The following is a 72,089-nucleotide window of genomic DNA, read 5'->3' on the forward strand; positions in this document are numbered from 1 at the left end:
TTGTATCCCGAAGTCATCAACATAGATAACCAGCACTACCAAACCTTTGGTCTTTTTTGTTTAAAAAATATGATCAGTCCTACCAATAGCGAATCCCAAACTCTGCAAGTAACTACTGATCCTTGCATGACAGGCTCTCGGAGCTTACTTCAGCCCATACAATGCTTTTTTCAGTTTGCATACATAATGCTGAAAATCAAGGTGTACATACCCTTCAAGATGATCCATATAAACATCCTCTTCCAAGTCACCATTGAGGAAAGCATTTTTCACGTCCATTTGCTACAATTTTGAGCCTTTAGTAGTATTTAATGCGATCATTGTTCGTATGGTTGCCATCTGAATGTTTCCTCATAATCTAACCCATATTGCTGAGCATATCTTTTAGCAACTAGCCTGGCTTTGTACCTCTCTACACTGCAGTCCGCTTGTCTCTGATCAACTGTGGGATTCCCCTTTGGAATTTTAGGTTCAGCTTCAATACCTGACACAAGTCCCAATATCCTTTTTCTATCAAGAAATTCTCCATGCGGAACTTCAATATGGCATAATTATTGCTATCAAGATTTCCCCTCACTATCTGGGTTATATTCTTGGTTCTATCTGCATTTGCCATGTTGCAAACAATGCCTGACTACCTACAAGCCAACAAGTCTAATTGACTAACTGCAAACTTTGACTATTTACGATAGTTTTCTGCAACAAAGTCACTATTAAAAATAGAGTATTTCAGCCCATCAACATCTCAAAACCATCCACAAACATGTGGCATAACCCGTAGGTACATCAGTCAGTACCTAGACCATGTAGTTGCTTTAAGTCTATATCATGCAATCTTACTGCCAAGGTACATACATACAATCTGAAATTTGCAGGCTGTAAATGATAGCAGCTGATTTACAGCCAAAAACAAGGTGCATGCATGGCATACATGTCCCAAAAGCTCACAGACATCTGCTAGTACTTGTAGGGTTCCATACATGATCATTCAGGCACATGTTAGTGCATAGACATCAAGTGCAAGTGTCAAATATCTTGTCTGCAGGTTTGCAGTCAACAAATATTCAGCAACGCAAGGTTTATCTAGCTCCAAAATGTCTTCAAATCACTTCATACATTTGCTTCAATGTGTCAGGGTCAATACCTGACCATTCATACAACCATAGACACTCTGTCTTCAAGAAACAATGTCATGAACTGTATTTAATATTTGTAACCAACCAAGACACTTTAAATGAATTTGTTTTCAGCTCCACACTTCAATCTTCAATAGCATTCAATGCTTTTCCTAATGCTTAAGACATTCCCAGACATATCCCAAAACCATACATTTGATAGGGACCAATCAATGTCATGTAGTGCTTCATGCAAAGATCATGTTTGTTGTCCACAATTTTATGATAGTTTTCAACCTGTAATTTTTAGATCTGTAAATGCATTCCAAAACTAAATTTTTAATCCTTTTAATCATGCCCAAGTGTATACGGTATTTCCCAGACATTTATCCAGCATTCTAAATAGTCAAACCCATCATTCTAAGGCATATATGGATCAAACGTTGCTTTGTAGTAGTGCTAAAAATTCTAGGACAGATTTCAACCTATCAAATACTTCCAAATCTAAGTATTTTTGTCAACAAACTTCAGCCCATAAGCATGACAACCAATGTACATGTCTCCCTGAGCATATCTATGCTCTAATGGGTATGCAAGCTGTAGTACACTTGAGCAGTGACTACATTACTGATTTGCAGCCATGGGAGCAGTTAGGACGGCAAGCGTAGTTCATCTGATGCCATCTGCAGTTGTATTCAACATGTCTTCAACCCAATGATGATCAATACTCTCTCTATGTGGCCAATGAAGCCTCCCAATGCTTCAAACAAGTCATAGACAGCCTCTTGAGCAATGACAAACCAAATGACTCATTGCATACCTTCAACAAGAACAATGGTAGGTTTCTTCTCTTCAAAATACCCTATCCTTCAAGTTCTTCAAGTCTTCTTCACAGCCTCTTGCTCCAGAGAGCCCACCTAGCATGGATTTGATACGATGTTAGAAGAGAGAGAGAGAGACAGAGAGCGAGAGAAGGGTTGGACCAACTGTGAGGAGCCATATGCTCTCCACTCACTTTTCTTCATATTCCATAATCCATATATCAAAGTGAATACAACACTCTAAGGTCTAAGGTATGTAAGACCATTCACACATAGCCTTAATCCACCTCCTTATTTAATGTCCCACACTTGCTAATACAACTGGACACAGTTAAGACTCTATCGATCACACACACGAGCTTGAAGTCTCAACAAGAGTGAGGAAGAAATTATTCACAAAGCCGGAGACTTTGGTAAAGGAAAAGGCTGTAGTAGAGCAGATGGTGATTGATTTAGGGGATCTTTAGATGTTCAAGACCACCTTACAAACCATGTAGAGCCAAGATCAATGCATTAGAAAGGGGAAAATAGCATGAAGTTTCTACAATGACTTCTAGCACAAAAAATTAATAACCTATTGAGACATCGACAAATTCAAAAGAATGCACAAGGACATCAATAGATTTGGGTGTTCTTGGTCCATTAGAGCTCTTATGTGAGGAGCTAAAACAAGATAAAGATTGAGAAATCTAGGACAAAGAACATACAATTTAGGAAAAGTTGGAAATGCAAAAAATTATGAGGAAGAGAGAATAGCTCATCATGAATTTTTGAGGCACTAAGCCAACAATTACATGACCTATAGGCCTAGATTGCAGATAACAACAAGGAGATGGAAGGGCTGAGGACAATTACAAGTTGAGATCATGAGGAAAAGGGATGAAATTACATATGCTCAGGTTGTTGATCTTATGGTCAAAGCTAGAGGAGGAAAAGGCAAGGACAGTAGCTCTCACCACAGAGTTAGCAGAAGCACATCAAAATCAAGCATAGATAAAGATAGCCTTCACAGGGTTGCAAGATACAATCAGAATGATTCTGATTATTACTATCAATCAAGTTGAGGAGAAAGCCAATAAATATTATGAGGAGATTCTACACCAATTGCTCACAAACTTGGAAATTTCCCTTGATAAGAAACTCTAGCTTCATGCAACTACCTATAAACATGCACTATCATTACAGCAAGGGCTCTATCAACAGGCCATTTTCACTTTATCATCTAGAATCACAAATGATGTGCAGAAACTCAAACAAAGCTTAGTTGGGAATTGCTACAATTGCCTTGGCCACTGTTGACCAGGGGAAGGAGCTCACATTATTGATCTCAAACCCAACTAGAAGTCTAATGATTGATCACTTGAATGATATAGGCTATAATGAGCAAGAATTGGGAGATGCAGGAATGGTGCAACCAACATCCATTGAGCCGTGTAATATACAGCATGACTCATTGTTAACCCCAACACGAAGAAAGCAAAAGGAAATAAAAAAGACGCAGGGCAAAGGCAGAAAAAAGGTAGCTCGACTGAAGAAAGAAGAGGAGAAAAGGCCAAAAGCGCAAGGGCAACCTTGAAAGTCCAAGGCAACTGCAAAAGGGGAAATGTGCATTTTAAAATACAAAGGTGCACTCTAAAATCTTGTAAAAGAGTGCCAGGCGGTGGAAAATCCAAAAAGCTAAAATAAAAGACAAAGACAAAGGCCAAGGCAAGAGAAATGGAAGGCAAAGGCGCACAAGGAAAAGCGCAAGACAAAACTTGTGTAAAAGAGCACAAGCGCATCGCGGTTTAATTCAAGGAGCACCGCGGGCTCTCACCTGTGCAATTTGTAAATATAGATGGGCGGTGGAAAGGAAGCTAGGAAGATAGAAGGACAATGGGAAAAAGGGCCTAGGCCATGTAAAAAAGGGAAAAGGGGATGACCGCCCAAAAGGGATTTAGGGTTTTGTATATAAAGTCGAAAAGTGAATGAGAAGCTCATTCTTGTGTGTGGCAAAAAGTAGCTCTCCTCTTCTTCTTCTTCTTCTTCTTCTTGCTTGCTTGAGTTGTGCTTGAGAGAGGGAGTGTGAGAGTGTGAGGGAGTGAGTGTGTGAGGGTGAGGGACCATGGGGTGGAGAAGCTCTCCATCTTCTCCTCTCTTCTTCTCTTCTCTTCTCTTGCTCGCGGTGATGGAGCTTGGAGCGTGGAGCTTGAGGACGGAGCTTGCTTGAAGCTTGCACTTGGATCGTGGAGCTACCGGAGTGCGCGGGAGAGGAGGTAGCTCGAACGGCATGGAGGTAAGCTCACTACACCCGTGGATATGGATGGCGCATCGGCTATGTGAGAGGTAGCCATTAGTGCTCAGCTTGGAACGCTTGAAACAATAAGCGGTCCGTGGGTCTTGGCGATTGATCGAAAGCTCCCACATTTTGGTTCCGTTGCCGGGACCAATGGATTCAAGCCTTGAGTGCTGGCATGCTTCGAATCGAGCATCGAAGTAAGGGTTTTCCCTGAACCGGTGCTTGAGATAGGTAGGAAGTGAGGGGGTTAAAGATGGTATTCAATCTCCTTGGTAAGTAGGTTTTTTTTTTTGAGATTTATGTTGTGAGATGGAGTAGTGTAGGTATTTACTTTGTGGTTTGGATATATTAGAGTAGGAGAAAACAAAGAAAAAAAAAAGAAAATAAGCATTAGGGTTTACTCCTTTTCCCATAAGGAAATTCGTCATTCTAAACTTCCATGCCTGGAAGTTGTTCTTGTCAAGCTTTTCAGTGACAATCTGTGAAAGAGAATCAAACGCCATTACAGAATACTGCAAAAAATTCTGTCACTGCAAAAAAACACAGCTTCACCCTCACAAGAGCAAATCTGCAAAACTGGCGAAAGTGGTATTTGACCACACAGTCACTTCCTAGTGACGATTTTGCATAAACAGGAACCAAGGATGATTCTGAAACTCCCAATGTCTCTGCGCACAAGCATACGATGCAATTTCTACAGTAACTTTTCACCGACCTGTAGAACAGTGGCTGCACAGCATAAAACTGAGCCTTTTCCTAAGTGCGTGCAGAAAACTTCCATCTGCAAAACAGGCCCCGAAATGGCCTCAAATCAAAAAAACAAGGTCGCCTAGGGCTAAAGCCCTTTCCCGTAGCATATACTGCCCTCTTGCTTCACCGTGAAGGGCGTCTCAACCTGAGACAATGCACTCTTGCAATTTCCAGCTGTGCTACCTGCAGAGATCTGCTCCCAAAACAGAAAATGAAAGCAACACTGCTCCTCTTACCAAAACACCGCGAGCTTGGCTTGCTTTCTTGAGCTCCTTACCACGAACAAGGCTCTGATACCATGTCAAGATTGTGGGAGAGAAGGAAGGAGTCTCACTTGTAGCTTTCTTGCTTGCACAATGGGGGAATACACACAAGGGTGGAGGCTGAAAACTGTTTTCCTCTTCTTAGTTGTGTAAGCCAAAAGAACTCTTTTACAAAGAAATAGAAGAACCCTATATATGGGTCTCAAACCAAACTCAACTAACTAAGGTGGCATACTAACTGAGCCACGAACTAGAGTAGATAAGGATAGCTATCATGTAGCTATTATTCATGGGCGGTGTACCAACCGCATCTGCAACTAACACGTCGGTGACATAAATGCACAATGGTCACCCTGGCATATCACGAGTGGAGCTCGATATCTCAACAGACATAGTACCAACTGCTTATCTTAGGGTCAAAATCACCGCGAAAAGAGAGCATACTATCAACGCTCTGATCGATGAAGGAGTAGATTTTAATGTCTTGACCTATGAGGCATGGACCCTACTAGGCCAACCAGAGCTGACACTGACCAATGCAACTCTTAGTCCTTATGGGGGACCTCCACAAGCACTCATAGAGAAGTGCAATATCCTTGCAACAATTGAAACTGAAAGCTTGCCCATCCTATTTCATGTTCCTCCAAATAGTGCTAAATATGGTAAGGAAACCCTCATGGGAAGACCCTTCAAAAGGGCGACCAAATGTGAGGCTGACTATGTAGCTCAGAGGATACACCTGACACTATCGGGTGTGAGGATAGTCACACCCTTTAGCAAGGGTGACCTCATCGAACCTCGGGGGAAAGGCAAGGAAGGCGCTGACGTAACAGCCAAGCCTAGTAATGAGAGCAAGGAGTTGTGGGAGGAGTTGATGCAAGCGCAGGTTGAACGGAGAGAACCAGTGAGTGAGGCCATACTTGAAACAAAAAGGTCAGGAGGCAAGGCCAAGGATAGAATTGGGACTTACAAATATCGTAGAAGACCACGAAAGAAGCCCAAGCCTTATAGACGAAGGCATCGATGGAGAGCTAGCACGACACGTCGATGGATTTCCAAGGCGTTACTTCGTGCTCAAGGGTATTATGCAGGCAACCGATGGATTTGGGTACCAAAACCCCCTGCTAAACCACCTCTGTCAGAAGCCCAAACTATGTCAAAAGCAAAGAGGTATAGGAGGAAACCTAAACGCAAATCCAAGTCTCGAATCAAAAGTACTGGAGCGATTGAGCCCCTCACGATTGAGATCAAGAAACCAAACAGGACCTATCAAAAATTAGATCCTCATCCTACCATGCTTAGCAAGCAGATATCGAAGGTGACCGTCAGGCGTGCATGAGGTCCACTAGTGGCCAAGGAGCCTTTGACTTCCCAAGAGGATAATGAGCACCACAGGCACAACATCGCTCATGATAAGGCTGATTGCTCAACAAAGCAAATGACAAAATCGTCTAACAACCACGAGCAACCCATTCAGCCAGTGCCAAGTCCACCTAAGAGTCTTGGATCTCCTACATCCTCTTTTTCCAAACGGACACAGGAAGCACAATAGCGGTCATCAATGGCGGCTGCTCACTCCCAATCTCTATCTCCATCAAAGCTTCCAGATGTCCAAGAGGCAGGACACGACACCATCCTTAGCTCTCAACCTAAGGATATGCCAGTGCAATCCACCGTGGCTAGCTCAATCAATACTCGATCTATGCAAGCGAATGCTCTAAGGGCAACAAAAGACACGACCACCTCCAATTGCCCTAAGGACTTGACATCGCAATCCACCAAAGGTAGCAAGTTCACTCAACTAGCTGCTAGTACTTCAAATCAGGGATCACAACAGTCACAGCCCTGGGCTGTGACAATGCCCCTCGTAGAGCATGTCCTTAGCAGTTTACCTGTGAAGGAAATGTCGCAACCAACTCCCTTGACAACTCCAGCACCCCCAAACTGCCTAAAGCCTAGGCTGGAGGAGTTACACACATGGGAATTGGCTGAAGAGCTAGGCTCTTCCAAAAAGGAGACAGTCGCACCCTCACAACCTGGCGAGGCTAGTCAGCAAGCCATGGCTACAACCCACGTGGACATCCTAAAGACAAGAAAGACTAAGGCCCAACCAAGCACAACAACGGTTGACCTAGTCTAGGGTCCTGAGACGTTGAGAAATGCACCTTCACTGACCAAGAAAAAGAGGAGGAAACAGTGAAAACAACAATAGTTGCAGATGGTTGTGGACCCCAAGAACATTGAGACATAGAGCATTGGAGAGTTGATGAATAAAGCATCGACTCCACCCACCAATGAACCCATTGACACCTCCCCTAATAGTAGTGAAACCTCAGACACATCCGTATGCTCTGAAAAATCAAAGCAGTCGTTACCATCAATGGCTGCTTGCAACACTCAATCCACTGACAATAGAACTTGCATCGACCAGTCAAAAGTGGATATAACGCTGTCACAACAGGGTGACAAACCTATACGAGTCACATCCAAGGAAAACCATGATGCAATAATGAAGCCTCAGGAGAAACATGGAAACCCCAAGAGTGTCAAACATCCTAGCATGGACCGATCCTGCTCATCTAGGCCTGAGCCCCCAGCTATGCTAAAGCCCAGGCAAACTCCTAGAACCTTGCATGAGATGGCGACCGAGAAAGCCCTCATTGAACATAGAAGTATCACCGAATTCTTAACTGAGTTGGATGTCAAGCTCAAGGTGTTTGCATGTGTCTATGTCCTGGCAAACATGCGTGCATTCCCTAAAGAGCAGCTCAGAGAATACTTGCCATTTGCCTTATCTTAGGAAGAGCAAGAACATCTTGATGAGCACTATAGCAGGCTCCTACATGAACGCATGCTACTCATCTCGGGTGAGGAAGCCGACGAACTGTGCCTAACTGTCACATTCAATTATGCGCTCTGCCAACCAAATCTCTTAGAGATAGAACAACTAAAGCAACTGTCAGAGGGCCGAAGTCAATTTGAACAGTGTTGGTGTGAAAACTGCATTGCAATGGCCAAACTAGGAGCTCAGATCATGATAGTCTCTGAGGAGCGATTGGCCAAATGGGTCTCAAAGAGACCCAACCTATGTGGCACCAACCTCCCTTCAAGTGCTGACTGCCATTCGGGGTACGGACTTGGCTGAACCTAGCCAAGAAAAATCTATGTTCATTAGACTTGAAAAGTAACTTTCTTCTTATGATCTTGCTCCCTCTAGCCTTCAGTCTCTTACCCTAGATCCTCTCAAGCCCTCTAGTTCCCTACTAATTCCAACTCTAGAACAAAGCTGGATTTCAAGACCCCACTAGCCCTTCTCAAAATCCCAAGTGGTCTCAAGATGGCACTCTGTCCCATCTACAAGTGCCTCTTTGAGTGCCACTATTGTTGCTACCATGACTCTTGCTCCACTAACTCCTTTCTCTAGCCCATATTTTACTTTTCTGAAGGACTTGAACATCAAAGCTAGGCAACACTATCTAGTGTATCTAATAGGAGGCCTTGGCTACCATGCAACTTGGAGCATGAGTTAGACATGATGCAATAGTAGCTAGAAATTGTTCAACAAGAGAATTCCTATCCTCAAGATCATGTGTGGTGCCTAACAAGGTGATATTCAAGAGTAATGATAGTGTCTTTTGTCATCTTAGTCTAGACAACTTGATTTGCCAAACCAAATTTGGAAATAGTTTTAGATTGTGCAAGCTTTTGCTACCCTATTGCATGTGCAAGTGGTGACCCAAGAGGATGCAAGAGGTGCAAGAAGAGTGGCTAGATAATATGTGATGGTTTCATGCTTATTTGTAGGACCTAAGTAATCAATTGGCTCCTCCCCACCAAGGATGACAACTCAAATGCAAATATGTAGTCTCAATGTCAATGTCTTTTGCCGATGGGTTTGGTAGTTCCTCTAGCTCTAGCTTTAGCTTCTACTTGCAGTTCTACTCCTACTCCTACTAAGTATGGATCTATGTGTTTTATTGCCATGGGTCAAGTGAATTCTCTTCTAGAGTTTCCCATTAGACGTGCTTTATTGGTAGTTTCAAATTTGTATCATGATACTCTTTGGATTTAGGCATAACTCCCTACACTAGCTTCACCCATCAAATATCTTTTTGTGGATGCCAAGACTTAGGGTAGAGAGCCAGTGCTAGAGAAATTTGCACCACAGTCAATGATAAGAACAACCAGTCAATGGTACTTGCCTATCATGATGTCATCTTTGTGACTTTAGGGAGCAATTCGGCTAATCCAAAGATGGAGCTACTTTTAGTGCACTAGCAAAATTCTTGGAGAAGTAGAATGTGGATTTGCACAAGTGAGTCTAAGTCCTTGAAGAGGATGCTCTCCACTACCATGCTAATTTTAAAGTAGAGGTCTACTTATTCAAGCATCCCAAGGTCATTGTGGAATTAATTGGCTCCTCACATGTAGACAACTCCAACAACTATTCTTCCTTTTGATTTTTCTAACTAAGTTCTAGGTTCCAAGGTTTCTAAAGGATGTTCCTCTTGGCACCACAAGGCCTTTGATAAGGATTCTAGTGCACAAGGACTAAGCAAGATGCTCCATAGTAGAATGAACTTAAGCTAACTATTGTGTGATGTCAAGGAGTAGTCCAAGAAAGTCGAACAAGAGTGTCATCTCACTAAATTTGAAGTATTGGCTTCCAAGTGTCTTCTATGAATTCATATTGTGGAGAATAATCTAGGAGATCAACCCAATTCATGACGTTCCAAGCCATAAACTTGGGTGCTTATGAGTGTCTATTGGAAATGGTCCCAATGAATCTCGTATCCACTATGAGAAAGGCCCAAGTCTCCTTCAACAATCAAAAAGAAGATTATGTAACTACCCAAAGGAAAGATAATAAATCAAAATTCTAAATAACCAAAGTCTTGCACATTGCTCAAGGCTTAGGGAAAGGATTTCTTTTTTATTTGATCAAGCTTCACAAGCTTGACTATAAACTGTGAAATGGAAAGAGTGACAAAAAGGTAGCAATGGAACTGGAAAAGGTAGATGGAGAGAGCTAAAAGCAAAGATAATTGCAAATCAAGAAATAAATTCAATGTGAACAATTTTCAATTAATATCTATGGGCATTAGTCGAAATGGGTGCCCATGTAAGTTGTATATTTTCTATTGGAAAGACCACATACTAGTAAGGCATGAGCACTAGCTTTCATTCACTTTTGTGATTGTCATTGTAATCTAAATGCATATGCATAACTCAAGGAATCCTAACTAGGAACTAAATAGGAACTGAATTGAGTGAAAGCCCAACTCAAAGGCCCTGTATAGAAGCTAGAAAGTGAATGGATAAGTTCATTCTTGTAGACACAAACTTGAGAGCATTCTTCTCCTTCTTAGTTCTACTCTGTGTTCTTCCACTTCATCTTGAGAGTGTGAGAGTGATGGAGAGAGTGAGGAAGAGCATATACCCACAACAATCCTTCAAGCGCATAAATGGAAAAACACAAAAGCAAATAGCCACTACAAGTATATATCTAACAGAGCTCAAAACCAAGGCTTAGAGATCCACATAAGTATATCCAAGCATAATAATCAATTCTAAGCATAAATACATCCATGTAGCATCTTGAAAGTGTTTGTAGACATGCAATGCATAAGCTTTCAACATGTAAGCTTGCTATCCACAAGGTACAATAGCAAAGAACCTTCCAAATATTGAGCTAAATAATCCCTAATTGATCAAAAATCCTTTTTCGAGCATCAATACATCATTTGGACATAATAGACTTGCCCCATAAGCATCAATAGAGCATTAAACTAATCAAATACTTGTTGCCTAGACAATATACATTAGGTCTATCCTAAAAATTAGTGAATAGTAGGTCTATCCTTGACATACTAAATGGCAATTCTATCCGAACAACAAGTCTATCCTAGACATAGTGAACAATAGGTCTTTCCTACATGCGATGAATAGCCAAAGCTAGAAGAGGTGAAAAATGTCACAAACAGGGGTAGCAAATCAAGCACAAATCATATTAATTGTTGCTTGTTGTTTACCACAATGGCTGAGCTTGATGACCACTTGGCAAGGCTCAAAAAACTATGGGAACTCCAATAGTCACAATGTGTGACTTGCATTCCCTTATTCTATTATCCTTTGTTCTTGCTTTTATGGGGTTTGAGAGAAGGACAGCTAGATCACTGAGCATGAGAGATGTATTAGGCCACATTTGTTGAATTGGGCAAAGCACTTGACATGATAGGTGTTTCATCAAGTGAAGTGTTGAGCTTACAAAAGCTCCAACATTTTGGTTCCATTGCCTAGACCGGATGACAAAATCAATTGTTACAACATATATTCTCTTTATCATGTATCAAAATCAATTGTTACAACATATGTTCTCTTTACCATGTATCAAAATAAAATCTGGACTCTAAAACAGAATAGAAGTGTGTTATCTAAAATGAATTAGAGGTGGCTTCAAAATGGGTGTGATATAGAGTAGAACAAATAGGGGTAGGAGAGATTCAATGAATTTGGCTTAAAGAATTTTGATTTGAAGTAGATTAGTGGACCAACCTAACTTAGGAACAAACCATAGACAATAAAACCATTTTTATTTGAAAAATGTAACTATTTGGTCTCTATTTTATACCGCATGGGAATGGTAAAGGGCATACTTGCAAGCTCAAAGCAAGGGACTTGCGGTCTCTACCACTCAACCTAAGGTAAAGGCCTCGGCCATACTTTTTTTTTATCTTAGCCATCACCCTCAGTCTCATGAGCACTACTACAATTTGGATTGAGCCCTACAACATGTGGACCATACTCTGTCAAACTCATCCCATTGAGTCCCAAAGGCTATTCTCATAGCCATCGACATTCCACATCAAGCTCAGGAGAGCCCAACCCATGTGCAACTTGGCCGTATAGGCCTTCACCTTTACTATTTGTCCATAAGGTGCCAAGAGCCTTTCACTTGGCCTAAGAGGCTCATCACCCTTTTGTGATTTGACCCAATGACCAAGGCCTAGGCCTAAGACCTAAAGGCCTTCAAAATTTTGGACATAAGGACTAAATATCATTTTATTCATAATTTAGCCGCATGAGACAAAATGCATTGGCTCACGACTTAAAGCCTCAAATCTTGGAATCCAACCTTTAATAGCCAACACCATTGGCTTGAGGCTTCAAGCTCAAGGTTTCCCCCCTTAACTTCCACGTTTCTTAGCAACAATAGTACTTCACATCACTTATCCCCATCAACTAGTCCCTCACTTCATCACAATCAACACAAATACAAACCATCAAGTCGTCTTTTGAACTACGTAATAGCCTATGTAAGCATAAGCACTCACGTAGTGATTGCACCATGACCTATATACAGAATGGGATCCTCAAGTGTGGGACAACACTCCAAGATTTCTTGGAGTTTGACCCATCTCCCAATTGATCCATATTATTTTGCATGCAAAACAAGCTAGAATTCCCCTAGGGAGAAAGCATGAGAGATTTTTCCTTGCACATATAAGTGAATCCGATGGCTTGGAGCTTCTATCCCAAGCTAACATTATTCATTGTGACATCTTTGACCATTCCATTCAAGTTTAACCACTCTAATAAAACAAAAGACCCCCAATTTTAAGATTTTTCCTTGCACATATAATCCGATGGCTTGGAGCTTCTATCCCAAGCTAACATTATTCATTGTGACATCTTTGACCATTCCATTCAAGTTTAACCACTCTAATAAAACAAAAGACCCCCAATTTTAAGAACCACCACTTTTGACTTGACAATCGACATCCAAAGCAATACCAACACCCATAAATGAATCCCAAACAATAACCACTACTCTTCTCATAGCAACCACCCCATTGTCCCCAATATTCCTTGTTTCTGGTGCAAGATAAAGTATGCTATCTCCAACAAAGAGTGCCATGAGACTAACAATTGTCCCTATAGGATGGGGGTAATGTTAATCATAAAATGGGAAGAGTGACGAAGAGGTGGTGATAGAATTGGCAAAGTCAAAGAAAGGAAGTAAAAGATAAAGAGAATTATAAATCAAGCAAAAGGCACAAGGCACACAGTAATTTCTAGTTAATGTCTATAGATATAAGTGTTTACTATATATATATATATATATATATATATATATATATATATATATATATATATATATATATATATATATATATAAAGAAATCTTGACCAAGAGCTAAATAGGAGAGATGGGCACTCAACTTGACAAGAATCCCAACTCAAGGCCCATGTATAAAACCCAAAAAATGAATGGATAAGCTCACTCTTATGGTGCATAAACTTAAGAGTATTCTTCTCCTTCTTGCTTCTACTCTATCTTCTCATGCTCTGAGAGTAAGGGGGAGTGAGAGTGTAAAAGTGAGTGGGAGAGTGAGAAACCTAAGAGAGTGAAGCTTCTTCCTTACATCAAATGTTTCTCTTCTTCCCCTTCTTGGGTCAGGAGAAGAGGTTGGATTGTTTCTCTTCTTCTTCGTTGCAGATCAAGCACTAGCAAATCAGACTGGAAGTTATGGAGTAGATAAGGTGGATTAAGGACCACATTACATATCATGGATCCATCATCGAGCTTTCATTTTGTGGTGTCGAGGAAAAGATAAGGCAATGAGCTCACTACACCCTTGTTGATTTTTTCATTCTTGCTTTCATGGATTTTGAGAGAAGGATGGATAGATTGGTAAGCACAATAGATATATCAACTATGTGAAAGATAGTAGCCATTTCCAATTCGCACAAAGCACTTCATGCTCTCAAATTGTGAAGGCATTACTTGCTTTGAAAAAAAATCACTATCGAGATCTTACAATCATATGACTTTTAGATCAAATATGAGTCAAGGAGAAGGTGCTTGCAGATGCACTAAGATGCAAAGCCTTCCTCAATGCTCTTATCTTGGAGAAACTCTTAACATTAGAATTTCTAGCTGCTATAGTGTCAATGCCGAGTAACCCATCATGCAAGTGGCATAGGAAGAAGCAAAGAAGGATGCAAAATATCAACAATTGAGAAGGGATTTTCAACTCAAGGATCAAGATCCTAAGTCACCACTTAAGTACCAAGATTCTCTATTGAAGAGGAGCTTATGTACTTCAAAAGAAGTCTATGCATTCAAGCTAGTCACAAACTAAAGAAGAAGATACTTTGAGAAGTTAATGACTCCTTATATTTAGAACACCTTAGCTATGCTAAGGTGCTCAATGCAATTAGGAAGAGTTCACATTGGGTGAAGCTAAGGTGATATACTTTAGTATATCACTAAATGTCAAAATGCTAAAGCTACCAAAGGACAAGGGTGAAATGTGTCAAGATGCCAAGGAAACTTCAACCACTTGATATCCCTCAAATGAAATGGGAACTCATTACCATGGACTTTGTGGTAAGGTTACCCTCAATCCATGGAGGAGGGTATAACTCTATCATGATGATTGTGAATATGCTAGCCAAAGTAGCCCATCTTCTTCCCATTAAAACAACCTAGAAAGCTTCTGACATTGCAAGATTATTTGCCAAGGAGATCTTTAAGCTTCATGGGTTGCCTAAGAGGATCATCAAAAATTTACTTGTCAATTTTGGAAGAGCTTATTTGAAGCTATTAGAATACAATTATGTTTCACTCTATCCTATCACACAAAGATTGATGGTTAAACACAATGAGTCAATCAAGTGATAAAGAACATAGTAAGAGCATTTTCTTGCAACAAAATTATTAAGTGTCTAGGGATAAACATCTAGAAGTTGCACCTTCCCAAACACTTGAAAATCCACATATCTTCCATGTTAGTTTATGAAAAACCTATGTACCCAATCTTAAGAATTTTCTTCATGATCAACAAGTTCTAATACCAAGCCAAGGAATCCTAAGCACCATCTTGAGAAACTACTTGATGTAAAATAGAAGATCCTTAAGAATAGAACCCTTAGAGAGTACCTCATCAAGTGAAAGGACTATCCTAAAGAGGATGCCACTTGGCTTGATGAGAAATTTTTTTGTAAAAAATATCCCTAATTTTTTGCAAGATGAGGATATCTCAAAGGGTGAGAGGATGTAATACCCCTATTATCATAAGTATTCATCCAAGATTCAATCATCAATAGTCATACCATGCACACACACTCTCCCAATCTTGAAAATACCAAAGTGTGAATCTACAAGTGTGTAAGGGTTAATATGTGTGAAAGGGGGCTTGTGAGAAGAAGTAAAAGTTGTAATATAAATAATATTAATTTTAAAACCTATAATCTTAACTCAAATTGTTTCTTTCTTTTCATTATCAACTTGACCTTGCTAGCTGCCTCACCTCCATCATCTTGGAGTAGAAGATGATCATAAAATAATGGAACTAAACATAATTATTCTCTTCAACAAGAAGCTAAACACAAGATATCGTATCATGCTAACAAAAGAAAAATCCATATGCAAGATGTCCAATACTTTATGAAGAAGATAACTTTGATGTATAAGTTCATCAAAAACTCCACACAAATTTAAAGAAACATAGAAGAAGATCAAAATATTAGTTGGTATGAAGTTTCTCATTAGTTTATGAGATTTTATACAAAAAAAACCTTTTTATCACATTACTTTCAAAGAATTCAATCAAGCATCCTTTTCTTTTTAGTAGTTTTAGCTTTCACATCTTTCATTTTTTATTCTAGTTTCAGCTTTCTCATCTTTCTTTTTTCATTCTAGCTAAAGAGCATTTTTTGTCCTATACACAAGATATATGTATCTCTTATAACTTTGTAATTAGGTATTCTTTTACAAAATTAGTAGCCAAGGCATAAGTACTATAGCACAAGACATATTCACTTCATGAACCTTTGAAACATGGATCACAGCAAAAAAACTTAATTATAAAATACTTTTTAATCACCTTGTCTTTATTTGGAGGCATGTGGAAAAAGCGCAAAAAGTTAGACAATTGTTTAAGTACACATAGTCACCAAATGGAGTCGTCTAAGTCTTGGCATTATAAATCCTCAAAAAATTTGGATTAAGCCTTGGCAAGTAATGGGAAAGTATAGAATCTTCTCCTATCTTAGATGGTCATTGTCATAAACTAGTACATGTGAAACAAGTGAAAATTCAAGTATATATTTGGAAAATAATTATTTAATCGTTTAAAGAATTGATAGACCTAAATATAACAATGGATCTCACATTTTCATGGTTCATATCTTTTGCCACTCTTTGTTTCTTCCAAAATTGATTGAGCCCACCTCTAGTTCCTCTACATTAACACTTCTATCCACCTTGTTTTTCATCTATCCACCACATCTTCTTTAGATATCCTTAAAATCTTCTTTAGTAGGAAGATTCTTTGACAACCTTCAATTTTTTATGAACAAAATTCAAGTGCATTAGCGGCATCCAAAGATCTATTCTATTCATGTTAAGGATGGAGAATTATTCATTAGAGTCATCCACAAAATCCTTCTCCTATTTACAAGACTCTACAAAAGCTCTAGCATCATATCCATGTATTAGTCCTTCTAAGTCTTGCAAATTTTTATTATCATTAGCAGAAGATATTCCTTCCCCAAGTATGGGAAAGAAGGAAAGATTTTCTTAGCTAACTTTGTAATCTTGGGGATGTCTTCTTTCTCTTCCATCAAGTATCTCTTTAAATTTTTATATGTCAACTTTCTTTGACATATCCTTCTCCTTTTGAACGGGAAACACCCCCTCAATATCCACATCTACATGTTTAACATCCTCAATTTTCTTACATTCTGCTTCCAATATGTGTTGTCCACTTAGGCCTACTAGCTCTTCCTAGTAGCCCAAGAAGCACATGAACTCAATAGAATTGATACTATAACTCTACTTCTATTTAGGGAATGAACCACCCAATGTTTCTCTACAATCTTTAAGAAGCTTCTATATCCTTTTCTTTCCAACTCTAATTTGGTCATTAGCCCTTCTTTGAAATGGATAGTAGACTAACTTCTTAGACTCTTTAATTACTTTTTCAATCTCCACCATTTTCTTAAAGCTTTGAAACTCCTCTTGAAAGTACAACATGTTTGACAAGATGATATTGGTGTGTTGAATGGTGCATTAAAGATTTTCCTTGCATTATCAAAATTCCATTTATCTAGCTTTATAAAGGTAGGAATACAATTTCTTAGCTTCCTCTCTACCAATAACTTGTTCTCCAATAAAATTATCCTCTATATTATGGTCCTTTGATGCTTTTGCATCAACTTCTATCCCCTCTTTAATTTCTAGAAATTCTAAGGACTATATTGACCATGTTGGGGCTAAAGGTTGCCCATGCCTAGCCGCCTATAGTTACTTGTACTTACCACCCACCACCCTGTATACTACAGGTGGTGACCACCCATCACTATCAGATTATTATTTATTCTTTACATGACAATAGAATAATGGAAGGCAAGTTACACATTATGACTATTGGAGCTCCCACCCACGATCTTACTCTCTCTTGCTTAAACCTCCATAGGCCTTGCTTCTCTCTTGCCTCCGCTTGTGCTTCCACTCTTGCTCCACCTTTCAACTAGTATCAAAGTAGTGTCCAATGTTTGTGGAAGCTCATGCTTGAAGCAAGAAGTGCAAGGAGTGAGCTTTGTTCATGAAGGTTGATGGTTCAAGCTTCTTCTTCAACATTGATGGTTGTTGTCTGCACATTGATAGAGGTATTGTTCTCATAGCTGGGATTTAGTTCAAAGTCAAGCAAGTGGATATTGGAGTCATGGGCTACATAGACTTTGATAATTCAAGATATGTAAATAGTAAGAAGTCCACCACTTGCTATGTCTTCACCTTTGCTAGATGTGATATTTCTTGGATTTCCAGGGTGTCAAAATGCATGGCCTTGTCTACTATATCGAGGATGAGTACATTATAGCCACAAAGGCTTGCAAGGAGGCCCTATGGTTAGGTCATCTAGTGGCAAATGACTACTATGACTCCTACATTGCATTTGGACTCTATGAGTGCCATTCAGTGGCACATAATCCAATCTATGTAAAGATTAAGCACATTGAGGTCCATTATCACTTCATCAAATATGTGGTTCAGGGCAAGTAGATAGAGCTTGTCAAGATCTCAACTGACACGAATCCTAAAAATTTCCTCACTAAAATTTTCCCAATGGAATGTTGTGCCTTCCTTAGGAAGATGATGGGCGTAGAATGAGACGGCATCTATTTCTCATCCTAATGTACTTCTACGTACACTTTGTATTTTGTCGTCTTTTTCTTGTTTTCTCCACACTCGGGCACGTTCACCTTTAAGTGGGAGGTTGTTGGGGGTTAAAGGCTGACTGTCCCTAGAAAGCTACCTATATTTACTTGTATTTATTGTGTGCATACCTATACACTACAAGTGGCAACCGTGCATCACTATCACTTTATTCTTTATAAGACAATAGAATAAGGGGACGCATGTCACACATTGTGACTATTGGAGTTCCCACATACAATCTTGCTCTCTCTTGCTTGAACCTCCATTGCTCTTGCTTTTTCTCGTGCTTCCCCTCCTACTCCTTTCAAACCAAATGATGTGTTACTATCTTATTCTCCTCTCTGGGACCTCCATTTGTACTTATATGAGAAAAGCTTGCTAGCACACCGTAGGGACTTAACGCAAATATCATTATTTCTTTATTGTTCTCATATCTAAAAGACTTGACATTGCATGTGATGTAATTTTGAACATTTTCTTCTAACAAATATAATAATATTGTGTAGAAAACCTTAAAAATACAAGCATGTAAATTTTTAATATTACTCCTCCAAAATTGATATCTAAGCTTAACAACATGTTAATGGAACCTCTCAAAATGGGAGTTTAGGTCCAAAAGTATCCAATCCCCCAACATCACTGTAAAAGGATACACTCTTTCTTGGTTGAAATCACACAAAATAGTATGGACTAGTGAAAAGGTATGCATTCTAGATGTAACATTTCTCAAAAATCTATTTCTCATTTCTTCCTTAACTATAGGGATAACTCTCTCTCATCATAGGAAGAGGATGATATTATGGAAAGGGAAACTACAAAAATGGTACTAGACTCAAGTACATAACTACCAACTACTACTAAATGCTAAACTTATAATTTAATCAAGGAATAAAGGATTGGTCGCCCATAGCCTATATTTGCCTACTAACTACCCGCTCAAATGGATGTTGTTGCCCTATACAATCTTTTGGAAGTTGTTATAGCATTTTTATTATAATCCTCTTTTGATTGTAGACCCTCTCCCTAAATGGATAGTGGATAGACTTTCTAGACTCTATAAACACGTTATCATCCCAGAGTAAAACTCATAGAATGCATACTTACTACTTACGGCATACATAGCCCAAATGTGACTTTTGCAATCTTCTAAAAGTTGTTCAATTTTTTCATTACAATCCTCCTTTGATTATAGATTATCCCTCAAGTGCATAGTGGATAAATATGCCTCCACTCTATAACCTCTTCCACATCCTCAACCATTTGCTTGAAGATCTAGAACTCCTCTTGGGATTAAAACATATTTGACAAAATCATCAACTTTGTGGTGAATGGTACATTTATTTTTTCTCTTTATATTGTCAAAGTAATGATTGTGTCTAGCTTTATAAAGGAAAGAAGATAGCTTTTTAAGTGGGGATATCTTTCCACTAACAAAACTCTTTTCTTCAAAATCTTTATTCCCAAAGTCTTATGTGCTTTTAACACGCTTTTAGCCAATATATGAGTCCTTTCAAACTTCCATGTCAAGAATTCATTCTACCTAGTGTTTGAATCCTTTGAGAACTATAAATGACCAAATTGTGTATTTCATATCTTATTTTCATCAAGGGCCTCCAATCTTAATTAAATGAATAGAACCTACTAAGAGTATGATAGCCTAAGAAAAATCAGAGTTAAAAAAACATTCACGCCCTATGGCACACATAGGACCAATGTGACTCGATCGACTTGTTCTTAAGTGTGTCATAAGGTCCAAGCACTTTTTTATCAATTTAATTCATGTTTGGAGGTAATATCAATTAATTAGAAAGAAAGGTAATTGTTTGAGATAACATAAAATTTTTGAAATATATCACAATAATTACTTGAAAAAAATGAAATATTTGAGAAATTTTTGAAACACAAGACAAACGTTAACTAAAATATGAGAATCCTTTGTACATTTTTGTGTGAGGATCTTGATCATTTTAAGGTCATAGATGAGATTCAAAGGCTTTTCTCAATCATTTTGACTACAAATGCGACTCCATTCTGAGCTCTGCTTTTTTTACTAAGAACTTTGATCATTTTAAGGCCATAGATGAGATTCAAAAGCTTGTTCCAATCATTTGGACTACAGATGTGGCTCTATTATCAGCTCTAGAGTTGAAGTTATGGTGTTTTTTGGGGGGTACAATTCCAAACCCTACAGCACACTCATAAGTTATGCCTAATCGAATTGTCAAAAGCATGATGCAGTTTTTGGGTTATAATTTGGCCAAACCCTACAAAGGCCCAATTAGATTGTCCTAAGCACATCATAGGGTTTAACTAAACTGCACCCCAAAAAGGCCATAACTTTCACTTCAGAGCTCAGAATGGGATTATTGTGTGCTCCAAATAATCAAAACTAGCCTTTTGAGCTTGTCTGCGGCCTTAAAATGATCAAAATCCTCACCCAAAAAAAATCTACATCAATTATTCTTATATTTGTCATTTTATTTTGGCTCAAAAAACTATACTCTCGAGGGAATTATAAGTATCATATTTTTTAAATTTTCTATGTGAGCTCAAGGCACATTTTTTTCCAAGTAATTGATGCCACTAGTATCTACAAATATATCATTAGTATACTCATACACCTCAAAAAATGCTAAACATGGTAAATCTCTAGCTTAAAGTATCTCACAATATCTCCATCTTCCATCCCAATAAGGTAAATACCCACTAGCTAGTAGTAATTTTTTCTCCAAGTAATTGATGTCACTAGTGTCTACAATATATCACTATTATACTTGTACATCTCAAAAAATCCTAAACATGGTAAATCTCTAGCTTAAAGTATCTCAAGCTATCTCCGTCTTCAACACCACTCCATCCCGATAAAGTAATTACCCACAACTTTCAAGCCTTACGGATTTTTTGATATTGTTTAAGGAGTTTTTGGGTATAACTATTAAGAGACAATCTAGCAATGAAGTTTTTGGGTATAACAAGGTATAGTACACTGTGAAACAATCTAAAAGTACTAGATTTTCCTAGCATGCCATAGGGTCCAAGCATTTTTTATAATACTTTTGATTTTCCTTGCATGAAATATCTAGACTCTAGCTTTATCTCCATCTTCAATATTACTCCATCCCAATAGCATATTTACCTATGACTTTCAAGTCGTCTTATGGAGTTTCTGACGTCATTTATGAAGTTTTTGGATAAGGTTGAACCTAGGGTGCACTAGGAGACAATCTAGAAGTATTGAATTGCCCCCTAGTCCATCTTAGGGTTTTCTTATAGTTTTTAAATTCTATTTGCATAAAATATCATTATAGATTTATATTTCCTAGATTTCATATCATGGCTTCTTGTTGGAGATGATTTAGAGCTTACTCAACCACGTTAATTTATTGTGCTCCTCGTTTCTTTAGGGATTGGTAAGACCCCCCATATTTATACTCATTTATTAATCTTTGTTTAATATTTTCAATGGTGAATGTTTAAAGTTCGAGCACACATGTACTTTTTCTTGCAAGACAAATGTAAAGGGAGTTTATTATATCATACTACTCTATCATGAGGTGTAAGTTTTTTCAAAGTACATGCCAAAATGTGTTAGTTATTAAATGATCTTAACCTTTCTTGTAGCCTAGTCTTGGTCGTTTGCCTATGGATTTCACACTGGAGTGTTGCAATACTTGATCTCAAATTTAGAAAGATTTGTTTGATGTATCTTCTTCCTCGACTTTATAAGGATGTCAAATTGTAATTGCTTTTTTTCTTTTTGGAAGATTTAGGTAACTTAACTATTCTATGGATCTTAATAGACTTCTAAATGAGGAAAACATCCCCAACTCAAAAGGGATAAAGGCATATCTTTGTGCACTCTTCAAGTTTTGCATCAACTAAAACACTACTCATGGATAGAGCGTAATAACAAATGCTTGGAGGTTTTTGGAAGCAAAAGTTTTGTTTATAAAGAAGAGGATGATTGTACATGATCTACCTAAGTGTTAGATTTTTTTATAATCCTCTCTAACATGCATTGCATCATTTGTGTAGTTTACATTAAGTTGCTACAAATGTGATTATATTTGGCTTGTAGTGCCAAAGCAATCAAGATTCTTCTTGATAGGCACATGCATACTGCTAAAGATTTAGATTCACCACCACTTGGTCTTAATAAGTGAAAGGAACCTTCAAAGACAAGAATCCTTGAGATACCAAGGGGAAGAAATCCAAATGAGCCAAGAAGAGTGAAAAGTGCACACCAAAAAAGAACCAAGTATCCCAAGAAAGACCCAAAAAGGACACCATATGGAAGGAGAGACCCATACAAGGAAGCTTAGGATGTGGCATCCCTAAAAGGGCCCCAACACCGGCAAAGGATAAGCAAAGCATCTTTGATTAAAGTACTAAAAAATGATATTGTATTTGTACCTTAAGATACCAAGGGAAAGAGGAAAAAGGTCCAAGTAAGTAAAGGAGAGTGCAAAGAGGACACCGAAACAAGAATCAAGGGTAGGAAGCTATTTTAACCTTCTGTACATCTGCGCATTTGCTAGAGCAATATATACTATAATTCTGTAAAGACGGATGAAGAATGGTTGGTATGCAAGTTTGCTAAATTATACATGCATGATGCTGAATGTACTTGTCATCAATAGTTGTCGTTCCGCACTTATTGATGGTGACATATATACACAAAAGTTCTCACAATTAATCATAGATTTCCTTTAAAGTAATAAGAATGCAAATAAAAGGCATGTTGTGAAAGTTGGCATTTTCTCTCTCATTCGTTGATTTTGTCATGACCAATCACAAGAGAATAGTGTTTTCCAACTATGGAGATTGTAAACTAGTGGATGCCTTACACCATCCTCTCTTGTATTGTAGCATGTGCATGTGTATATAGAATTAAAATGGTCACCTAGAAGAATCCATGGAAGCAATGTTAAGAGGCATTGAAAAGAAAAAAGGTTGGAATACAATGAAGACGTCCAAAAAATAAGGCTACATTGAAGTTGAGGCGCCAAAACAATAGAATTATGAGACAATTGCACCAAAAAGGGTGTGAATAACAAAACTTTAATTCTCTCTAAAATTGAGGTAAAAGTTTTGACAATTTAAAGTGACTAAAAATATACTACTTTTTAACTATCACATTAAGGGTGAAACTAAGTAGTGAAAACCATAGAAGTTGTTAGGTAAAGCCCAAAAAAAAAAGGGAGAAGCAAAAAAAAGGGTGAAACTAAGTAGTGAAAACATCCACATCAAGTACAAAGCTTTTGGCTAGAAGTGCCTTGAGAGGATAAGTTTAGAGGCTCTATCACCTTTTTTTCTAGAAGGAAATGAACATTAACCAAATTACAAGAGAGTCAAATGTTGCGTCTAACCAAGCATGGCATTGCCCTATTCATTTATTCACTAATCTCATCCTTAATAAAAGCTAATCAAATGGCCCATTTAGCTTCAAATTTGACTCTAATGGCTTATTTAATGATGGCCACCTAAAGGTCCAACACTCTTGTTCAAAGGTTAAACAAAGAGCAGTTATCCTTATTGGATATTACAAGTTATTCCAATTTTATTATATTTTATAAGCTACATTAAAGCACATGTTTCAAAGGTCAAGCAAATACGAGTTAGCCCCATAGGAAAGAGAGGGATTATATAGAGTGTTTAGGTTACATTTTCAACCTCGAGATTACAAGGGTCTGTATAAGTTTAGATACCTATGCAAAGATTGAGAAAAATTCAACAGGCCTTGGGATGCCTTACAAAAAAAGATATGTATATGCAATACAAAAAAGTGTGTGCTGTGCCAATTTATGAAAACATCCTCATCAAATGTTCTACTAGTGTACGATGAAAACAAAAGCTCACATGACTATTTCATGAGCATAAATGTTTATGCTTGTAGTATATGATGAAAAAAAAAGAGCTTACATTGTTAACATCTAGAAGTGAGCAACTGATTAAATGTTTATGTTATATAGGAAGTGCATTCAGAAAGAGTGTGTGTCTCTCTGTGTGTATGTCTACACCCCTGGCCGCCCCCCCCCCCCCAAACACACAAAAAAGAGAGAGAAAGAAAAAGCCCTCTGGCCCCAAAGAACTGAATGACATACATGCACACGCGTGTGTATGTGTGTGTGTGTGTGTGTGTGCTTATATGACATTTGAAAATGCAAATGATCAGAAGTCTTAATTGCAGAATATCATTCTCACCTGGTGTAAATCTTCTTCACACAGGTACATAGGCGATTGCAAGGCATGATTATCAAGGCCTCTGTGTTTGTGTTCATTCTTACATGCATGAGTTCATTCAGAGCAGTTGTGCAAGTACTAGCTTAATCATGCTCAACTGCCTTCCTAAATTTTCTTACAGAGAAGAGGCACAGGCTACCCCTACAACCAGCCTTGATACGCCCACAATAAAGGACAGTGAATAACTGTATAAGATAGCTATTTTCAAGCTTAGAAGTCACAATTGCAACAGGTAAGAAAGGAGCTGCATAAATATGTGCGCATGCCATAAGTTCACTTGAATCATAAAGTTATGCATTTAGTGTACATAGGAGACTTGAAAATGCAAGCAAAAACAATGGCAGCACTAACTCTGGCTACGGCTGAATAATGAAAGCAGACAGTCACATAAGCTCCTAAATTGGCATGCCCACTTGGATATTGTATGCAATAGCATCCTGTTTCGGCAAAAATCTAGAATGATCAAGCAAGACTAGAGGATGATATTTATCACCTGTTTTCAATCCCATCAGGAGGTTGCTAGAGAGCATCTGCTGGGAGGGACTCTATGTGTACAAAATATAGGCAGGCAACCAGTATTATTGCCTTGGAAATAACACTTGACAAACAGCCGTAACCTTATGCATGTTGACCTGGCTGCTTTTTATGGACAGTGGAACTTAGGTATGACACATTTGAAATGGCAGTTTAAATGTAAGTCTCCTATTCTACTGCAGTAGACTAGCTGGCTGCTTCTCCCCTTCAGCTGTAGAGTGCTTCTGTCCATCTGCACCAGAAGTGGTTTCTGTTGTTTCAACTTCACAAGACACAACCGGACCATGGAAGGCTCCTTCGGAAGAGGAAACAGCAGGAACATTTGATGGTGCGCCAGAGATGCTCATAATCCCTCCTGACTTTTGTTGTTCCTCAAACATCTTTTGCAGGTTCTTTCCTTGCTCTTCTATCCGCAATTGCAAATTCCTTTGGAGCTGTAGGAAAATTTTTTAAGTCCTCACCTCAAAACAGTTGTATTTTATTCAATCAAAAAATATAGCTGCTTAGCAAGTACACATCATATGTCAATACAAACTAGACAACCACAAAATAGTAAAACCTCAAGTTGCTCGTGTAGCTTCTTTTGCATTTCCATCTGCAGGCGTAAAGCTTCTGTGATTTGAACACCCCTGCAAAAGAAAGAAACAATAGCCCAATACTTTGTTGACCTATAGGTTGGTAAGGTAGTCCAAACAAGAGTTTGAAAGGAAGAAAACAAGTAAAGAAGCTAGCAATTTATCAACTGACTCCCATTGTAGTTTCTGATTAAAGCATTTCTATGCAAGAACAAACTGCAAAAACAAAAACTAGCAGCATGCAAGCCAAATTGAGAGGGAATGACACAGACCTTACATAACAACTATACAGACATCAAATACTAGTCAACAGGTAGGACGGACATCTGCCTCACCTTCTGGCCAAAAGGAGAGGTTAACTTCACTATCTGGCTGCTGCTAAATCAAACAAAACAAGAGACTAAAGGCATTGGTGCACACTGCAGCTTCCAATATCATCCAAGCTTTTCTCAACCCTAAACTATGTGCACACATGCAAAAACAAACACCAATTCAGCATCCAAGAAAGAGAGAACACAGAGATCCTGAACATAGAAGAACACAAAACCTGAATCAATGGTGAAGAGAACAGGCCTGCATACAAGATGAAGATGACAACGACAAACTAGGCTCTTCCACGAGTGCCGATCCAATGGCAAGGTGAGTGCGGATGGCATTGGATTGAGGAGAGAGAAGATCCGGCAGAGAAGCCTCACAAGGACATGGAATTTCGAAGCTTTGCTTAGCCTATGATTACAAGTTAATCAAATGTGCAAATGTGACTTACACATGTGAGGTGCAAGTTAGTTATTTCACAATGTGGGACCTAGGACCCCAAGATATCAGTTGGTGCCAAAGGTAAAAGTTGTAACAAGTTACACCTAATAGGTACTAGGTCGTAGCTGATGTCAAAATTTGGCCTAGAACATTTCATTAGCCATAAGTGTACCAATTTAATTGTTGCCCTGTCCAAAAAAAAATTAGCCATAAATAATTATTAAATTAATTTCCAGCATTAATATTTTGAAAATTGACTCAATAATGTTGGAATTGCTGGAAATTGGATTTGGAAGGCTGCCACTTGGCACAACTTGCCCGTGCAAGTGGGGAAAAGGCTATGGAAGCTGAGAGGGTCATTCCAGTCTTGTGCAAGCTGATGGATAGAGAGAGGAAGTTGCCATGGCTGTTGCAACAGTTGACAAGCCATTTCCAGCTAGAAGGAGACCCTCTAGGAGCTGGCCACCTGCCCAAAAGGGATTACCACAGTAGACGATAGCAGCTTGAGGCTGTTAAAGCCATGCAACAACATATTCAGTGTGTTTCATCAATGGAGTCAGCTTTCATGCCTGTCTAGATAAGTCAATAATTGATTTCTTCCATTTTCTCACAATGGAAGTCTAAATTTTCTCTCCTCAGCATTCTCTCTCACCCTTCCTCAACAATTTCTAACAAATTCAACCATTGGAGGTAGAGATTTTGGTGAATCTCTGCTATAAACCCTAATTTACAGTAGAGATTAGAGTTTGACAACCACCTTGGAAAGTGATTGAAATTGGGGCATTTTAGAGATTCAAGTGGTCATTCATCTAGCAAGCATTCCAAGCTGAATTTGTCACCCAAGGAGCACTATGGAAAGCCAATCCTTGAGCGAACCAAGGGGCAATTTGGTTTAAAGGCTTACTAGTCATTTATGACAACAAGAGGCACTTGGATCAATGGAGGAGATTAAAGAATCTTAGCATACTCCATCCATTTGAAATTAAAAAATTTAAGAAATGTGGTGAGGGGCGTCAATTTCAGAGCCAACAAGTTGTCCATTGTCCAAGATTAAGTTACAAATTATGCATTTCTCTTTATGTGCTTTAATTATAGCTATAATTATTGATTAATCAGGTTATTACCACCCTCTCCTAGAAGAAAGGTTGGTTTCATGGTCCCATTACTGGGATACCATCAACTCCCTGACTTGGCGGGCCTAAGGCACCTGATTAAAAGTCAAAAGTTTAGCTCTAGTGCTAAAATGGCATTCAGCTGAGCATTTACAGCAAGAATGTTTTCTTGCAATGAGTTGGGACCAATTGGTGATGATGCATCTCATCTGAATATGAACATAACGAAGAGGAAAATACAATGCCTTATCTTGGAACAAGCTTACAACATGGGCAACAAGGAGAAAATGTAGTTGTTGATCAAGCCACTAGTCCTTCTAGACCAAATGATACTAATGACCAGCCATCATTTGAAAATGCACATAAAGCAGGGGAAAATGCACATAAAGCAGGGGAAAATGCATTGTCTAATTTTAGAACGGGCTTACAATATGGATAGCAAGGAGAAAATGTGGTTACTAATCAAGAAGTCGGTCCTTCTAGGCCATATGATGCTAATGACCAGCCACGAAGTGAAGAATATAATGACTAGTTTATGACTCACTTGAAAGTAGTAACTATCATCTTGGCTCAATTAGTCAAAGATCTTGTCACGACTACGTGAAATTTAATTGCTTTGCTTAGCATTTGATTAAAAATTAATCAAATGTGCAAATGTGACTTGCATATGTGAGGTGCAAGTTAATTATTTTAATTATTTCATCGTTTGGGATCTAGGATCCTAAGATATTAATTAGTGCCAAATGCAAAAGTTGTAATAAGTTATATCTAACATGTACCAAGTGGCACATGATGTCAAATTTGGGCCTAGACCAATTTATTGCCCAGTAATATCAGTGGTGACATTAGAGACTAGACATTAATTAATTAATTCATACAAGTCTAGGGATCAATAACTGCTCAAGGATACTTGGAAGACAAATTAGCCTAGCCAATTTAATTATTGGATGGTGAAATTAATTTTTTTAGCACTAGAATAGATATTAAATTATTATTCTAAAAAATAATTTAATAAACTGAATACTGCTAGAAAATGGGATTAAAAGACTGCCACTTAGCAAAATTTTCTCGTGCAACTAAGAAAACCCTTTTAGGAGGTTGATGGAAGTCTATCCCAACCATTGTGAGAGAGAATGAGACTCTTAGGGAGCAAGAGATGCTGTTGATGCGATTTGCAACCACCAAGGACCATTCCTACAGTGACAACAATTTAAAGCCCTCCAAGAGCAGATAATAGTAACCCAAGGTCCTTCTAGTGCAAACGACAACATACAAGACGGGGTAGCAATCTTTAATGTTGTCCTAAGTTATAGATGACAACTTCTATGGCTATTTGAAAATGGCAGCAACAATTTTTCAGCATTTCTCACGATGAAACTCTAAAATTTCTCTCTATAGCATTCTCTCTCATCCCCCAGCCATCTCTCAAGTTATCTCAATATTTCCTGATAATTTAAGCCATCAAAGGAAGAGATTTTAGCCAATCTCTGTTGTAAACCCTAATTTACATTAGAAATTAAGATTTAACAGTCACCTCAAGATGCATGCTCAAAATTGAGAGCCTAGGACTTGAATTCCAACAACTGAAATCGAGGAACTTTAGAGAGATTCACAAGGCCAACCAACAAATATCAAATTTGGGGTTGAATTTTTTTTTCAAGGAGCAAGGTGAAGGCCAATCCCCGAACAGACAAATTGATCTAGCGGCTTGTTGGTCAGTTTTGACAACTAGTGACACTTGGATTAGCGGAGAAGATCAAAGAATCTCAATTTTACTCCATCCATTTGTAATTAAAGTTAAAGAAATACCATAAGGGGTGTCAATTTTAGGGGCAACAAGCTGTCCATTGTCCAAGATTAAAGTGGTAACATTTGCATTTTCAATTTAAGTGAATTTCATACTTACTGTAATTAGTGCTTCATCGGGTTATTTACCACCCTATCCGAGGAGAAAGGTTGGTTTCAGATCCACAATTTGAGAGATTTTTAAATTCTCCCAAAAAGAAGAACAAGGGTAAGAAAAAGATATCATCTTCTAAGGCATTTGGACAGTAAGAAGCTCCCAAAGGACAACCACCGCAACCTAAAGATACAACAAAAACTCGTAATAAGCAAAAGCAATTGGTACCTAAAGCCAACCTTCCTCCTCAAATAGGGCAATTAATAACCTGATTAAGCACTAATTACAACAAGCATAAAATTCGCGTAAACTAAAAATACACACTTTACCACTTTCATCTTAGACATTAGACACCCTGTTGGCCCCAAAATTGGCGCCCCTTTGCAGTATTTCCTCATCTTATATTGCAAATGGGAGTACAACTGAGATCCTCTAATCTCCTCCACTAATCCAAGTGTCTTTTGCTTTCAAAACTAACCAATAAGCCTTCAAACCAATTTGCCCCTTGGATCGCTTGGGGATTGGCCTTCACCCTAATTCTTGAAAGACAAATTCAACCCCAAATCTGATATTGGCTAGTTGGCCTCTTGAATCTCCTTGAAATTCCTCAGTTTCAACTACTAGATTTCAAGTTCTAGGTCCTCAATTTTGAGCACGCATCTCGAGATGGCTATTAACCCTAATTTCTACTGTAAATTAAAATTTACATCAGAGATTGATTGAAATCTCTTCCTCCAATGACTCAAACTACTGGAAAATGCTAAGATAACTTGAGAGATGACTGGGGGCTGAGAGAGAATGTTGTAGAGAGAAATTTCAGAGTTTCATCGTGAGAAATGCTGAAATTTTGCTTCTGCCTTGCTCAAATAGCCATGAAAGCTTTCATCTATAGCTTAGGACCACCAAAAAGACTATTGCCCCATCCTAAATGCTATCATATGCACCAAAAGGACCTTGGTTGCTGTCACCTGCTCCTAGAGAGCTCCAAACTGTTGTCATATACTATAGGATTTATACCTGGTGACTGCAAATCACATAAGTAGCCTCTCCTTACTCTCTAACAGTCTCCTTCTCTCTCACAATGATTAGAATAGACTTCCACCACCTCCTAAGAATGTTTTTCCAACTTGCATAGACAAGTTTTGCCGAATAGCAACCTTCTAATCCCATTTTCCAACATTATCCAGCTTACTATTCTAGGGCTCAAAAAATTAATTTCACCAACCACTAATTATATTGACTAGATCAATTTGTCTTCCAAGTATCCTTCAGTAGTTATTGACCCTTAGATCCGAATTTATTAATTAATTAATGCCTGGTTTCTAATGTCACCTCTAACATTAGTCGTCAATAAATTGGTCTAAGCCCAAATCTAACACCAAGTACCACCTAATATCTATCATACATAACTTATTACAACTTTTGCCTTTGACACCTACTGTATCCTCGAGATCCTTGGCCTATTACCATGAAATAACTACCATGTGCATTACATGTTCTAACAACCTTGCACATTTTATTAATAACTTAATCAAATGTTATCGGCAAGATTAAAGCATCTCAAAATTTCACATCCCTGTGACAATACCAATGGAATTTGGTACGCAAATACAAGGCCATCTTAGTAGTGTCAATCCAATGGGCTTTCGTTAGCAGTCCAAACAACTCATATCTGAGTCTAACCTATGTTAGGCATGGCTAGGTTATTTAGGCATTTTATTATGGTTATTATGATGCTTATTTGGGGCATTTTACGTTGGCCAACATGCTCCTATTTGGCATTATTTTCTTCTTTATATATCTCCAAATGGCTCCTCCATGCACTTCTACAGATGATAAGTTACATCGACCTAACTATTTACATGGAGTGTTGTGATGAAAACCTAGTTTGTGCAAAAGCGCACTTGGTATGTTATACATGGAGCTATTCCTCGGCCTCAGCTTTTTTTTCCCTCTTCCTGAAGATTTTGATGAGAATAACCATGAGAAAGTTGTGCTTATATGAAATTCGGACAACGCACGTACTGCACTTCGGTGTATTTCTAAAGAAGTTCTACCAACCATTACCTCCTGCAAGACATCTCCCAAAGTATGGTCGAAGCTTCAGATGTACAACGCACCTCCCACTATGCATACAATGACCCTTTATGGACAACTTCAATAGATGAAGTTTGAGCCAAAGGACACCATCCAATCCTTTTTGTTTCATGTTACACAGATACAAGACTGGCTTCAATACAAACAGTCTACCCTTCCAAAGGCATATCTCTTGGGAATAGTACTCTACAAGCTCCCCCCAAAGTTTGATGAAGTGGCGAATGCTTTGAGGGCGCAGACATCATCTACACCTGTGAGCTTCACACATATGTCGTCCATGATGCTTGAGCATGAGACATCTTTGCATTTACAAGGGAGACTTCCATCTCATTATGGCGGTTCAAATGAGACCTTTACAACTTCAGAGACGGGTAATAGAAAGAAGTCAAAGGCCCAGTGTTATCACTATGGTAAGAAGAGATACCCCTGTCACTTTTATTAATGATTTCAGTAGAAAGTAATGGGTGTATGTATTAAAGAGCAAAAAGGAAGTGTTGGATGCTTTTAAAAGGTTTCATTCTTTTGCTACCACACAAAAAGAGTTTAGTTAAAGCTATAAGTACGGATAATGGTGGCGAGTATGTTTCTAATGAGTTCAAAAAGTTTTGCGAGATGCATGGCATGAAGAGGGAGTTGACAACCCCTTACAATCCTGTATCAAATGGCGTGGTTGAAATATATAATCGCACACTTTGTGAGAGAGTCGGATGCATGCTATCTACAGCTAATCTCTCGCAGCAGCTCTAGGGAGAGGCTCTTAAAGCTGCAGTTCACATATGCAATCGCTCTCCCAATTGTACAATGGAAAATTGCATTCCTGAAGAGGTTTGGTCTGCAAACCCACTTCATATGACCATTTGCGTTTCTTTGGCTGTGATGCCTTTGTGCATATTCCTGTAAATCAAAGGACTAAACAAGACATGAAATCCATCAAGGGCATCTTCATGGGATATGGACATGAAGGAGAGATGGATTATAGAGTTTGGCTTCCTCAGGACAAGAAAATAGTACACAGCCGAGGTGTAGTATTTAATGAGGCAAAGTTGTTGAAAAATGCTACACATAGTGACCTTGACAAAAAGAAGGTTAAATTTTAGCATGAACAGCCAGTCATTCAGCAACCATTATCTGAAGATTCTGTCCCTTTTGATGCTGAAAATGAGCAGCAACCTATTGTGCTACAACCAGAAGATAATGGACAGCAAATAGATGCACATGATGGAATAGGGCAGCAAGAAGAACACCCTGAAAACAGGTTACAGCAGCAAGAAAATCCTGAAAATTAGCCACCATGTGATGGTATGCACATACCTAAGGATGTAGGTCCATTGCCTATCAATACAGATCATTGGGTAAGGAGGTCTACCCGTGTCAGAAAGGCAGCCATAGAGGTTTCAACCATCTTTGGATTGCATTTTATTGACTGATGAAAATGAGCCTCTGACATTTAGAGAGGCACAGTCATGTGAAAACAAGAGAAACTGGAAGCTTGCTATGCAAGAAGAGATGAAGTCTCTGTATGCAAATAACACATGGGATTAGAAAAGCTATTCCTAATAAATGGGTTTACAAGGTGAAATGTATTGTTGGGAAGCCCAAATACAAGGCACGTTTAATTACTAAGGGCTATACATAGAAGGAAGGCATAGACTTCCAAGAGGTTTTTTCACCCGTAGTGAAGATGACTACATTCCGTGTCTTGTTTGCTCTCACTGCATCCTTGGATTTAGAGTTGGATCAAATGGATGTGAAGACTGCTTTTCTTCATGGTGACCTAGATGAAGAGTTGTACTTGAAACACGCCAAAGGTTTTGCTATTCCAAGGAAAGAGCATATAGTTTGTAAGCTGAAACACAACTTAAATGGGCTGAAACAAGCCCCTAGACAATGATATAAAAAGTTTTATACTTTTATGCTCAGCCATGGATATACACTAAAAAGGTTGCTGATGGAAGCCTTATTGTGCTGGTCTTATATGTGGATGACATGCTAATTGTAGAAAAGCATAGAAGTATTTGGTCAAGGATTTTGATCTTTCTTCACGTACTCCAATGATTGGTTGTGATATCCAGAGTGCCATATGTATGGCTAAGAATGCCATGTTTCATGTGTTGAGAGTCATCTCCTACCACGTCAGCAGTGGCCTGTGGACTGTTATGACAGTCCCAAAACAGTGCTAAATCAGACCCAAATCGATACCAATGCTCAATGCTTCAATGTCAAGCTCCAAGTATGCTTCTAGGCATCAAATGAGACCTATCCAAGTGCCCAATGGGGCTGGAGTAGCTGGAGAAGATCAATGTCAAGCTACGGAAGATACTCCTGCACGTCACGTGATGGCGCAAACTGATCTGGAGCCTGTGGAAGGGCTGGGCAAGGTCAAGGCAAGGTTGGAGAGGTAGTCAAGGACCCCTAGGAGCTCCCTCTTGAAGGACAAAGTCACCCGTAGAGTGTAGGCGTCACAAGAAGCAAGAGGACATGGCTAGGCTACCCTGCTTCACAAAACCTGTAAACTGAAGTGAAATAACAAAAGAGAGCTCCAATACCTCTGAAGGAATGCTCTGAGGGTGCCCAAATGGGCCGGGTAGGTGCTCGGAAAGCCGAGCGGTGAGGAGTAATCAGAGCTCGAAGGAGTCAGATATGGTTGCCAAGAGTGAAAACCAATGGTGTAAGGATTCGAATGAATACTGAAGGAGTCAGGACCAAGATCAGATGCTCAAACCACCATGCTCTAATACCAGTTGAAAGGTGAGAAGGATCGAAGCTTGCACGGGAGAGCAAGAGCGAGAGAGAGAGAGAGAGAGAGAGAGAGAGAGAGACTCGCAATGTGGGAACTCCAACAGTCACAATGTGTGACCAGCCTTCCCTTTATTCATCTGTCACTAAAAGAATAAAAAATAAAGTGACGGTGATGGGCGCCCGCCACCTGCAATTTACAGACGCCGGTACTATCAGTGTAGAAATACACGGGCGGCTAGGCGGAGGCGCCTTTACCCCCAACACTCCCCTGCACAAAATGAAATCATAGAATGTAGGAATCGGATCATTTTAAATATGGCACACTCTATACTATTCGCAACAGAGCTCCCTCGGTGCCTTTCAATTGAGGCTATTAATACTTCATCTTTAACCGATGTCTGATTACGGTGATCCCTAAAAAGACTCCATACAATGCATTTTTTGGCTCTCGACTTGTTGTTTCTCACTTCAAAGTTTTCAATAGTCATGCTTATACACACACTCCTAATGATAAGATAGGAAATCTTACCCCTCAAGCAAATCTCTTGGTCTTTGTGTGTTATTCTTCAAAGCATAAGCCTACCATCTGTTCGATCCTTCAATGAACAAGGTGATCGTTAGACGGGATGCCGTCTTTGATGAGAGGGACATAGTGCAATCTTTTGCACTCCACTCTTCGTCCTCCCCTCCGTTCACATCATTTGAGATCGTGCCTACCAAGAGCCAAGTCTATTGCCCACTCTTGACCTTCTTGTAGATATTTCAACTCTTGTGCCTTCTCTACACGACCTTTACTTGGTGGTACCAGCAAACCATGCGGGATTCGGGGATCCTTCCACCACCTAAAACTCCAAAGGGCTCTATAAGATCTGCTCAGCTCACTCCTTAGGCTTCGTATGCATCACTATTTACAGCTGATTAAATTGCACATATTCTGAACCGGATAGTTGGCAGGAGGCTCTCTAGGACCCTCTATAGCTTAAGGCCGTGGAGAAAGGACTAGATAGTATCAACCGAAATGAAACTTGGACCTTGGTGGATCATCCTCATCATAAGCCAATCATCCAGACGAAGTGGGAGTTTTAGGACTAAGCTAAAGGCTGATGGTACTTTAGATAAATATATGGCTCACCTTGTAATGCAAGGTTTCAGGCAAAATCATGGCATTAACTATGAAGAAACCTTTGCATCTACCATTCGGTTGACATCATTTCCTCTATCGATTGCGCTCATCACTCACCATGGTTGGCCGATCTATCAAATGGTTGTTAAAAATGCCATTTTGAGCGGTTATTTGGACGAGGAGATCTACGTGGAGCAACCTCCCAACTTTTCTTTTGCTGACCAGAATGACAATATATTTCATTTGCAAAAAGCTCTTTATGGATAGAAGCAAGCGTCCATGTCTTGGTACCATAGGATGAACAAGTTTTTATGAACTCATGGATACCATTTTACCCCCTATGATCCAAATCTCTATGTGTGTATCACTAGCACGCGAATCATCTATATCCTGCTATACATTGCTAATATATTACTCACTGGCTCAGATTCTACGGCTATAGTAGAAATCAAGGCAACACCTTGCTCTACATTCGAGATGACGGCGAACTTAGGTCTGTTGTCTTATTTCTAGAGGATGGAGATTTGTTCGATCCAAGGAAAGTATCTTTCTACCGCAGCAAAAGTACGCCCTAGAGCTAGTGGTGTCACCAAGTGGTGATACTTTTTGCAGTTGCTTTCCTTATTTACTTATATAAATATTTTATTTTTCTTTTCTTTAGTTGCTGTTACTTTTTACCCCCAAAGTCTTGGATTAAGTCTGGATCTTTGCGTGGCCAGAAGAGGCAGCCATTGGGACAAATCCGACTAATGGTTTGTCTGAGCCTTGGGAACGGGCACTGAAGAATAGAATGCGAGTGATTTGGGACTGTGTGTTTAGCCATTGGAGATGGTGCAGGACAATGAGCCTAGCCAAGACAGAAGATGCACATGTGAGAATGCCCACGGAATAAAAGTCACCATAACTGCGCCACATTACACTTTATGATGTGCTTGCAATGATAAAAGTTGCTCAGAACAACTTGAGGAATGCAGGGGTCACTATCCCTAAAATTTAGGGAGTTACTATTTTTGGACCCTAGAATCTGTTCGCGTCATTATCTTCCTTTTTGCATAAGGATTAATTCTTTGTCTGTGCCGAGGTTAAATTTTGCACCGATCATGGAGAATTTTAGATCGGAAGGTTTGAACAGAAAAATTATTACATGTATGCCATGTGTCACAATTTGGGCACAAATTCCAAAAAGAGAGAGAGCAACAATGCTGAATGCAGGAGGTGCAAATCTGAGTGTTTTTTTCTTTTTAATTGGGGACTGAGGGCAGATTGCTGCAAGTACATCAGCTATGGAGAGTACTTCTTCGTCTATGGCTCATGTACGGAGATAGAGCCTTTGGTCAACTCTCTCTCTTTTCTCAAAGGAAATGATTTGCATAATGGGCTGATTCAATCGAATGTACATTTCTGTGTTTTCTTTGCTCTTCTGCTCAGGCAAGAGCCTCATTGTCCAAGTTCAGGAGCAGCTGATTACTTCTCCAATGCAGGAACTAAAGAAAGTGATGACCACGCCACACAAGAACAAGGTTTTCAGCTCTGATTTAGTGCTATTTGTGGGACTGTTTTACTAGTGGAATGATGCCAATGTCAAAGGGTTTGTAGTCCAACTGGTATGGAACAGATCTGTAATGGAATAAGGCTGAGAACAGGTCAAGAAACAAGTGAAAAACAGTAAATACAGAGTTTTGCAAATTGCGATTCTACACTTGAATTATTGAGTTATGGTCACTGAAAGTGTTTTCCTACTTGGAATCTTGTTCTAGATATGTTGTACTCTCCTTATGCAGCTGAAAGTTACTCAAAAAAGATGAAAGCCAACTATTCACAGGCTTCGTACTTTGAACACTTTTTTTTTTGTAACTCTCCATCTTTTAATTGATAAAGAAATACCGAAAGGAGCGCCGGACTTCAGGGCCAATCTGGTATTAAGAGAGTGAGTGAAGTCTCTGTTTGTGTGTGTATGTGAAAAGACCAGATATTAATTGAAGGCACTACCACTTTATGTGAGTCATAGACCAATTACATGGTCGAAGTCCAACGCCCCTTTCGGTATTTCTTTATCAATTAAAATATGGAGAGCTACAAAAATAAATGAAATGTTCCAAAGTACAAAGCCTGTGAACAATTGGCTTTCATATTTTTTTGAGTAAATTTCAGTTGTATAAGGAGAGTACAACATATCCAAAACAACATCCCAAGTACGAAAACACTTTCTGTGACCATAACTCAATAATTCAAGTGTAGAATTGCAATCTGCAGAACTCTGTATTTACTGTTTTTCACCTGTTTCTTGACCTGTTTTCAATCTTATTCCATTCCAGATCTGTTCCATACCAGTTGGACTACAAACCCTTTGACACTGTCATCATTCCACTAGTAAAACAGTCCCACAAATAGCACAAAATCAGAGCTGAAAACCCTGTTCTTGTGTGGCGTGGTCATCACTTTATTTAGTTCCTGCATTGAAGAAGCAATCAGCTACTCCTGAACCTGGACAGTGAGGCTCTTGCCTGAGCAGAAGAGCAAAGAAAACATAGAAATATACATTCGATTGAATCAGCCCATCATGCAAAACATTTCCTTTGAGAAAAGAGAGAGTTGACCAAAGGGGGCAAGCTCTACCTCCGTACATGAGTCATAGATGAAGTACTCTCGATAGCTGATGTACTTGCAGCAATCTGCCCTCAGTCCCCAATTTTTTTTAAAAAAACACTCAGATTTGCCCCTCCTACATTCAACGTTGTTACTCTCTCTTTTGGGAATTTATGCCCAAATTGTGACACATGGCATACACGTAACAATTTTCCCGTTCAAACCTTCCGGTCTAAAATTCTCCATGATCGGTGCAAAATTTAACCTCGGCACACAGACAAAGAATTAATCCTCATGCAAAAAGGAAGATAATGACGTGAACAGATTCTAGGGTCCAAAAATAGTAACTCCCTAAATTTTAGGGATAGTGACCCCTACATTCCTCAAGTTGTTCTAAGCAACTTTTATCATTGCAACCACATCATAAAGTGTAATGTGGCTCAGTTATGGTGACTTTTATTCTGTGGGCATTCTCACATGTGCATCTTCTGTCTTGGCTAGGCTCATTGTCCTGCACCATCTCCAATGGCTAAACACACAGTCCCAAATCACTCGCATTCTATTCTTCAGCGCCCATTCAATCCGGTCCCAAGACTCAAACAAACCATTAGTCGGATTTGTCCCAATGGCTACCTCTTCTAGCCATGCAAAGATCCCAACTTAATCCAAGACTTTGGGGGTAAAAAGCAACATGAACTAAAGAAAAGAAAAATAAAATATTTATATAAGTAAATAAGGAAAGCAACTGCAAAAAGTATCACCACCTAGTGACAGCTGGAATAGTATTACACTCAATGAGACACGACCAGTGGCCACAACTCTTGATCCCACTATCCATCTACATAAGGGTACCTTGGATCAATCTTTTGATGCTTACACCTATCATTCTCTTGTAGAGAAACTACTTTGGTTGAATCATACTAGGGTGGATCTTGCAGACTCAGATAGTTTGCGTGGTCGGTATTTTAATGCACCTAGAATGTCTCATTCTTTGTCTTTGTATATTAAGACATTTATGGTGTACCTATACTTATGAACTAACAAAAGATCATGGTTTATGCTTGTAGGGTACACTAATTCTGACTGGGCGGGAGATCCTGACACTAGACGTTCCATGGCGGCTGCCTCTACACCTTATGGATTTGGATTCATTATCTCAAGTAGTTTCAATTATATTCTCTAATACAAGTTTAGCTCATATCTCAGGTGGGTTTAGTTTCCAATGTATGTTTCAAGTCATAGGTGAGTAGCACTGCCTTACAATGTTTTGATACCAAGAGCACCACCTATACACTATGTACCTTAAACCTATCTTCGGATGGCTACCACTCTAATAGTCTGAATCATGGTGTTCTAGTGCAAGGTCTCTTTGCTCATGCACACTATCTCCCACTTCACAAGCGACCCGTCACCCACTTCCTCAGATGGCTACCACGTCAAGGGGAATGACCACCTATGCTCCTGTTGCCTCATCTTCCACTCATTTGGCTGCTTGGAGTGCTCACCTTCCATTATTGATTTGGCACTACTATACTCTACCAAGTGCAATACCCTAGCAGCAAGCGGACCAGGATTGGTTGACCAAACAAACCAAGGGATGTAGATGTCCCCAACCCAAAATGGTCAGCCATGGTATTACCACATTTCAAGGCTCCATGCCCTATGTCCCCTATTACTACAACATGTATTTTAATTTCTCCTAATGTGAAAGACTCCACGAGCTTTTCCTACAGCTTCCCTAAGGAAGATAGTGTTCCAATTTATCAGGCCCAAGCTCACTTGCAACAGCCTATGAGCATCGTGGATCCTTCAAGGAAAGTGCCAAAATCCTTGGCACCGACACAGAGGGTAGGAATGCTTCTCAGCACAAAGACAAGGACAAACGCAAGGGCAAGGGCAAGGACAAAGACAAGCAAAGATAAGAAAAACAAGGACAGCTCCAACTTTGGTGTGGGTTGCAGGAGCGAGCCAACGCCTCACTAGTGAGCTGGCAAAAAGAGTGCTGTGATTACTTCCTTTGTGGGGGGAAGTGGCTACAAGAAAAAAGATTCTCCTGAGAGTCCACATGCTGAGAAGGCCTAAGTGGCTCATGATGTTTTAGAGACTAAAACAGCTCAGTTAGATAATACTAAACCCGTCAAACACATCCAAAACAACACCAAATCCATCCTAAGCTTTTAAAAGATGCCAAAGCTTGCTCTCGAAGAGATGTGGCCAATAAGGTGTTTGGTTGTCCAGACTATCATGCCACAGATTCCTTAAATTTACAAACACGTTTTCTCTTCCTCATGCACAAAAGTGTCCATTAGAAACTGGTTTCAAAATAGAAACTGACTTTATAATGAAGAACAACATACAAAAATGAGATGATAAATCTACAAAAATACTCACATTTTTGGATCCAAAGAGGGGCCTTCATTGGCAATCCTTTTCTTGTCAGCTTTACCTGCAGATAACAATATGAAATGATGCTACCAGCCTGAGACAACCAATGACTGCGAGGAACATCTGCAGAATCTTGTAAAGCTAATTATGGGAGGAGAATCTGGTTCACGGTTACAGAGCAGAAAAGTTTTTAAAAACCATAGAAGTTGTTGATGCAAGCTTCATTGTCCTGGACCATTGTATGAATGCAATATAGTGCAGAAAATTTCTAAGAACAATAAGATCAGTCCGTACAAGCCACTAAGCCTCCTTGGCCAAAAGAATAGGAATTAAGGCACAGGCAATGTCCCAATGAAGCCATGTAAAAGTGGCAAAATCATGCTTCCATCCAGGATAAACCTTTTTCTACTGTAAAACAACACATACAGGACCACTTACATTCAGGTGAATCTGGAATGTATTTAGCGATCCGATATTTCTGCAACCACAACAAACTCAGAACATATAGAAGTGCAGATAACTTATCTTGCAAACTTCAGTAAAACTGATTGTCAAAGAATTTATCACCTGCAAATGGCTTTTTACATGGTAAATGGTAAGCCCTTCTACACTCATAACCTTCAGCACACCCTTTGGTGTTGCTTCTGTGCCAAATAGAAAAGATATCATCCGAAAAAAGTACAACCCAGTACACACCCTGTTACAGATATAAATTCATAATGCGACCAATTCGAATATAGACATTTGAACATCTGTCTGTCATACTTTCTGCACCACCAAGTTGGTTGACTGCTTCCACAAACCGCTCATGTAACTCCGGTGTCCACCTCAGCCGCGCCTTGTTTGCACCCTGACCATCTGACGCTGCACCATGCTGGGAACTACTTGCGGGACTACAAGCCTGCCACTGCTGGCTGCTCTGTGGCTGTGGAATTAGATTGGGTGATTTCTTTGCCGGGCAACACAACTGCCAAGCATTCATGGATGTTAACTAAAACAAGGGACTCTGAATCTCCTACCAAATATAACTGGGACTCAGCATATAATGAAGCTTTCAAAGGCATAGCCAAGCTATATAGTAAGAACAATGCACTGGCCTAGAATGGAAACCTTAAGCCTATATGCACTTCCGAGGAAAGCTCCTTTGCTGGTTCAGTCTAGGGCTTACAGTGTTCAAATACATTGACAGACCATGAGCCAATACTGACAACTTTTGTTCCTAGTTACATGGCCTTACTATGTTGCTCATTCAGTCTCACATGTACGCTTTCAGCTCAGATACTCACTTGTAAACTGGGAGTCATTCCACTTTCTACTCCAAGCAAATCCGTCCAGCACGTAGAGAGTGGATCATCTTCTGGAACCCATGCTTCCCAATCAGCAGGCTGATGCTTGGAATCAGTAAATGGCCTTTCACACCTCGTAGCCTGCAGTTCACTGCATTGAGAGGTTTCCTCCTGTATGTTAAGAATGTCCTGGATTGAGTCAAAAAAGTCCGCATCATGACATGTCTGCTTGGTGGACTGGCTCACGGACGTGACACCCGACTGCGTGGATTGGACAGGCAGGGTCAAGGTGGCGGCTGACGTTTTGGGAGCTTGTGAATAGAAGGACAGGCGGATGGGTGGCCGATGGGAGGCATTCGAGGAAGATGAATGGAGGGTAGTGCAGAATCCAGACGTCGAAGTAAGATTGAGGGTTGGAGAAGTCGAAGCACGAGGGGAGCTAATTGAAGGAGCAGCAATCAAGGGTGCAGCTTCTGACTCACTGGTCGAGGGGAAAGGGGGATGAATTGAATATGAGCACTCTGGCAGCAAGGGTACAGAAGGAGAGCCAAAGGGGGAGCACTCTGTCTTCTGTCTTTTGTTGATTGGATTCATGGCTAAAGGAGAGGGCAGTGTCACAGCTAAAAGTTCAAGACATATGAATCCCCTGTTTCCTACTGTGACTGTGGAAAATAGTTGCTCTTGCTGCAATATAAGCTCATCGTTCTTTTCCTCTGACTCCTTAGCAGAAGATCAATGGCCTGGGACAGAACAGCGTCTGCTTCTGTTCAATGTTGTAAGGCTCTTTTCTTGATGAAGACCCTAAGCGTCTATGCTAACCATACCTTCAGGCTTCAGAGTCTGCAGATGATGAGTATCTCTCTGTGTATCTTATATTTTCTGTAATGCAATGCCATTTCTGGCAAACGGATTTCCTTCTGTGTCTCTTATTTTGAGAGAACAGGAAACAGATCGAAGCCCCGGCTTTGCATCAGTTGCACCTAAACAAAAAATACCAAGAATCCATGGCGGCCTGAGAAGACAGAACTCTCTGTAGAAGAAGTCCAGCAGGGTATGTCAATGCTCTGTGAATCATCAGAACCCCTCTCTCCGTGCGAATAAATGTGTCATGGGTCCATGAAGAATCATCTGTTCTGGTCCTTTGTTATGGTCTTTGCAGTCGTTTTAACTTTGCCGAGGGAAATCCATGGCCAGGGTTCTCCGTCTCGCCCTTTTCCTTCCTAATCCATCGATGATCGGCGAGGGATTAGGATTATATAATAATAATAAATAAATCAACAGCAGGTAATGATTGCATCTTCAGAGAAGGTATATGAATGACGACATCTGGAATATTTTAGCCTAAAGCCTCTCTCTCGCGCGCGCTCTGAGGCAGCTATGACAAATTAAAGGTTCATTTTTTAAGGTTGCAGAGCCCTTCTGGTCCATTATTGACTTGCTAGAGAAACCCAAATATTTACAACCCTTTCTATTGAAGTACAAAGAGAAAAATTTTCCCTTTTTATCGAATGGCAAAACTTTTCCAGCATTGCATTTGAAGGGTAATTCTTTTAAAGTAATATATTTATTATAAATATAATTATTTATCTTATTATTTATCATTTTAATTTTTATGCAAGTTGGAAGATCGAACTTCGGAGTCCAAAGTCTAGAGTCTTTCCGAATCCCACCTTGGTTGAAACTTGAAAGTTGAAACCCTTTTCGAATCCCTAACTTCTAAGTTCTAAGCAAACAAGCCCTCCCTGCCCTATCTTTTTGATAGCGACGTGACAGAGAGACTCTTTGCTGCCGCCATTGCCTACAGGCTACCAATACCCTGAGCCCTCGTGTTCTCTTGGAATTTGGGAATCAAGAGACCTCATCCATGGACCACAACCACTTCAACCTTCAGGTACGCTGTACAAACTTGTTGGGTCTTGGCTCCTCCCCATTTTCTTTACCCGCCATGATCCATCCTCATGACAAGTCATGAGTCAAAGTTAAGCTACTAATGATTGCTTCTGACTTCGACTTGTTGCAGCATCAATGGTCACAATGACTTAGTAGTGATGCACAGCTAGCTATAGCGGCCAACCTACGATTCACGAGGCAGAGTGTCTCTGCAAGACTCGAGTCTGCTCTCTCTCTTTCCCACTAGATTACAGAGTGACAGGCCTGAGGCTATGACGTTCACGTCAATAGTCACACTCTAGACTATGCAGTTTGGGTCCTGACTCCTGGGAAAGTGTCGCCTGAGTCCTAACACCATTACTAGCACACTGCGGGCAGGGGTGGTGCACCTACGGCCATTACCAATGATGCAGGCCGCGACCACCATTGCTAGCCAACCCACTGGCCACCTCAGGGCTCAGAGTCCGGACCTGTCCACAGGCCATCATCCACTGTCCACGATTGTTGTGGCCACCTGGCACCACTACGGGCCAAACCCCAGGGACCAGCCACCTCAAACCTGTGCAGTGCAGCCTACCTAGCGCCCACCATTGACGATGGAGTCATGGGCTACCCACAACCCCAGTGCCCAGGGGGGCGTCACACATACCATTACAATTTATTAGCATCACCAGTGCGATCACCACTACCGGCGTCACGCATACCATTACCAGCATCGCCATTCTTGAGTATCAAGTTAGTATCAACTCTCAAACTCTTAGCTTATTATTTCAAACATATACTCTAAGTTTTTTATACATTTTGATTGATGTAAATATTTAAAGGGCCAATTATATAAGACTAGTATTTGCATTTCAAAAGAACACATCAATAAAAATTTGTACTATTGAATAAATGCTTATTCATACATTGTATTTGTTCATGCTAGTCTGATTTATCATCTATGTCCCCATCATGGTCAATCAAGTCCTCTACAAAGTAGAACCATGATCAGTACATTACAACTAGTTTCACATCATTACATTACAATTAGTAGCCATTGTAGCTCAGAGTTACAAATACTAATTGTAATGTATTGAAGTGCAACTAGTTGTAATGTACAATTATGTAATGATGTGCAACTAGTTGTAATGTATTGATGTTCAATCATTTAGAGTATCTCAACGTAACAAACTTTTACTTTCTGCGTGTATATTATAGATATGGGCCGTCCTAAGAGAGATTTGATTCAATTGACTCTATCTCTAGCACTTGCAAGAAAGAAGCGTGTGACTCAAGGGGATTCCACTCTTGTTGGTGACACATCGAATGCACCTCTATCCACGTCCAATACACCTAGTGCATCTATTCATGCAAATGTGAGTTTGGATCTTAATGTACCTATGGAAGATGTGAATGAAACTGTGGATTTTTTTGATGATGCTATAAGAAGCCTTGATGAGGTTCGAGAGCAATATGTTACTCGTGCAGATGCTACCCTAGATTATGAGGGTAGTGTGCCTCAAAAGGTTAAAGGACAACGCTCTTACAAAGAGCATTGGAAAACATATCACCCATGGAGTTACGCATTGCATGATGCTAATGGTAAGGAAAGGATATTTTGTAGCTATTGCATACAAATTCAGATGAGTAATGCTTTTGCCACAGTTGGGAGCACAATATTGCAAAGGTCATCATTGCAAATACATGAGAAGTCTAAAGAGCACGAGAAGGCTACATTTTTATGGGTTGAAAAAGAAAGAAAGTCTATGAAGCCTATGAACTTGCATCTTGAAAAGATGGACTCGACTATAGTCAACAAAAAGATTTCTTGTGTGAAAGTTCTTTTGAAAGATTTGTATTTCATTGCCATTAGGGATAGGCCTTTGTGTGACTTTCAAAAGGATATAGAGGAATTGGCATTCCTTGAAACCCCAAATGTTCCTATGGATCATAGCTATGCATCCTACCGTTCATACACATCTTCTTTGCTTTTCTTGGAGGCATGTTATACACATTTTTATGAGATGGTCAGATGTGAAATTATTGAGAGTCCCTTCTTCTCTGTGATGGTAGATGAAAGTACAGATATCTCCAATGACCATCATATGATTGTGTGTTTAACATATTTGACAAAGAATGGTGATGTATGCAATCGTTTCATAAGGTTGCTCCATACAAGCAATGGAACTGCAGCTGCTTTATATGATGCGCTTTCATAGTTCTTATGCACTTATGGTTTATCAAAATCAAAATTAGTGGGTTTTGCTACTGATGGATGTAGTGTTATGATGGACAATGAGAATGGATTGGTTGCACGTTTTGCTAGAGACGTGCCTCATTTGGTTGGGGTGCATTGCATTGCACATAGAGATGCTTTGGCGGTAAAAGATGCATTGTGTGCATTTCCTATTTTTGATATTGTGGAGAAGGCAATAAAGAAGGCTTATAATGGGTAAATAGCTCCTATAAGAGACATGAAGAGGTAAAGGAACTTGTTTCAGAGTTTCATCTTTTAGCACATGAGGTTCTAAGAATTCATGACATTTGTTGGTTGTCACATGGGCAAGTGACAAAGACAATGGTAACTTTGATGCCAGTTCTCTTGCGTATTTGGATGCGAGAGAAAGGCGACTTATATGTCTCCTTTACCTCTTTCACAGTTCAAATTTTTCTTCATTTGTTGGCAAATGTGCTTCATCATCTAAATGTATTGAATAAGAAATTCCAGGTTGATCATGTGGATATCACCACAATAGGCACGAAGCTTGTGACCACTATGAATCTTCTTCAAGCTCGTTTTCTTGCAGGTAAGTTTGGTAGAGGTGCTGAGCATGTCACTCAATTTTTTGGACTAGTGAAAGATAGTTGCATGGTGTTTCAAAATGGTACAAGAGGTTTGGAAAAGCATGCTTTGCATATTGATGTGATGGGAAATAAAGATACAACCAAGGATCTTATCACATGGGATGCTTGTTTTGATGTAGGAAGACAAATTGTTCGTAGAGTTATTACTTCATTGCATGCTCGATTTCATGACTTGGAGCTTTTTGAGGCTACCAAAATATTTAGTCCTCGAGACTATCCAGAGGATGTATGTGGTATTTTCAACATGGGTGCTATATGGATTAGGCCATTGTTGAAAAAGTTTGGTGATGTAGAGAATGTGAATATGTGTAAATTGCAATATGAAGAGTTCATGGCAAATTTGAAGAGAGCATGTCCTGGGAGGAGTATGCATATGGCATGGTAGTTTTGTGCACATGATATTGAATGGGACCAATCCTTTAGTGAGACGAAGAGACTTTGGCATGCTTGCTTGGTCATTGTTGCAAGCACTGTCAATTGTGAAAGGGGATTCTCCAAGATGAATCGCGTTAAGTTCAATGACCATAATCGATTGAGCTTAGAGAATGTTAACAAGCTCATGTTTCTTTCTTACAATGGCATACGGGATCCAAGAGAGGTAGATTGGGATGCAATCTACTCTACTTGGGATAACTTGAAGTCTCATCGAGATGTTGATATCCATACCACAAGTTAGATAACTGTGCTCTCACTATGCTATCACTTGTATGGACTATTCTAATTTCTTTTCTTTATTGACTTGAGATTTGAAAGTTGTCATTTTAGCATGCAATTCAAATAAAAATATATTAGCATTATTGTTAAAGCTTGTAAGACTAGGGAGGTTTATGTCTCATATATTACTTTTTCTTGCCAAAGGCACTTTGAATAAATAGTTCATATAGGCTAGATTAGACTAAACCTACCATTCTTAACAAGTCCTACACCTAGGTATGCCTCTCTCTTTCACATCAATAATCACGAAGATTTTAAGTATAAATTTGGGGGAAAACTATTGGAAAACTACTGGAAAGGTTGAGAGTTCAGTCCATTTAGACACAAATAGTTTGGTCACTTAGTGCTCCTTCGGAACTGCAACCTAGTAATTGAACTCACACACCTCCAGCACTCAACCCACATTTGATCCAACTAGGCTACTATTGGGGTGAAAGGCCTTTGGGCCTCCTCATGTATATTGTGATTGCCCATTCTTTATTCATATATAATATGATAGTGCAATAAGGCTGTTAGTTCAGTTGGACAACACATATATTGTGTGTGCTCTTCTCTCTCGCATCTTCCTCTTCTCCTTCTCCACTGCCATTGCATCCCCTTCAACTGGTATCAGAGCTTGATTGTGGAGCTTGGCCCGGCATTACTTCAGCCCGAGTTGAAGACCTAGAGCTTGGAGCTTCAATGCCAGCCATGGCTTCTTCCCCCCGAGGTAAGATTTCATCTCCCGCCTCTCCTCGGCCCTCATAGGCTCTTTGCAAGTGTTCCTTGCTTCATTGGGCACCTTGTATGCCCCCATTTACCCCCTTATCCTCAGGATAACCAGCAAGCCCCACAGTAGTAGCTCACGTTTTTTTGCACCTATTTCAAAATCAGGCTCAAAAATCCCATTTTTTCTCATATCTCGAGCATCCGAACCTGATTTAGGCAAGGTAAGAGTTAACTTTGGGTTTTGGCACACTCCAGACGCAATGGTGATGTCAGATCTGCCAAATTCTGATCACAAATTTTTTTGTAACATATCTGATTTGATTTACAACAAGAAAATGTCATGCTCTTAGCTTATGTGATGCTCCCAAGGCTTGGTATTTGATGCCCAAATGCTTTGGGAATGTTTGCCCAACGTTTTGAGATGCTTTGGAACTTGGTTTGAGCTTCCATAGCTTGACTTATGCAGGGATTTACTACTATACATTGTTTAGGTAACAAGGTTTTATCAAGGACGACTTATTTATAATGCTCTTTGTTGACATTCGAGTGTCCTGTTTGATGTATTGATGCTTGGTCATCATGGTTTATGCCCGGATATGCTATTTGAGAGCTATTGAGCCTTGATTTGGATGCAGACACTTCGTTGTTGGTTGGGATTTATGCTACCTTGGTTGACAGGTTATTTTACCTCCAGTTTGGTTATGCCTATGGTCTACGAGTGCTCCCGACTACTCGGGATGATATGCTGATGTATTTGGATGATGCCACTTTCATGTTTATGCTCTCGGATGCTTCTTAAGCAAAGAGTAGAGCTCAATTCTTAGTTCACTGTCACTTTCTTTGCAGCTGGCATTTCACTTAACAAGGTTTATGCCCCATGCTACCCATTATGGGACTGATGTCTAATGTGGATGCTTTTGGGTTTGGCTATAGTACGGCAGATGTTTGGGCTTGAATCAACTTGCATTTGAGATTTTTGTGGAGCAGTTTTCATTTGGTCAGGGTCAGGATGTTGGTGGTCAGTTGCTAGACCCCTTGCAGGCTCATGAGAGCCGTTTTCTTGTAGTTTTGTAGGCTAGACAACCAGCCATATGTCATTCTTCCGCTTCGCTGAGGCCATATGTAGTCTTGAGACCCCGTTGGACGAGTGTCCGGGATGTTGGCTCTCTTTCAGTGATTGACTCTGGAGAGTTTGACTGCTCTCTATTGTCTTGTATGTGCTACGGTGATGCTATGCGCGACTTTGATGCTTTACATCCGTGGCTTCATGAGAAGCATTCTTGGATTGCTCCATTGTATGGAGTTGCGGGATTGCTTATCTCTTGGATGTCATGGACTCGGGGATGCTTGACTCTTCTTCTGCAGAGGTTCGCGACACTTCTTGCATAGCTCGCTTTCCGATTGGGTGTTGGGTGAGATGTCATGATTTCTCACCTTGTCTTTTTTTTCTTTTCTTTGTTTTCACTCCCCAGCCACATTGGCCTTTTAGTGGGAGGTTGTTGGGGTAAAAGGCCTCTGGGCCTACTCGTGTACACTGCGACCGCCCATTCTTTATTCATATATAATATGATAGTGCAATAAGGCTGTTAGTTTAGTTGGACAACACCTACATTGTGTGTGCTCTTCTCTCCCGCATCTTCCTCTTCTCCTTCTCATCCCCTTCAAAGGCCTCTGGGCCTGCTCGTGTATATTGTGACCACCCATTCTTTATTCATATATAATATGATAGTGCAATAAGGCTGTCAGTTTAGTTGAACAGCACCTACATTGTATGTGCTCTTCTCTCGCGCATCTTCCTCTTCTCCTTCTCCACTGCCATTGCATCCCCTTCAGCTACAACCCCATAATAGGAAGGCTGTGCCCATTTTAATTATCTATACATGTTTCATATCACTCAAACGCAGATAAAACTTGTGAATCTTCAAGTTGAAGATTTTTGCATTTAAAAATAAAAGTTGTCCATGAACTTTGTGCAGTGGAACCCCATATTTAGTCCAAGAGAGCAGTTGATTGCACCCTTGCAAAAACACATGAATCAAAGCTCCTATTGTTACAATGCCTCCCACCTCATCAATAGAACTTGTAACCCTAGTCTGTTTGTACATCAAAGCAAACTAACTCAACTATAGCTTTAAAACAGCTCGCAATCTTACAATACACACAAGCTAAACCCAAAGACATACATAAGGATTAGAGTGATGTGATTTTTAACTACATACATTAATGGTATATTAGCCCATTTCAGCTTTCTTACTGAAATGAATTTAATCTATATTGAATTAAAATGCCAAGACAATCAAGAAACAACAATTGAAACAACTAGCAATAGCCATGCCATAGCTGAATATTGTACTACAACACAATGAAATCCACCACTTGCAATGGTTGGCATTGAGTATTCACCCTCAATGCTGGTGGGGAAGGTAGAAACCCTCAATCTCCAAGAAATGGAGAAAATTAACAAATAAGTAAAAGATTTGTTACATTGGCATCCTCTTGCCTTTTATACAGCAACCTAAAGTAAGCTAATTCTCTAAACTAAAGACAAGAGTTTTGTTTTATTGCAATCTATCCCTACCCCAACAGTTTTGTCCTCAATACTTGAATATTGAAATGGTAAATAGATGGGAAAATGAAAGAATGGAGAGGCCAAAGCTGAAGAAGCCTTGTAGAAGTATCATCAAGATTCAAACAGTAAAAACTAGCATGCTGTCTTAAACAGGGTAACTATAGAGGATGGCCCATAACTTTGGATAGAAATAGCTAATTGGCACATATGAGGTGGAAAAATAAAGTATACTTCATAACAAATCTATGCATATCATCAAAAGTCAAATTTGATTATGATAGGCCAATGATTTTCAATACAAAATTTTAATATAGTAAGTTATCCACTACTCAATGTCTTACACATCTTCTTCAAGAAGCCATGGAAATTGTTCCAAATATGGAGCATGTTGCCAAGAAGACTCTTCCATACGCAAACCCTTCCATTTAATAAGATATTCCGCGATAATACTATTTCTTAGAACCTTCTCTCACTTACCAACAATCCTCTCGAGTTCATAGATGATTAAATCATCCTCATCAAGGGGAGGTAGTTCTTCAAGAACTTGAATGTCAAGGCTGATATACTTCTTGAGTTGAGAGACATGAAAAACATTGCAAATACATGTGGTTGAAGGCAAATCAAGTTGGTAGGTGAGATCTCCAACTTTCCTTGAGATTTGATATGGAAAATAATAGTGATGACCAAGCTTATTATATCCTTCCTTAAGTGATGCATAACAAGATTTAGGTACCTTCAAGAATACTCACTCTCCTTCTTCAAAATCCACATGCCTTCTTTTATCATCAACATAAGACTTTATAGTCTCTTGATTCTTTTGAATATTTTTATTGCATTGCTTCATTAAGGCTTTTATATTTTCTAACTCATCATGAGCAAGAGGATTCACTTCATCATGGAACAATGCTGAAGGTACTTGGACCTTATATCCATAAAATGCCTCGAATTGTGCCATGCATATACTCATGTGATATTTATTATTGTAACAAAACTCTGCAAGATGAATCCAACAATCCCATGCATTTTGTATGTCATAGCAAAAGTGCCTCAAATAGATTCTAACCATTTATTGACTCTTTCAATTTGTCCATCTGTTTATGGATGATAGACCGTACTGGGTGTTAATTTGCTTCCCATGGAAGTAAAAATGCTTTTTAAAAATTTTCCCATGAATTTTGTATCCCTGTCAGAAATAATCTTCATAGATAACCCATGAAGTTTGAAAATTCGTTCCATGAACTTATCTACTACTTGCTTAGTTGAATATTAAACTTGGGTAGGTACAAAGTAGGCTGATTTGGTGAGATGATCAATTACAACAAAAATACCATTCCAACCCTACTTAGTGATAGGTAATCTTATAATAAAATCCATATCGATATCAGTCCATTTACCATGTGGAATGGGTAATGACTGAAGCAGATCACTAGGCAACAAATTGGAATCTTTATTCTGTTGATATGGTAAGCACTGCAAAATACAATCTTTGACATCTTTCAAAAGTTCTTTATGTGATAAAAACATTTATAAATCTTATCAAAAGTCTTGAATAATCCAATATGGCCTGCCAAAGGAGAAGAATGCATCTTTTGTAAGATGCATTGCTCAAATGATGTCTAAGGAATCAAATACACTCTCCCTTTGAACTAAAGAAGACTCTTTTGCCACTTAAAATTGGAAAATTCAAATTCGTTGCCTTGTTGTAATTTCTTTACTATATTGGTAGTGTGCTCATTCAACAAATATTCCTCTTGAATATCCTGGATTCAATCTTTATGAAGAGTAGAAATAGAACATGCCCACATCCTAGATGATGCATTTGCCACTGCATTATCCTTGCTTGCCATATAAGAAATCCCAAATTCATAGCCCTATACAGTAGCCAACCATCGTATTTTCTTACGAGAAAGATTAGGTTGTGAAAAAAAAAAACTTTAGCACTCAGTGATCACTCTTTGTGCTTGTCATAAATGTAATGATGCCACTTCTTAATGGCATGAAGGATGGCTAACATTTCATGCTCATAGACATGGAGTTTCCTTTCTTTGTTATCCAACTTCCTACATTCATAAGCAATAACTCTATGATATTGGCATAAAATAGCCCCAATACCATGACCACTAGCATAATCAAATATGGTAAACTCCTTGGAAAAGTATAGACACACTAACATAGATACTAAAATAAGAAGACTTTTCAGCTCATTAAAGCTCTTTGTGGTTATAACATCCCAAAAAAATGCTTCTTTCTTCAATCTATCAATGAGAGGAGCTACTATATGGGGATAGTTCTTGATGAATCTTTGATAGAAAGAGGATAATCCTAGAAATCCTTGTAATGAAGTAGAATTCTATGGTATGGGCTAGTCCTAAATGCACTGTATCTTCTTTGGATCCACCATGGTCCCTTTCTCACCTATGATGTGACCCAAATATTCTACCTCACTGGCCATAAAAGTATTTTTTCTTAGCAAAAATCTTATGTCTTCTCAATGTGAGTAGGACTTCACTGACATGCTTTCTATTCATGTTATATATAAGGATATCATCAAAGAATACCAAGACAAATCTATAAAGGAATGGTTGTAAGACCTTGTTCATGAGAGCTTGGAAAGTAGTAGGTGCATTGGAAAGCCCGAATGGCATAACCAAGAAATGATAGAGACCACTTTCTGTCCTAAAAGCTATTTTGTACTCATCTCGTTTCTTCATCCTAATTTGGTGGTATCCTGACCTCAAGTCAATCTTGGTAAATACATTTGCATCCTTGAGTTCATCCAAAGAATCATCAATGTGAGAGATTGGGTACCTATTCTTTATGATGTTCTTATTAATGTCTCTAATCAATGCACATCCTGTAGGAGCCATCTTTATTCTTTACAAGTAGTAGAGGAGAAGCAAAAGGTGATTGACTAGGTTGAACAAACCCCATTTTCAGCAAGTTTTTAACATGTTTCTTCACTTCTTCCATTTCGTATTTTGGTTGCTATAAGGAGGTTTGTTTACAGGTTTAGTGTCAAGTGCCAAATAATAGGATGGTGCTCTTCTCGCTTAAGAGGTAATGAGATAAGAGATCGAAATATGTCCTTAAAATTTTTCAAAAGTTTACATAAACATGGATCACTCTCCTTAGGTGAACAAGTATGTTGATTTTCATCTATCTTCAAAATGAGAAGTGTGAAAATACAAGGAATTGCATTGATTTCCTTCTTCATCTTTCTTTTGCTAATTATTATCACTTGTTTCCTCTCTATGCCATTAAGTGTTACTTGCTACTCATTCTAATCAAACTCCATAAACGTACAATTGAGATCCAAATAAAAATTTCCAAGCTTTTTGAGCCAATCACAGCCAATGATAGTGTCAACAAGTTCCATATCTAAGACAATTAAGTCCATTATAATAGTACAAGACTGGGATAACTCAATAGTAGTTTGTAGGCATATTTCCTTAACTCTTAATCTCCATTTGCAACTTGTACCTTTAGTGAAGAGTCCATTTCTTGAGGTAATAGCTTCAACTCATACAATGATTTAGCATTGACAAAGCTATGTGTGGTGTGCGTATCTATGAGAATATGAGCAACCTTAGAATCGATAGTGCCCTTGAGCCAAAGTATATTCTCTCATTTACAACCCATCCAAGCATCTTGGGGTATGGAACATAGTATAGATGAACAATTAATATATGAAGAAACATCCATTTATAATCCACTTGGATCAAATGAAAAACTAATGGTTGGCCTTAAATCCGCATGTGTGCTTTGATCATCATAGGTAAGCATCTCATCATACATAGGAATTGCCTCTGCCTGTAATAGACTTTATCCACATGCTTCCTCATCATCTGAATCCTACATGATCACCATGTTAAACTTGACATTGTTGCCTTTACATATCAACTTGTGATCGGTGACCATTTCTCACCACACTTAGAGTCACCTCTCTTTTCTCTTTCTATCTCATTCAACTTTGACCTTTTTTCTCGATCGATATGTATACAAGGCAGTGCTAGTATTCTAGAAAATAAGGATGATATACATAGCTGAAATAAAGCTTGGGCATTCAATGATATATAAGAATTTGAAAGCTTAATGAATTAAAAGGGTTGAGAAAGGTTTACCTTTAGTAATCAGTGACTCATTGAATTACTTAAAAACTCACATTTTACAAGTTATTGGATACTTTAATATATATGATTACAAGAGATCAAAATTTAGAGATTATCCAATCACATAGGAAAGTATTCATGGGAATTATAGATTGCAATGTACTAGCATGCATGTTCTAATCATGAAGAGTATCAATAAAGAAAAACAAGCTAAAGGATTAAATTATCAATCACAAAATGATGGAAATTCAATCTACAATGAGTGGGTATTAAATTTTGGCATAAGTTGACTGAAATAGCAAGAAGGATATACCCTATTTAACCTCTCCTTCAATAATTGAACAATTGGAATTGGAGAGATTAGAAAAGAGTAGATTAGATACCTGTTGAGATATCGAGCTCTACATGAGCTAGCATCCACTATGTGCCTTAGTGACATGTCAGGATATTATTCACTAGCGTGTTAGGTGAGTGACATGAGGATATGCTAGTGATTCTATAGCTGGACTACACCTACGTAGTCCATCCTTGGTTACAACACATTCATTGTGCTACCTCTTCCTTGCTTAGTGGGTTCACACTTAGTGACTACATGTACATGTGTTATGGTAATTTTCATATTAGTATTTTATCGTGTTGTAGACTAAGTTCTTTGGTGTGGAAGAAGAAGAAAGAAGTAGAAATAAGAAGAAGAAGATTTCAGCCCTATCACTTTGAGTGCTCAAGTCTCCATTATGGTATCAAAGCTGTCCCATGATTAGGTGGGGCTTGATTGAAGGTTGAGGTGAAGGCGTTGGAGCATGAAAGTAAGCAACATGTAAGAAGCTTTTCCATCTTGCTCGATTTGCCTTTGGTTATAGTTGTAGGAGGCTCTGAGATTGGCAAGGCAACAGTCTCCGATTGAAACTTGACGAGCAGGAAGAACAATGTATATACTACAAATAAGCCCATTAGGGCTTGCCCACTATGATTTTGGACATCTAAGGTCATTTCAACCTTTGTTTTGGATCAACAAGTGGTCTCGGTAATAGTTTTTGGGTATACTGCAATGTTGGCTATGTCCATTGTTTATAGATTACAAATTTTGAATTTGTAAGGTTTTAGGTATTTATTGGGTTGCAAACACAAAATGCATTTGCATACAGATACAAATTGTAGTTACTATTGTACAGTTAGTGAAAAAGGCTGTGTGTTTAGTTGTGGTGCACCTGGTATCAGCTTATTTGTAGATTGTAAGTTTTTGCAAGGTTTTTTGTTTTGTCTAATGTCTAAAAAATTCAACTAGATTGTTAGTGTGAGAAGCTTGAAAAGAACAATTATCATGCGTGGAAGTTCATGATGTCAAATTTCTTGAAGGGAAAAGGTGTTTGGAATTACATTGAAGAAGACATGGCAATAGCACCTAAATTTTCTGCACGAAATGCTACTGTTGCTGCAAAGGCAAAGAAAAATCGGGAGCAAACATAGAGTAAAGTCGTGTAGTGGCTATCTGTTCAGTGTCACAAATAGCACAATTAGCTATTGTATGGAAGAATTTGTCAAGACTATTTGAAGTAAATACAAAGGCCAGAAAGTTGTAGCTCAAGTTAGAGCTGAACCAAGTGAAAAGAGAGAACACGTCCATTAATGATTATGCCTTGAAGATCAAGAGTATTGTGGAAGCTCTTGGATCCATCAATATGATATAGTTGTTTATGATGATGTTTTGTGTGCATGTTTAGACGGACTTGGAGATGAATACAAGAGCTTCAAGTCATCTATGAATACAAGGAATGATATCCTTGATTTTGTAGACTTGATTTCTACGATGATACTTGAAGAGAGAAACCTTGGCTTGGATTCCTCTTCTTCTCAAAGCAAAAATAAGTATGAATATGTATTTTACTCTACTAACAGAGGTAGAGGGCAGAGGCCAAGGTGGTGGTCATGGTCAAGATTATGATGTACAATAAAGTAGAGGAGGACAATCCTAACGAAGGGTGAGTTAAAGAGGACAAGTTGCAGATGCTAATAGGTAGCAAAATTCTACTAATAGCATAGAGTGCTCACATTCAAAAAAAAAGGTTGAAATTAGAAATGGAAAAAAGAAGCAATGTAATTATGTATCCAGTAGTAGAAACAATGATGATAAAAGTGAATAGTTGTTTGTTATGCAGTAGTTTATGAATACTAGGACTATTGATAGTTTGTTAAAGAATGATGTATGGTATGTAGAATCAAGTGTTTCTAACCACATGACTTCTCATGGAGAGTGATTTAAAGAGATGTGCAATATAGAGTCTCTAGGCTATGTGGAGATAGGAGATAATATAGCTCACCCCATTACTTATGTTGGAAATATTTCTTTGGGTATGCAGGATGGCAAAACTAAGTACTTGGCTTATGTGTTGCATGTATCAAATATTATAAAAATTTTGGTTTCTATTGGTTAGATGGTAGAATAGGGATTCCAAGTTCAATTCACATATGATAGTTGTTATGTAGAAGATCTAAAAAATGATTGCAGGTTGATTGCAAAAGGAAAACATGTTGGCAGATTGTTTACTCTTGATGTAAGTTTGACCAAAATGGATGTTGCCATGTTTGGACAAGGTTCAAGTATTGTGGCTAATATTGAAATTTGGCATAAGAGAATTGGGAATGTGAACGGTTGAAAGACACGTAGTCAAAACAAATTATAGACGGCTTATCCAAGTGTAGGGTTGATGGGATGAATAAGTATGTGAAGCACGTTAATTTGGAAGGCAAGCAAGGCATGCATTTCCACATGAAAAGCACATATGCAAGAAGCCACTTGAATTGATGCATTCTGATATGTGGGATTCTACAAAGACTACAACTTTGAGTGGTTGCAGGTATTATGTTTCCTTCATTGATGATCATACTTACAAAGTATGTGTTTACTTCATGTGTGAGAAAAGTGATGTGTTCACTCAGTTTAAAAGCCTTAAGGCTTTGGTTGAGAAGAAGACATGGTTACATATTAAATGTCTAAGATTGGATGGAGGGGGAGAATATCTCTCTAATGAGTTTTCTATTTTTTTGTAGAAAAATGGTATATAGAGTTAGTATATATGTAGATATACTTTGTAGCAAAATGGAGTTGTTGAACAAAAAAATAGGTATATTGCAAAGGTGGCTTATGCATTGATGCTATAAAGAAACTTGTCTCATTACTATCAGGTTGAAGCAATTGCTACTACTGTATACATTATGAACAAGACACCCACTCTTGTTGTACATGATATGACACCCGAAGAGAATTTTACAGGTAAAAAGCCAAATTTATCCCATTTGAAAGCATTTGCATGTATTGCTTATGTACATATTCTTGATGAGTTGTGCAATACATTGGATCCCAAAGCAGAAAAATGTATATTTTGTTAGATATTCTCTTGAGAAGAAGGGATATAGATGTTATAACTCTATTACATGTAAGCTAAGAGTTAGCAAGGATATTGTTTTTTATGAGATTAGTAGTTGGTACAGTAATGTGCAAAATGCAGCCGAGGTTGATGAGCATGAGAGTGTGACTCTGCAAAAAAAATGGCAACTGTCTCATAGAAATTGAGTGGACCACAAGAGTCTCCTAATTGTGGTTCTATTGATAGACCTTGGAGTGGAAAATTGAGGTCACATGTTACTCCACCAAGTACATCACAGATGTCAAGAAAAGGTAAAGGAAAAGTTGGGGACTTACCTAGTGTGACATATGTATTATTAGGTTTCTCTCATGTTGATGTTGATTCAAATGGCTCTGAGTAGAGCTTAGATGAGGAGTTTGGGATTCCATCTATTAAAACACCTGGTGTGCAAAAGGCATAAGAGGATGTTAAAGTACATGGTAGCAATCTAGGTCCACATAGGTCAAGTAGAATGAGAAAGCCAACGCAACAATTGACATATGATAGCATTGCAGTTAATCACTATGCATACATGGCTAAGGTTGTGTAGGATGTGAAACCCACTTGTTTTGAGGATGCAGTGGATAATGAGTACTGGGATCATGCTATGGATGAAGAAATGGCTTCACTAATGGATAATGACACATGGGAGTTAGTACCCTTACTTGAAGGCAAGAAACTATTGGCTACAAATGGATTTACAAGGTTAGATGGATCTATTGAGCACTATAAAAGCACGACTAGTTGCTAAAGAGTATGCATAGACTCATGGTATTGATTATGAGGAAACTTTTTCTCCAGTGGCTAAAATGGCAACTATAAGGGTTGTTATAGCAATGACTACATCAAAAGGTTGAATCGTGCATCAAATGGATATTAAGAATGCCTTCTTGCAAGGGGAGCTACAAGAGGAAGTTTATGTGGAGCTGACACCTTGCTATGTAAATGAGAATCATCCAGATTATGTATGCAGGTCTCATAAGGTCTTGTATGGGTTGAAGCAAGCACCTAGGGCATGGCATGATAAGATTGTCTGTGGATACCTTGAAAACATTGGGTTTTACAGAGCAGCCCATGCTAATCACTCACTCTATGTATATGAGAGTGATGTAGGTATTATGGTCACTACTATATATGTGGATGATTTGATCATTGTGGGTGATACTGAGGCAGAGATTGACAATGTGAAGAGTCTTCTCAAGGTTGAATTTGAGACAAAGGATTTAGGAGAGTTGAGCTATTTTCTCAGCATAGAGATAATCAAGATTCTAGATGGTATATGGTTGTCATCGAGACAACATGCATTCAATATGTTGAAGAATTATGGTATGGTTGATTGCAAGCCTATTTCTATACCTTTGGATGTTAATGCTAAGCTTAATGCACATGAGGGTGACTTGATAGAGGATGTCACTATATATCAGAAGATTATGGACGGCCTTATCTATTTGATGATCACTAGGCTAGACCTAAACTACACAATTTTTTGGAAGAGTCAATTTATGCAGCTTCCACAAAAGCCACATTTGGATTCAGTGTGGTACACATTGTGCTGTGTCAAGTTCACACTAGTATAGATGTATCATTGGACTTACATGGTTACACAAATGCAGATTGGGCTGGTAGTATTTCAGACATGATATCTACCAATGGTTTAATGTTTTTCTTTGGCAGTGGTATTGTTACTTGGAGTAGTAAGAAATAGCTGACACTTGCCTTGTTTAGTACTATAGAGGTACATTACAGAGGTGCTACAATTGTAGCATGTAAGGTAGCACAAGCTACTTGGTGATGTGGGGATGTAGGTGGATAAGAAGGTTATCATTTACTGTGATAACCTTAGCAGCATTCAATTAGCTAGAAACTCAGTGTATCATGTGCAGACCAAACACATGGAGTTTCATTACCATTTTATTTGGAAGCAAGTTTTAGCATGTGATATTGACTTGGTGAGGATCAAGCTGCTAATATTATACCAACGCCTTGGGAGCTGAGAAGCTTCAATGCTTTGGGTCTATACTTGGAGTTCACGAGCTTATACTGAGCTCAAGGGGGATTATTCAAATGTCAAGCTCTACATGACCTCGCATCCACTACGTGCCTTGGTGAAATGCTAGGAGTGTGTTAAGATATTATTCATTGGTGTGTTAGGCGACAAACATGAGGATATGCCAGTGATTCTATATCTGGACTACACCCATATAGTCCAAGATACATTCATTGTGCCACCTCTACCTTTCTTAGTGGGTTCACACTTAGTGACCACATTTACATATGTTGTGGTACTTTTCATATTAGTATTTTATAATGTTGTAGACTTAGTTATTACCACATGGAGTGATAATTGTCTGAGATGTTTTGTGACTATTTTGAGGTCTAAATATCCTTGTTTATAGTAAAGAATTCATTGTTGGTCATAACAAAGAACCAACTGAAAACTATCAGTTATAGCCACTGAAAACTAAGTAAAAATTGATGCTTGAATGGCTGGGTGTTGGTCCTTGAATGTATTGGCATATGTCTACTATGCTTGGAGAGGCTTTTTGAGCCAAGAATACTCTAATTTGTGTAGGGTTAATGTTGCTAGTTATAGAATGTTGTCTACCATTAAATGTTATGTACACCCACTAGAACCCAACTTTGTTTTAGCATTGCTTATTATCCACAAACTGATGGGCAGACAGAATGAGTTAATCGAGTAATTGAGGATATTATGCACACATATTGCAGCAAGGAACCTAAAAGGTGGATTCAGTATCTACCCTTAGTGGAATTTGCTTATAATGCCTCCTATCATTGAAGTATTCCTATTGAATAACCCCACTCAAATTTAGAGCCTTAGATTAACACATGCTTTAGGAAAATCACCTACTGAATATAGCTTTGTACATGCAGGTAGCTAGTTGGAGTCAAAGTATATGAAGGAATAACGTATGCCACTGTGAGAGTAGCTGGACACATGGTTCCTTCTTTCCAACTAGGGCGTGCCCTTGCCCTTCTTGGCAAGAACAACCAAAATGGTCAACTCTATTACTGAGTAATAGTGCTCAAGGTATATCTGGCTCCTTGCATTGTTTTAGGGGGGCGGAATGGAATTTTGCCTTATGGGCAGGAGGGTTGACATACTACACTCCCCTCTGTCTCCCATTCTCTTTGAACCAAGTGCAATGGCAAGTCTGCTTCAGATCGAGTAATCCTGTTAGAAGTGGGAACTCGAAATTATTGATGCTAGCTGGTTGTAGGAGACCCGCCAAATTTTAGGAACCTGAAAATTTAGGTCGATCCCAATGGGTTTGGCTGAAACACTTCCGTTGTGATGTAGACTTAGTGGGGTCTAAGTGACAAATGCCGTGATGCTCAAAGGAAGTGCCGGTCGGCGTCATTTGGAAAACCTATTGATGGACTACAAAAAGATGTGCCTTGGAATGAGCCTGGAATATATCTCATAGGGATTACCTATTGCCTCTCAATGTTAGAGAATTATGAGAGTCAAGTTTCCGTAGTAAGTACTATATAATGTGGGACTATGACGATACTAAGAGGATAACGATTTTGCCTATTGTAGCAAGTGATGATGCTTTTACTTTGGCCTTCATAGGATTCTCAGCATCAAGTCTCGTGAAACTCCAAATGATTGAAGAGATTAAGAGAGCCTCTAGGCATTAATGTTTGTAGGATGAAAAAGAGTATGAAAGAGCTCGAGTTACTGCATGATGATAAGAGGATTATAAGATTATTTGATTGGGTACCTTTTGCAGACACTATTGCAAAGATTTTAGCTATGCTAAAAATAGAGTAGAGTATTGGGTCTACCATCATACAATAAATGCCAAAATAGTCATCACAATGACCACTAAAAAATGCCTTACAAACTCAATAATGCTTGGCATAGCCCAAACTCACACATGAGATGACTAAACTACTAATATCCTCTCTTAGATCATGGGTAATATAATATAATACACAAATGCAATGATAAGGAGTCATCATAATACAACAAAGACCACTAGAATAGGGCCATCGATATGCAAGTAGTGGGCAATCAAGCCAACACCAAGGTGCCTCAAAGAGAACCTAATTATCGATGTGGATCATATCAAAACCTGAAAATAGAGAACAATTATAGCACCAATCCATACATGTTATCAATGCCTTAATAGCACACATAATCATGGTTTCAAAAATGCCTTTGAGCATATGGAACATGGAATTCTTGCCTTTGGCCAATACTACCAAAGTGTCTCCTCATGTGAACTTAGATGAGGCATTTTCTATCAAGTAATAGTCCATCATGAACCTGGAAGTCAATCCCAACCCATCATGAACTTGGAAGTCAACATCATAGCTACAAATAACCTTCCAAGCCTATAGATCCCAAAGGCAATCAGCCATCTCAACTACATCATCATACCCAAGAAATATGCACTTGACATAAGCTTTGGATCTAGCTTATTGCATTTGTATTTGGGAATACGGTAGAATCCCTCACATACAAAGACTCGCAAATGGGCATATGAGGGTGGTTTTCCAAACCATATCTCTGCTACAACTCTATCACCAAGGGTAGTGCATTGGGATCTATTAATCAAATTAATAGTAGTAGCAACAATTGCTTTAGCCCAAATGTATGTGGTAAGCATGCATGACTAAGCATATTGCACATTATTTCTTGAATAATCATATTCATGTACTCTACAATACCATTATGGGGTGAAGTGTAAGGGACAGTCAACTGATGCTTAATACCCCTCTCATCACAAAATTGATCAAAAGCACATGAAATATGTTCACCCCCATTGTTAGATCTTAGGCATTTCAATCAATTCAACCATAGCAAAAAAAGTGCTGAAAAGTAGGAAAAACTTTCGAATTTTGCTTTATGGGATGGCCAAACTTTGTGCGACTAATCATCAATGAATATAGAGAAATACTTTGCACCACCTAGGGAGTTTGACAAGCCATGGGACCACAAGAATCCAAATGAACTAGAGCAAAAGCTTGCATGTGTGCATAGTGCTAGACTTTTCATGCATGCTACAAGTTGGCTTGCCATATAAACAATAATCACATGAATCAAAATATGAAAAATCCAAGGGTGGGAGATACTGCAAATGAGTCAAGACTTTCATTCCTTTTAGGAACGTTTGCCTAAGACAATGATGCCAAAGAGATAGATGTGGAAGACCAATCACCAGCAAAACATGATCAATATTGACAGATATAAGTTAGGGATTAAGACTCTCAATCTTGGCACCTCTAGACAAAATGAGGTTGCCACAAGTGATTTTCCACGTAGAATCACCAAAGAAAACATGACATTCAACATCACCTAATTGTCCTGCATAGATTAGTCAAAGTCGGTACATGGCATACATCATGCAACACGAATGAAGTACTAATAGCAAACTACAAACAAATATTCATGATGCTAACAATACCACAAACATGATCATCTCCTAGTATTATAAAACCTCTCATAGGACAATAGGTATGGAAACAAGCATGATGTAGGGTCACATGAAAGGAATCCCCCAAATCAAGTAGCCAACACTAAGAGAAAGATGACCGAGTATTAGTCAAGTAGACATCATGTGAAGAAGCATCCAAAATGTACTCATTAGAACTATACTATGATTCATTTTTCTTAATCTTGACAATAGAAATTGTGATGCTATGATCATCTGAAGTCTTAGCATTATCATGTGCTTTTCCCTTGCCTTTATCTCGCCTATCTTGGTGCATTTTATGGCACTGTGGCCAAATATGGCCATGTTGCCTGCAATAATGATATGCAAAAGATGACTTGGGACCATGAGGTTTATTCCAACCCTACACATGAGATCTAAAATTTGACCTACCTTGTTGTGCATCTCTACCACAGTGATCATTACCATATTTGCCATCGTTAGTTATAACCTCTAATAGTGAGTACATGAGAGGCACATGTTGTATCGATATTCTTTCTATTTACTTTCTCATATTGAGTGCATGAGAGGCGTGGGTTGTATCAATAATCTTTCTATTTACTTCCTCGAGAAGTAAGGCACCTTGTACATCCTTGAGCTTAAGACTATATGTAGGAGAAATTGTACTTATGGCAGTGTGGAAAGTATCCCAAGACTTAGGGAGATTAATAAGCAAGAACAAAGCCATGACATTCTCCTCAAGGGTAATCCCCTATGAAGCAATCTAGCTAGAAGTTGAATGAAACTCATTCAAATGAGAAGACATAGTAACGCCTTCCTTTGTACTAAGATCCATGAGTTTTGAAGTACTAGTGGGGATCAAATAGTTAAAATTGTTAGTAATTAAGTAAGATTATGAATACCTCCTATCCCCTCCTTTTTGTGGGGAACAACCTTTATCATGGCTAGCAATATAGACACAATATTAATGCTACACTAGATTGCAATTCCATGTTCTAGTTGAACCTCAATAACAACTTGTTGCACAATATTAATGACCTTAAAGATCCAAGAATTCTACATGAAGAAATTGAGTAACTTTGATTATATATCTTGGAATTCACATGGATGGGTTAGTTGTTGTTAGGGGTGAATTACCACATTCAAAAAACTTCAGTCTAAGTGCCATTGTTGAGAATTATCAATGGTGTTCATTGTGAAAGTTTCCTTCTATCCAATGACTTGGGGACTAACTTGATCAATTTAATATTGATATTCTTAAACATTTCCACTCCACCCTAATTTTATGAAGGAGTTTACATGGGTCTAACAAATACTCATTTCAGAGGCATTGCAATGCCTCCACCAGCCCTAGAGACTTGCCATTTTTCATCTTCCCCACCAAAAATCTTTATTTTCCCATCAAGAAGAGCTTTTCTAAGAAGAGAGCATCTTCCATAACAATGTTTGGCTCTTCAACCTCAACAATGAAAGAAGCTACCATCTCTTCATACCTAGGGAGCTCTTCCAACTTGGCACCACCTATAGTAGCTAAGTGCTCAAAGAGTGTGGCCATAATCTTCTCGATGTTATCTTCATTTATTATTACTAGTTCTCTCTTGTATTTAACCTTCCATGAGTTGAAGAAAGAATTCCTAGGGCATCATCAAGAATTCTCAATTACCTCTTAGCTAGACTTTCGAGTTTCAACTTTACTTATTTCTTGATTTTGTAATGAAAAATTAAAAATGTTTGAAGAGTTGGTGAAGAACTTACCAATATATGCTAGTAGTGATTCTTTACACCTTTTGATTATAGTCTATCCTTTTTCTAAATTTAGCTTTAGACTTACCATGCTTCTTTACTGGATCAATTATCCCCTTTATGCAAATTATCCAAGACTATGATGATGTCTTGATCAACTCTAGAATCCATCCATGTCTCCTTCGTTTTTTGCACAAAGTCTTTATCCTTTAAGAGGGAGATGTTGAAGAAAAAATTTGGTGGCCCACTCATTGTGATATCATTCATATCTATTCAAATGGTGCACAACTAAGGTGCATGATCTAATGAGACCACATCAAACAACAACATTATTTTTGCAATCTAAAGACATGCACCATCCCCCATGATTCGTTGGGGGTTAAAGGCTACCTAGACTTAGCAATCTACATTTATATTGTACTAATTGCCCACCACAAGCTTGTACATTGCATGTGGTGGCTTCCCATAAATGAAAATACATTGAAGGCCAAAATAGTAACCAACCCCCAAGATACAACAAATAATTTTGTCAAAAAGAGGAAGGGTTGAAGGTAGTGCTACAGTGCAAAAGTTCATCTATTGGTATAAGTATAATAAAACAAGACTCTTACCTTTAGTTTAGAGGATTAGCTTACTTTAGATTGAAGTATAAAAGGCAGGAGGGTGCCATGTAACGGATCTTTTACTCTTTTACTAATTTGTTAATTTTCTCCATTTTTTGGAGCCTGAGGGTTTTGTTAGAAGAATGGGAGAGAGATAGGGGCAACAGTGAGTTGATTGCTCTCATTGTTCTTTATTATTCATCTTACTCTTATTATTGAATAACACACAACATGAACTAGGTCTAAGTGACCACACTAACTAATTGCTGACTAACTAACTATGGTTAAGTCATGTACCAAATTATTAAGAACACACACATGATTGATAGCTACACCAAGCTATCATGTCGATAGGTAGTAGATGAGTGATGGGAGCTTGACTATCTCAACACTCCCCCTCAAGCTCAAGTGAGGTAATGTACTCTAAGTAGCTGTTTGAAGTACCTAAACTTATCTTTATCTAGTGACTTGGTAAAGATATCCACTACTTGATCATCTTTCTTCACATGCAAGAGATCCACTTTTATTGCAAGTGCCTCCTCATGGATGAAATGATAGTATATCTCTATATGCTTTGTTTTGGCATGGTAAACAGGATTTGTTGCTAAAAGTACACTACTTAGGTTATCACAATATAATGTCACTGGAGCCACTACATGCATATCCAAATCAGCCATCATCAACTTAAGCAACCATGCAATCTCATATGCGGCTAAAGCAACACCTCTGTACTCTGCCTCAGTACTAGATAATGCAAAAATTTGTTGCTTCTTGCTATTTCTAGCTAATCATCCCACTGCCAAGGCTAAATGCATAGCCACTAGCAGACCAACGATCATAAGGACATCCTACCCAATCTGCATTAGTGTACCCAATGAGCTTCATGTTCTAATCTTTCTCATAAAACGACTCACAGTCTACCATTGCCTTGACATATCGCATGATCCTTCTTACTGCATCCAAATGTGGTTTCTTGGGCTCTTGCATGAATAAAAGGAAGTCCAACTGCATAGCTTAGATCACACCTAGTGATAGTCAAGTATATCAAACTTCTTACCATCTGCATGTACATAGTAACATTTATAATCTTAGCTCTAGTGTCTACATCCAATTTGGTATTCTGATCCAAAGGATTATCAAGTGGTTCACACTTTGTCATGCCATACTTTTTTAACATTTCCAATGCGTATTATCTCTGTACTAGCCAAATTCCATTGACTGAATTTACCACTTTAATGCCCAAAAAATATTTTCAGCTCACCTAAATCTTTCATGTCAAACTCTGATTTTAGCATAGTCATCACAACTTGTATTCCAATGCTATCATCACCAGTAATAATGAGAACATCCACACACATGACTAGAATAACCAAACCTATATCTATCTTTTTTGTAAACAAACTGTGATTAGCCGTGCAACTATAAAACCAAGACTTTGCAAGTAACTACTAATGCATGCATGCCACACTCTTGGAGCTTGTTTCAGTCCATAAAGGTTTCTTCAACTTCTTGTAGACATAATTAGGAAACCATGGGTGTACATACCCCTCATGCTCATCCATCAATACATCCTATTCTAGGTCACCATTCAAGAATGCATTCTTTACATCCATGTGCCGTAATTTCCAGCCCTTTGTTGTAGCTAATGCAATCATAGTTCTGATGGTTGCCATATTGGTAGTAGGATTGAAAGTTTCTTCATAATCTAAACCATATTACTGAGCATATCCTTTGGCGACCCACCTAGCCTCGTATCTCTCTATGTTGCCATCAGGCTTGCATTTTACTTTATATACCCATTAATAGCCTATAGTCTTCTTGCCTTCAAGCAATGGAACAAGGTCCCAAGTCTGATTTTCAACCAATTCAGCCATTTCTTCATCCATGGCTTTGCATTACTTCTTATCCAAGACAACTTCAGTAAATGTAGCAGGTTCTTTGTACTCCACGACCTTAGTCATGTGTGCATAATGCTTCATAGAATATCCATTGTATGTGAGTCAATCAACTAGGTATCTCACTCTTTGCAAGTGTCTCAACTAGGGTGCATTGCTTGATTCCCCTCTTTCATGAGGCAAAACATACATGCTCTACTTAACACCTGGAGTATACATAAATGGAATTCCAAGTTCTCTATCAAGGCTATCAGCAACATTCGAATCATAACCATAAGTCATCATACCAGGAGTCATCATGCTAGAAATATCATAAAAAACTATTTCTTTTCCTCTACTTTCTACCTCATTTCTCCCCCCCCCCCACATTGACATAATGTTGTCAATGGTGGATGGTGATGCTGAACATCTCAATCTGCCAGTCCATGGAGATATATTGGAAGATACATCATCTATAGGCCCATACAAAGAAGCACTCAATTGCTATGGAATAGCATAGAACCATGTTCTGAAGGCATATTAGTAGGCACAACAATAGATGATGCATACCAAGAAGCCTGTTAACCCTCAGATGAATAAGGTGGAAAATCTAGAAAATCTAAAACAGAAGACAAGGCCAAGGCAAAAGTGAAACGGAAGACAAAGGTGCACCAATAAAAATATGGAAACACAAGAAGTGTAGAAAAGTCCTAAATCAAGGAGAAAGGCGCACAAGTTAAAGCGCAAGTCAATACTTTTGTAAAAGAGTGCAAGGTGCATCATGATTTAATTTAAGAGCACTGAGCTCTCACCCGTGCAATTTGTAAAGGTAGATGGGTGGTAGGAAGGAAGCTAGGAAGATAGGAGGACAATGGAAAAAGGGCATAGGCCATGTAAAAAACGGGGATAAGGGGACGACCATCCAAAAGGGATTTAGGGTTTTGTATATAAAGTTGAAAAGTGAATGAGAAGCTCATTCTTGTGTGTGGCCAAAAGTGGCTCTCCTCCTCCTCTTCTTCTTCTACTTGTTCTTCCTTGCTTGAGCTTGTGCTTGAGAGAGGGAGTGTTAGGGAGTGAGTGTGTGAGGGTGAGGGACCGTGAAGGAGAAGCTCTCCATCTTCTCCTCTCTTTTTCTCTTCTCTTCTTTTCTCTTGTCTTGCTTGTGGCAATGGAGCTTGGAGCGTGGAGCTTGAGAATGGAGCTTGCACTTGGATTGTGGAGCTATCGAAGCACTTGGGAGAGGAGGTAACTCGATGAAGCATGGAGGTAAGCTCACTACACTCGTAGAGATGGATAGCGCATCGGCTATGTGAGAGGTAGCCATTAGTGCTTGGCTTGGAACACTTGAAGCAATAAGCGGTCCATGGGTCTTAGTGGTTGATTGCCACTACATTTTGGTTCCATTGTTGGGACCAATGGATTTAAGCCTTGAGCGGTTGCACACTTTGAATGGAGCATTGAAGTAGGGTTTCCCGAACCCATGCTTGAGGTAGATAGATTAAAATCAACTCCTTCATCAATGGAAGCATCGACAATGTGCTCTCTTTTTGCGGTGAGTTTGACCCTAAGATAAGCAGGCGGTATTATGTCTTCATCTTCCGGGTCTTGGCTCGTAAATTCAAGTCTTCTTATACATGCCTTTGAGTTCCCAAATGCACAACTAGGTGTGGATTCTCTATTGATGTCTTTGGTCATCTGTGCAGTGTCGTTCAAGGTGCATCTATCATCAGGACTGTCATGTCTAGTCATCCTCGTAGTTGTAGCTTGATGTTGTTCCATTCCGATTTAACTAGGTGCAGTTTGAATGCAACATATACATATTTTTGTGGTATGGCATTTTTGCCCTTGTTGGCTAGATTGGCTCATTGAGGCTCTATGGTTTGAAGCATGGACCCTACTAGGCGAACTAGAGCTCACACCGACTAATGCAACTCTTAATCCTTACGAGGGACACTCACAAGCACTAATAGGGAAGTGCAAAATCCTTGTAACTATTGAAACAGAAAGCTTGCCTATCCTATTCCATTTTCCTCCAAATAATGCTAATTGTGGACAAGAAACCCTCCTAGGAAGACCCTTCAAAAGGGTGACAAAGTGTGAGGCTGATTACATGGCACAGAGGATACACTTGACACTACCGGGTGTGAGGATAATCACAACCTTTAGTAAGGATGACCTCATCACACCTTGAGGGAAGGACAAGGAACATTCTGACATGCCAGGCAAGTCTAGTAACGAGAGCAAGGACTTGTTGAAAGAGTTGATAGAAGCGCATGTTGAATAGAGAGAACCAGTGAGTGAGACCATGCTTGAAACAAGAAGATCAGGTGACAATGCCAAGGATAGGTGTTGGACTTAAAGAATCCCAAGCCTTATAGACAAAGGTATAGATGGAGAGCTAGCATAACGCTGCGATGGATATCCAAAGCATTGCTATGTGCTTAAGGGTATTATGCAGGTAACCGATGGATTTGGGTACCAAAACCCCCTGCTAAACTACCTCTGTCAGCTATAGACCAGGACATATCAAGAGCAAAGAAGTGCAGGAGGAAATCTAAATGAAAGAACAAGTCTCGAGTCAAAAACATTGGAGTGATCGAGCCCCTCACGATTGAAATCAAGAAACCAAATGGGACTATTGAAAGGATAGATCCTCAGCCTAGCGTGCTTAACAAGCGAATATCATATGTAACTGTCAAATGTGCACAAAATCCACTAGTGCCCAAGGAGCCTTTGATTTCCCAAGAGGATAATGAGCATCATAGGTGCAACATTACTCATGGTAAGGTTGATTTCCCAACAAGCAAATGGCATATACATCTAACATCCATGAGCAAATCCTCCAGCCAGTGCCAAGTCCACCTAGGAGTCCCAAATCTCCTATACCCTCTTTCCCTAAATGAACACATGAAGCACAACAGTAGTCACCAAGTGCAGCTGCTCAGTCCTGATCTCTATCTCCATCTAAGCTTCCAAATGTTCAAGAGGTGGGACATGACACCACCCTAAGCTCTCAGCCCAAAGATATGCTTGTGTAATCCATAGTGACTAGCTCAACTGATGCTCGATCTGCACAAGTGAATGCTCAAAGGGCAACAAAAGACACGACCACTTCTGATCTGCCTAAGGACTTGGTTTTGCAATCCACCAACAATAGCCAGTCCATTGAACTAGCAGTGGCTATTAGTTCCAATCAGGAATCGGAGGAGGAGCTAAATAGAGGAGAATTAGCTGAAGAACTAGACTCTCCAAAAAGAGAGGCGGTTGTGCCCTCACAACCTAGCGAGGCTGTCCAATAGGCCGCAGCTACGTCTCATGAGGACACACCAGCAAAAGAGAATGCTAAGGCCCAACCAAGCACATCAACGATGGACCTAGTTCAGGGTCCTTAGTCTTTAAAGAATACACCTCAATTGCCCAAGAAAAAGAGAAGAAAACAACGAAAACAATGGCAGTTGCAAGTGACTGTAGATGCCAAGAAGATCGAGACCAAGAGCACTGAAGAGCTGATGAATAAAACTTGCAACACTCAATCCACTGACAACATAACTCACATTGACCAATCAAGAGTGGATACAACACTATCATAACAGGGTGACAAAACTACACCAGTCACATCTGAGAAGAACCATGAAGTAATAGCAACAAAGCCTTAGGGGAATCATGAAAACCTTGAGGATGTAGGCAATCCTAGCATTGATCAATCTTGCTCATTTACACTCGACCCCCCAGCTATGCTAAAGCCTAGAGAAATTCCTAGAACCTTGCATGAGATAGCAACCAAGCATGCCTTCATAGAACATAGAAGTGTCACAGAGTGCTTGATTGAGTTGGATGCTAAACTCAAATTATTCGCACGTGTCTACATCCTTGCAGACATGGGGACATTCCCTAAGGAGTAGCTTGAGGAATACTTGCCATGCCCCCTATCCTGGGAAGAGCAAGAATATCTTAACGACCACTATGACACACTTCTACATAAGCGCATGCAACTCATCTCTGACGAGGAGACTCAAGAACTACACTTAATTGTGACATTCAACGAAGCGATGTGCCAACCAAATCTCTTGGAGATAGAGAAACTAAAGCAACAATCAGAGGGTCGAAGTCAGTTTGAAAAACATTGGTTTGAAAACCGCGTTACAATGGCCGAACTAGGAGCCCAAATTATGATAGTCTCAGAGGAGCGATTGGCCAAATGGCGGTCTCAAAGAGACCCAACCTATGTGTCACCAACTTCCCTTTGAGTACTGACTACCATTCGGGGTATGGACTTGGCCGAAACTAGCCAAGAAAACTCTCTAGTTGATAAGATTCTCACAGAGGAGGAGTTACATGTTGTGAGTAGAGTTGGACAAGGTACCATGCTACTCAATGTTGCAAAATATCTATTGTTATTGAGTAAGCTACCA

General features: G+C 39.1%; 1 protein-coding gene across 1 annotated transcript; it reads right to left on the reverse strand.

Annotated features, from left to right (window-relative positions):
* Nucleotides 1-24,970: 24,970 nt before the first annotated feature.
* On the reverse strand, nucleotides 24,971-43,082 carry LOC148030563 (uncharacterized). The gene is made up of 7 exons (XM_087686913.1): nucleotides 41,792-43,082; nucleotides 41,271-41,472; nucleotides 41,073-41,149; nucleotides 40,944-40,983; nucleotides 40,512-40,566; nucleotides 25,792-25,861; nucleotides 24,971-25,666 (listed from the first exon to the last, which is right to left on the reverse strand). The coding sequence occupies exons 1-7, from the start codon at nucleotides 42,383-42,385 to the stop codon at nucleotides 25,406-25,408; spliced, it is 1,299 nt and encodes a 432-aa protein (XP_087543039.1). The 5' UTR covers nucleotides 42,386-43,082; the 3' UTR covers nucleotides 24,971-25,405.
* Nucleotides 43,083-72,089: the final 29,007 nt, after the last annotated feature.

The sequence above is a fragment of the Lygodium microphyllum genome, chromosome 10, assembly GCF_053477565.2.
Source record: "Lygodium microphyllum isolate KBCC chromosome 10, Lygodium_microphyllum_v1.1.10, whole genome shotgun sequence".
In the NCBI taxonomy this organism is placed as follows: Eukaryota; Viridiplantae; Streptophyta; class Polypodiopsida; order Schizaeales; family Lygodiaceae; genus Lygodium; species Lygodium microphyllum.

Excerpts from the sequence above, each read along its gene's own strand:
- LOC148030563 (XM_087686913.1), bottom strand. The coding sequence starts at position 42,385 with ATGAATCCAATCAACAAAAGACAGAAGACAGAGTGCTCCCCCTTTGGC. Across the intron at positions 41,473-41,791 it reads GAATGACTCCCAGTTTACAA|TTGTGTTGCCCGGCAAAGAA; the intron begins GTGAGTATCTGA and ends AATGCTTGGCAG. Across the intron at positions 40,567-40,943 it reads CATTCCAGATTCACCTGAAT|GTAAAGCTGACAAGAAAAGG; the intron begins GTAAGTGGTCCT and ends TGTTATCTGCAG.